Raw genomic sequence first — 63,033 nt, forward strand, 5'->3', positions numbered from 1 at the left:
TGCTGATGGTCCTGTGTGTGCTGATGGTCCTGTGTGTGCTGATGGTCCTGTGTGGGTCCTGATGGTCCTGTGTGGGCTGATGGTCCTGTGTGGGTCCTGATGGTCCTGTGTGGGTCCTGATGGTCCTGTGTGTGCTGATGGTCCTGTGTGTGCTGATGGTCCTGTGTGGGTCCTGATGGTCCTGTGTGTGCTGATGGTCATGTGTGTGCTGATGGTCCTGGGTGGGTTGATGGTCCTGTGTGTGCTGATGGTCCTGTGTGTGCTGATGGTCCTGTGTGTGCTGATGGTCCTGTGTGTGCTGATGCCCTGTGTGTGCTGATGGCCCTGTGTGTGCTGATGGTCCTGTGTGGGTCCTGATGGTCCTGTGTGTGCTGATGGTCATGTGTGTGCTGATGGTCCTGTGTGTGCTGATGGTCCTGGGTGGGTTGATGGTCCTGTGTGTGCTGATGGCCCTGTGTGTGCTGATGGTCCTGTGTGGGTCCTGATGGTCCTGTGTGGGTCCTGATGGTCTTGTGTGTCCTGATGGTCCTGTGTGTGCTGATGGCCCTGTGTGTCCTGATGGACCTGTGTGGGCTGATGGTCCTGTGTGGGCTGATGGTCCTGTGTGTGCTGATGGTCCTGTGTGGGTCCTGATGGTCCTGTGTGTGCTGATGGCCCTGAGTGTGCTGATGGTCCTGTGTGTGCTGATGGTCCTGTGTGTGCTGATGGTCCTGTGTGGGCTGATGGCCCTGTGTGGGTCCTGATGGCCCTTTGGGTCCTGATAGCCCTGTGTGGGTCCTGATGGCCCTGTGTGGAGTGGGGGCAGGGCGGGGCCAGGGTACCCGTCCCTGGCTGGAGCTAGCAAGGGGGTGCAATGGCTGCCATCCTCTCCTAAGGCAACTGGTCTGGTGGGGAGCAGTGGTGTGGTCTGCTGTGCTGTGGTCTGGGCTTCCGTGCCCCAAAGCCCGTGTGGGCCTCGGCCCCCAGATGGGTGCTGTGGGAGGTGGCCCTCTGGGAGCGGGGGCAGTCTGCGTCTTCCCTTCCAGCGCCTCCCACACCGAGCCCAGGATGCGCCGGCTCAGGCTCAGGTGTTTGTTGGAGTAGCCGTCAGGCAGTTGTACAGAAGGACAGACAAGCTTCGGTGGTAGCTTTTATTTGCTTCTGCTCTATGGTCATCAGAACGTTGCGTTACTGGGAAGCAGTCTTGTAGACTTTGCAGCACAGGTATTTTAAAATATCTGATTCTGCGCCAGTCCTCTGAGCACCTCTGCAGAGTGTGGTTCTGGCTTTCCACCAGACACTGAGAGCGGACCTCACAGCCTGGGACTCAGCCTGGGGCCCAGAAGCTCGCCCTCCCTCCACGGGGACCCCCGTGGGGGCGGCCGGCCCGACTCGAGGCTCCGCTTCCCCACGCCTCTCCCTCCACAGTTCACCGCTGCTTTTCACCAGGCAGCCTAGGATCTACCCTTGCCAGCACCGGGGTCCCGAGAGGAGCAGAGGCGCCTACTGGCAGAGCAGGACCTGGGACCCGCAGGCCGGATCCTGTGGAGAGAGGCGCGGTGAGCCCCGCCCTGCCACGGGACGGAGGGGCCGGGGCTGTGCCCTGCCACGGGACGGAGGGGCTGGGGCCCCGCCCTGCCACGGGACGGAGGGGCCAGGGCTGTGCCCTGCCACAGGACGGAGGGGCCGGGGCTGTGCCCTGCCACGGGACGGAGGGGCTGGGGCCCCGCCCTGCCACAGGACGGAGGGGCCGGGGCTGTGCCCTGCCACGGGACAGAGGGGCCGGGGCTGTGCCCTGCCACGGGACGGAGGGGCTGGGGCCCCGCCCTGCCACGGGATGGAGGGGCCGGGGCTGTGCCCTGCCACGGGACGGAGGGGCCGGGGCCATGCCCTGCCACGGGATGGAGGGGCCGGGGCCGTGCACTGCCATGGGACGGAGGGGCTGGGGCCCTGTCCTGCCACGGGACGGAGGGGCCGGGGCTGTGCCCTGCCACGGGACGGAGGGGCCGGGGCTGTGCCCTGCCACGGGATGGAGGGGCCGGGGCTTTGCCCTGCCACGGGACGGAGGGGCCAGGGCCGTGCCCGGGCAGCCGGGACAGAGGGGCCTGGTGAGCTGGAAAGTGCATCGAGTTCTCTGCACGCTCACCCGGCACAGCCCTCACCCCGCAGTGTGGAGCAGAGCAGGGGCTCCCCGCTCTGGGGGTATTTCCCGCTCTGGGGGTGCTCCCCGCTCTGGGGGTGCTCCCCGCTCTGGGGGTGCTCCCCGCTCTGGGGAGGGGCTCCCCGCTCTGGGGGTATTTCCCGCTCTGGGGGTGCCCCCCGCTCTGGGGGTGCTCCCTGCTCTGGGGGTGCTCCCTGCTCTGGGGGTGCTCCCCACTCTGGGGGTGCTCCCTGCTCTGGGGAGGGGCTCCCCGCTCTGGGGGTGCTCCCCGCTCTGGGAGTGCTCCCCGCTCTGGGGGTGCTCCCCGCTCTGGGGAGGGGCTCCCCGCTCTGGGGGTATTTCCCGCTCTGGGGGTGCTCCCTGCTCTGGGGGTGCTCCCTGCTCTGGGGGTGCTCCCTGCTCTGGGGGTGCTCCCCGCTCTGGGGGTGCTCCCTGCTCTGGGGAGGGGCTCCCTGCTCTGGGGAGGGGCTCCCCGCTCTGGGGGTGCTCCCTGCTCTGGGGAGGGTCTCCCCGCTCTGGGGGTGCTCCCCGCTCTGGGAGTGCTCCCCGCTCTGGGGGTGCTCCCCGCTCTGGGAGTGCTCCCCGCTCTGGGAGTGCTCCCCGCTCTGGGGGTGCTCCCCGCTCTGGGGGTGCTCCCTGCTCTGGGGGTGCTCCCCCACTCTGGGGAGGGGCTCCCCGCTCTGGGGGTGCCCCCCGCTCTGGGGGTGCTCCCTGCTCTGGGGGTGCTCCCTGCTCTGGGGGGTTCTCCCCGCTCTGGGGGTGCTCCCCGCTCTGGGGGTGCTCCCTGCTCTGGGGGTGCTCCCTGCTCTGGGAGTGCTCCCCGCTCTGGGGGTGCTCCCTGCTCTGGGGGGTTCTCCCCGCTCTGGGGGTGCTCCCCACTCTGGGGACGGGCTTGGGTCCCTGGCGCCCTCACACGGTGGTGCTGGCAGCACTGAACTCGGGGTGGCCGTCCGGGTGGAAGGGCTGCTCTCAGTTCCCATTTTTGTTCCTAGCAGGCAGCTCCTGGCTGCCCCGCTGGAGGAGCAGGCGTGGCTGTGCGTGCCACGTGGTGTGGGGTCCTTGTACGCGGTCAAGGACGCTCCGGCCACCTCCCCTCCTGGGCTCTCAGAGCACTGGCAGCTCTGGGGAACGACACCCCGTGTCCAGCGCTCCTGCAGGCCGTGCAGCAAGGCCTGTGCTCAGCTGTGCAGCCGGCCCTGCGGCCCTGCAACCCTGCCGTCCTGCGGCCCTGCAACCCTGGGGCCCTGCAACCCTGGGGCCCTCCGGCCCTGCAACCCTGGGGCCTTGCGCCCCTGTGACTGCGGCCCTGCAACCCTGGGGCCCTGCAACCCTGGGGCCCTGCAGCCCTGCAGCCCTGCTGTCCTGCGGCCCTGCAACCCTGGGGCCCTGCAACCCTGGGGCCCTGCAGCCCTGCAGCCCTGCTGTCCTGCGGCCCTGCAACCCTGGGGCCCTGCGGCCCTGCAACCCTGGGGCCCTGCGGCCCTGCAACCCTGGGGCCCTGCGGCCCTGCAACCCTGGGGCCTTGCGCCCCTGCGACTGCGGCCCTGCAACCCTGAGGCCCTGCAGCCCTGCGACTCTGCAGCCCTGCGGCCCTGCGGCCCTGCGACCCTGCGACCCTGCGGCCTGCACCCACACCCAGCGTCACGGCGAGGGTGAGCACGCGGGGCGAAACACCACATCCCTCGGGCCTCCCCACTGACAGCCATCGGCCTATCTTAAAAAACAAACATAAGCCTACATTCTCTTTTGGCTCTTGGTTAATTTCCCGTCCATTTCCAGCAAAGGCTTGGGTAATGCTGAAGTAAATAGCCCTTTGTTTGAAACTGGTTCATCTAATGAAAGCCATTTTCGTTCCTGTCACTCCGTTTGTACTTTTCAAAACCCCGTTGGATGGGTCACGGGTCTCTGAGGACTAGACTCTGCATGGAGGATGGCAGGCAGGAGGGTGCGGGGTCCGGTGCTGGAGGCGGGGCCTGGCGAGCAGCAAGAATGGCAGGTACGTTCGGTGACGCCCGATTCCTGGTGAGAGGCACCGGTCACGCCATCACCCTGGACGGGCGTGGACCCACCTGCTCCGGGCCTTGGGCTGCGGTCCGGGGTGGAGACGTCCCGTGGGCCTGGACGGGCACTCTCGAGTCCCTCTCGGTGACCGGCAGTGTGGCCTTGGTGTCCGAACGTGTCCTGCGGATACACACGTGCATCGTCACTGCCGTCAGAGCCCAGAAGAGCCCCCGGCTGTGTTCCTGCCTCCCTGGCAGCCCGGAGCCAGGAGGTCATCCAGGGCTCGCTCTGGGCTGGGGACGGGAGGCTGGGGCAGGAGAGAACCCTCCACCCCCTCTCCCTCCCCCATGGCCTCCGTGTGGTCGTTCCAGGAAGCCTGTGGGCCCAGCATATGTCCACAGTGGTGTGGCTGGGGTCTCCATCCGTGTCCGTGGTGCCCCGGGATCAACAGCACATGGAAGAGCAACCGCAGCCACCACAGCCCTGGCCCTGCCCCACTTTCAATGATGAGACAAACGCAGAGGATCGCCAAGCCAAGGAGGCTCCGGTTCTTCTAGTACGAGCTGTGATGCAGTTCTGCTGGCTGCCCAGCAGATGGCACTGTGGCCACTCCGTCAGGGCCTCCGGCCGCCCTCCACGGTGCCGGGCCCGGAGACTGCTTTCTGCCACACAGCACCGGGAATGGTGCTCAGTGGACGGCGCAGGAGCGGCCAGGCCGGGCCGGGCACACTCACCGCTGGGGTTGGTCAGGTCGCGCTGTGCGCTGTGGACATGTTACAGTTTGGGGTTTGGACACTGCCTACCGTGTACCAGCCACAGGTCACGCCTCACGTTTCCTAGCCAAGTGGAGCACCTGGGGGCTAGCTTCAGCACGTTTTTTAAAAGGCAGGGGACTGGTTCTTGCGTTTGCTCCTTTAACTTTGTTCTCCCTATGGTAATAAGTTTCTTTCATTACACATGAGAAAGCCAGAGCATCAGATGCAAGGCAGTTCTGAAGACAGGCCCAGCCTCCTGCCAGCACCCATGGGTCCCGCCTGGTCACGGGCAGCAGGCAATCGAGCCACGGTCAGCGGCACGTCAAATCAACCTGGAGCACAGGCACACAGAGCGGCCCGTGGGGAGAGGGCGCGGCCAGGCCTGGAGACACGGGCACACAGAGCCAGCGGGAGAGGACACACACAGCCAGCGGGGGAGGACACAGAGCCAGCGGGGGAGGGCACGGCCAGGCCTGGAGGCGCCGGTTGAGAAACCCACCAACCACACGTCTGTAGATAAGTGTTGAAACCACCTCACTTCTGATGAAGCAATCATTGTGCCAAGGTGCGCTTTCAAAGGCGGCGCAGCGGAAGCTGGGGGCCCACGCTCCACTGCAGTTCCTTGGCTCGAGCTAATTTCTCAAAAGGAGATGGTTTTCTGCCTGCGCAGGACCGACGCCAGCACCTGCTCACCGACGGCCACTCTCTGAAGAGCTGCGCAGCGCCACCCACCCTTCAGCGGGTCCGGCCGGCCTTGTGGTCGGCTGAGCTGGCCTGGCATGACAGGTGCGGGGGGTGTCCTGGCACATGGCTGAGTGGTCCAGAGAACGGGACAGACAGAAGCCCTAGGGACAGGGCTTTGAACTTGGCTCTGACCTCCAGACACAATGGAGATGCACCGCGATCCGCACTGGGGCTCTGACTGCTCGAAAACCCGTTTCCTAACACATGCAGTAAAAGTGCACAGTGTGTAAAGAAGGTTCTAGGTCAAGTGGTGGGCATTTCTTAATGTAACAAGAAGTCGCTGGGAGTGTACAGGCTGCTCGGAGCGGGCAGAGCGGACTCGGTGCAGTCCACGCTGCTGTCCGCCTCACCGCCTCCTGTTGAAGACAGACCACGCGCATCCGAAAAGCAAGACAAGTAAGACGGGCTCTTCACTGGCGCAAGGTGGGGGGCAGCCTCCCCTGCGGGGCACAGAGGGGCACCAGCCTCCCCAGCGGGACCTCCCCTGTGGGGCCTCCCCTGCAGGGCGTGGAGGGAGACCCTGGTCTCCCCAGCGGGGCCTCCCCTGCATGGCCTCCCCTGAGGGGCATGGAGGGGGGCCCCAGCCTCCCCTGCGGGGCACAGAGGGGCACCAGCCTCCCCAGCGGGACCTCCCCTGCGGGCACAGAGGGGCACCAGACTCCACAGCAGGATCTCCCCTGCGGGGCGTGGAGGGGCACCAGCCTCCCAGCGGGGCCTCCCCTGCAGGGCCTCCCCTGCGGGGCAAGGAGAGGGGCACCAGCCTCCCCTGCAGGGCCTCCCCTGCGGGGCAAGGAGAGGGGCACCAGCCTCCCCTGCAGGGCCTCCCCTGCAGGGCCTCCCCTGCGGGGCGTGGAGGGTCACTGGCAGGGACCCACAGACAGGTATTTCCCCTGGGGACCTGTGGACACAGCAGAGCCTCAGACTTGTCCTGTGAGCGTCTAGCACAGTGACATGTCTAACACCAAGGTCTCACACAAATTCTGGATGCAGCGGGAGAGACAGCGTTCACGCGACCATCTTCCCCTCGGAGGAGTCTGGAAGAAGCTTGGCTTCCAACCAGAGAGCATGTCGCTGCCATCGGTCAGGACCCGGGGCCTGCGTCCCCCGCCCCTGGACACGGCTGAGGTTGGGTGACTCGGCCTGCGTCCCCCGCCCTGGACACGGCTGAGGTTGGGTGACCGGGGCCTGCGTCTCCCGCCCTGGACACGGCTGAGGTTGGGTGACCGGGCACTCACTGCAGGACACCAGAGAGCCCAGCATGCCTGGCCCAGGGCGATGCCCCGGCTGGGACACCCACGGCCATCGCGCTGTCCGGCCTGTGAGGAGGCGCCGTGTCTGAGCGCAGGAGCGGGACTTACCCCCTGCGAATCGCCGTCCAGCTGAAGGCTGCCACGCAGCCGGCGAGAGTCACCACCAGCGCCACAGAGACCCAGGTTGCCCGAGGGAGCTGGCCAGAGTCTGCGCGGGAGGAGCGGGTCAGGGTGCCCGGCGCTGCCCTCCGGCCTCTGAAGGCCACCAGCCGCCAGCCATGGGGCAGCGGCGGTCCAGCCATGGGGCAGCGGCGGGCCAGAGGGGCTGGGTATCGTGTCACACATCGGTGTGTGCGGTGCTGTGTGCAGAGTGCTGTCTAGTGTGTGGTGTGCTGTGGGCAACATGCTATGGGCTGTGTGCGGTGTGAGGTGTGCAGTGGGTGCGGTGTGTGTGGTGTGTGCAGTGTGTGAGGTGTGTGCAGTGTGTGAGGTGTGTGCAGTGTGAGGTGTGTGCAGTGTGTGAGGTGTGTGCAGTGTGTGCAGTGTGTGAGGTGTGTGCAGTGTGTGAGATGTGTGCAGTGTGTGAGGTGTGTGCAGTGTGTGTGGTGTGTGCAGTGTGTGTGGTGTGTGCAGTGTGTGTGGTGTGTGCAGTGTGTGAGGTGTGTGCAGTGTGTGAGGTGTGTGCAGTGTGTGGTGTGTGCAGTGTGTGAGGTGTGTGCAGTGTGTGAGGTGTGTGCAGTGTGTGTGGTGTGTGCAGTGTGTGAGGTGTGTGCAGTGTGTGAGGTGTGTGCAGTGGGTGTGGTGTGTGCAGTGTGTGAGGTGTGTGCAGTGTGTGTGGTGTGTGCAGTGTTTGCAGTGGGTGTGGTGTGTGCAGTGTGTGAGGTGTGTGCAGTGTGTGTGGTGTGTGGTGTGTGTGGTGTGTGCAGTGTGAGGTGTGTGCAGTGTCAGGTTTGTGCAGTGTGTGTGGTGTGTGCAGTGTGTGAGGTGTGTGCAGTGTGTGGTGTGTGCAGTGTGTGTTCTGTGCTCTGTGCTTTATGCTGTTTCTATGCTGTGTGTTCTGTGCTGTGTGTTCTGTGCTGTGTGCTGTGCTGTGCTGTCTGTGCTGTGTGTTCTGTGCTGTGCTGTCTGTGCTGCACTCTCTGTGCTGTGTGTTCTGTGCTGTGTGTTCTGTGCTGTGTGTTCTGTGCTGTGTTCTGTGCTGTGTTCTGTGCTGTGTTCTCTGTGCTGTGTTCTCTGTGCTGTGTTCTGTGCTGTGTGTTCTGTGCTGTGTGTTCTGTGCTGTGTGCTCTGTGCTGTGTTCTGTGCTGTGTTCTCTGTGCTGTGTTCTCTGTGCTGTGTTCTGTGCTGTGTTCTGTGCTGTGTGTTCTGTGCTGTGTGTTCTGTGCTGTGTGCTCTGTGCTGTGTGTTCTGTGCTGTGTGTCTGTGCTGTGCTGTCTGTGCTGCACTCTCTGTGCTGTGTTCTGTGCTGTGTGTTCTGTGCTGTGTGTTCTGTGCTGTGCTGTCTGTGCTGTGTGTTCTGTGCTGTGTTCTGTGCTGTGTGTCTGTGCTGTGCTGTCTGTGCTGTGTGTCTGTGCTGCACTCTCTGTGCTGTGTTCTCGATGTCTCCTGAGGTCTCAGTCCCAGCTCCCCTGTGGAGCGGAGCTGAATGGCTCTGATGTTCTCCGCCTTTGCTGTTTAGACTCAGGACTGTCCTCATGGAGGGACAGCGTGGAGGGGGGCAGGCTGGCGGGGCCGGTGGCGGCAGGCGCTGCCTGTGTCTGGGCTCTGCCTGGAGGAGAGGAGGTGCCTGCCTGGACTGTGGCCCGGGACGGCTGGAGGCCGCCCTCAGCCCCGTCCCCCCCCCCCCCCCGCCCCTGGGCAGCTGCGCCGGCCTTCTTGAACGCAGAGCCTTCCCCGCGGACAGTGCCGGTCCGCCAGGGACGCGGACTGTGCTGTTGCTGTGCCGGCCGGCCGCCCTGCGCCCCGCGGCGTTTTCCGGGCGCCGTCCCCCTGTGCGGGGCGGGCGCGGGCCGGCCTGGCGTCGGCCCCTGGCAGAAGGGCGCTGAATACCTACAGCCACGACAGAGAGCGGGCGGCGGGCGCAGAGCACGCACCCACGCAGGTCCTCCCGTCCTCCGCGAGCGCGTAGGGGTCGGAGCACACGCACTGGAAGCTGCCCTCGGAGTTCCTGCACCTCGCAGAGGGGTGGCAGGGCGGGCGTGTCGGGTCTGCACACTCATCCACATCTGCACACACGGTGCGCGGGTGAGCGGCGGCCCTGAGCCGGGCGGCTGGACCCACCCCCACTGGCTGAGCCGGGCGGCTGGACCCACCCCCACTGGCTGAGCCTGGCTGGACCCCCCACCCACCAGCTGAGCCGGGCGGCTGGACCCCCCCCCACCGGCTGAGCCTGGCTGGACCCCCCACCCACCAGCTAAGCCAGGCTGGACCCCCCCCTCCACCGGCTGAGCCGGGCTGGACCCCCCCACCCACCAGCTAAGCTGGGCTGGACCCCCCCTCCACCAGCTGAGCCAGGCTGGACCCCCCCCACCCACCAGCTAAGCTGGGCTGGACCCCCCCCCTCCACCAGCTGAGCCGGGCGGCTGGACCCACCCCCACTGGCTGAGCCTGGCTGGACCCCCCACCCACCAGCTGAGCCGGGCGGCTGGACCCCCCCCACCAGCTAAGCCAGGCTGGACCCCCCCCACCGGCTGAGCCGGGTGGCTGGACCCCCCCCCCACCAGCTAAGCCGGGCTGGACCCCCCCTCCACCAGCTAAGCTGGGCTGGACCCCCCCTCCACCGGCTGAGCCGGGCGGCTGGACCCCCCCTCCACCAGCTAAGCCGGGCTGGACCCCCCCTCCACCAGCTAAGCCGGGCTGGACCCCCCCCTCCACCAGCTGACCCAGGCGGCTGGACCCCCCCCCCCACCGGCTGAGCCCGGCTGGACCCCCCCCCACCGGCTGAGCCGGGCAGCTGGACCCCCCCCCCCCCACCGGCTGAGCCCGGCTGGATCTCCCCCCACCGGCTGAGCCCGGCTGGATCTCCCCCCACCGGCTGAGCCCGGCTGGACCTCCCCCCACCGGCTGAGCCCGGCTGGACCCCCCCTTCCACCAGCTGACCCGGGCGGCTGGACCTACCCCCACCGGCTGAGCCCGGCTGGACCTCCCCCCACCGGCTGAGCCCGGCTGGACCTCCCCCCACCGGCTGAGCCCGGCTGGACCTCCCCCCACCGGCTGAGCCCGGCTGGACCTCCCCCCACCGGCTGAGCCGGGCAGCTGGACCCCCCCCCCCCACCGGCTGAGCCCGGCTGGACCTCCCCTCCACCAGCTGAGCCCGGCTGGACCCCCCCCCCACTGGCTGAGCCGGGCAGCTGGACCCCCCCCCCCACGTCCCCGTGACGCACGGACCTTTACACACTGGCGGTGGGGCGCCCCGGCCTTGCGGGGTGCACGCGGCCTGCTCAGGCCCGTGGAGTGCGTATCCGGGGTGGCAGGAGAACACGAGCAGGCGCCGGCCCGACTCTTCACAGAACACGGCGTCCCCGTGGTCCACGGGGCCCGAGAGGCCGCACCCGTCACCTGAGTAGGGCCAAAGGGAGACCGCCCGCATGCTCAGGAGGGGCCTCGCCAGAGCTGCGGGGCCGAACCGCGCCCCCTCCACACGCCGGGCCCCGCCCAACCCCAGCACCAGCCTCTACGGGAGACCAGGGCTCAGGAACAGAGCTGCTCCTCGTTTCCCCAGAAGTGCTAAAAGGCGGTGTGACTCTGCATGTGTGTGTGTGTGTGTCACGCATGGTGTGCGCCTGCGTGTGTGTCACATGTGTATGTCTCTGCATGTGTCACACATGTATATGTCTCTGCGTGTGTACGTGTGTCACACATGGTGTTTGTGTCACACATGGTGTGTCTGCGCGTGTGTCACACATGGTGTGTGTGTGTCACACATGGTGTGTATCTGAGTATGTGTATCTGCATGTGTGTGTGCATGTGTGCATGTGTGTCACACATGGTGTGTGTCTCTGCGTGTGTCTCTGCATGTGTGTGTCACACATGGCGTGTGTATCTGCATGTGTGTACATGTGTCACAGTGTGTCTCTGCATGTCTGTGTGTGTGCATGTCACACATGGTGTGTCTCTGCGTGTGTGTCACATGGAGTGTGTACCTGCGTGTGTGTGCGTGTGTGTCACACATGGTGTGTGTGTCACACATGGTGTGTGTGTCACACATGGTGTGTATCTGAGTATGTGTATCTGCATGTATGTGTGCATGTGTGCATGTATGTCACACATGGTGTGTGTCTCTGCATGTGTGTGTCACACATGGCATGTGTATCTGCATGTGTGTACGTGTGTCACAGTGTGTCTCTGCATGTCTCTGTGTGTGTGTGCATGTCACACATGGTGTGTCTCTGCGTGTCTGTCACATGGAGTGTGTACCTGCGTGTGTGTGCGTGTGTGTCACGCATGGCGTGTGTCTCTGTGTGCTCTGGCAAATGGCCGCCCGGTCCTGAACGCAGGCCTCTCCTGGCGCGGAGCTGCTGCTGCTCAGGACCACTAAGGTCAGATCGTTTGCTCGGGTCAGCTTTGGTTAGAAGCTGAACGGTGATCCTTGCCTGCTCTGAGCAATGTAGATCTCACCCGCAGCCTCTGGGCTGGAGGAGACCCGGCTTGGAGGCAGCGCCGGCCCGGGCAGCGCGCACAGGCCCGGGAGGCTCGGCGGCAGGGCCGGCCCGGGCAGGGCGCACAGGCCCGGGAGGCTCGGAGGCAGGGCCGGCCCGGGCAGGGCGCACAGGCCCGGGAGGCTCGGAGGCAGGGCGCACAGGCCCGGGAGGCTCGGCGGCAGGGCGCACAGGCCCGGGAGGCTCGGTGGCAGGGCCGGCAGGGGCTGGGTTGCACAGGCCTGGAGGCCAGGCCCGGAGGCTCGGCGGCAGGGCCGGCCCGGGCAGGGCGCACAGGCAGGGAGGCCAGGCCGGGAGGCCGCCCGGATGTGGGCAGCCGGCCCGGCCCTGGAGGCTTCCTGCTGGGACGGAGGCGCCGTGGTGCAGACGAGGCGGGCGGCCTCCTGGAGAAGGCGGCTGGGACCCGCCTCCGACCCGCAGCGGGGCGTCACCTGGCGGCCCGGGCTCCGTCCACGCGTCCAGGTCCAGGCCCGGGATGTCCTCGCAGGCCTCGAAGTCCCGGGGGAACTCCGAGGAGCGGAAGGCGTCCACGGGTGCCCTGGTGAGGCCTGTGTTGTCGCAGACCACCCGGGCCAGAGAGTGCTTCTCCAGCTCGCGCCGCTGTGCGGCGGTGAACACGGGGCCGTGTTCCCACCAGAACCTGCAGGGGAGGGCGTGGGGGTGAGGCACGGGGGGAGGTGCAGGGGGGCGGTGCAGGGGGGAGGTGAGGTGGGGGCTGAGGCGCGGGGGGGGGTGCGGGGCTGAGGCATGGGGGGGAGGTGCAGGGGGCGGTGAGGTGGGGGTGAGGCACGGGGGGGGGAGGTGTGGGGCTGAGGCACGGGGGGGAGGTGCAGGGGGGAGGTGCAGGGGGCGGTGAGGTGGGGGGTGAGGCACGGGGGGGGAGGTGTGGGGCTGAGGCGCCGGGGGGGGGGGAGGTGCAGGGGGCGGTGAGGTGGGGGGTGAGGCGCGGGGGGGTGGTTGAGGCGTGGGGGTGAGGCACGGGGGGGGCGGTGAGGTGGGGGGAGGTGCGGGGGGGTGAGGCGCGGGGGGGGCACGGGGACCCCTTCACCTCTGGGCCTGGCCCAGCCCCTGGAGCCTGCCCCACACTGACCACTGCACACAGAGGGGGAAATCACTGCAGGGCCACAGACAGCGGGTTTCCTTCACCTGCACACTCCCCGCAGTCTGTTTACCGGACGCACACACACGCACACGCACGCACGCACACTCAGGGTCCAAGCTCATGGCTTATGCTCAGGAATGTTTGGTCTGAAGGCAGTGGTGCGCGAGACAGTCTCCCTGCCCACCGAGCGCCGGCCACACAACTGCCAGAAAAGAAGAGAAAGCATCGTTTCCCTGCGTCTCTTTCTGTGGCTTCCAAAGTCCACTCTGTCCTTCCTGCGGCATGGGCGGCACCTGGGGTCAGGGTTAAGAAGCAGGCAGCTGGCACTGCCGACTCTGCCCAGCTGCACGGGCTGGTGTAGAGATACAGGGCAGATGTGTGTGTGTGTGTGTGTGCGTGTGCATGTGCGCCTGTGTGTGTGTGTGCATGTGCGCCTGTGTGTGTGTGTGTGCATGTGCGCCTGTGTGTGTGTGTGTGTGTGCATGTGCGCCTGTGTGTGTGGGGGGGGGGCTTGGCTGGAGCAGGGCGGGCGTCAGGTGGTGCTGAGTTAAGATGGCAGCTCCAATGGTTCAGACTCAAGGGCATTCAGTTCGGGTGCCTGCGTGTGTGTGCATGTAGCAGGTGTGTGTTTTGGGTTGAGCATGTGTATTGGATACAGCGTGGGAGTGTGTTGGTTTGGTGTGTGTGTGTCTGATACAGGCAGGTGTGTTTGATTCGGGAGTGTGTCACACTACAGGTGTTCTGGTTGCTGCAGGTGTGCAGTACGGCATATTGCATGGTGCCAGTGTGTCTTCTTATGGACGTGGTGGAGGTCTGCACCTCGCAGGGGTTTGGGCTCACCTGTCTACTCCTGGCAGACGTCAGCGAGCCGCCATTTCAAGTGGGCATGGAATGCCACTTGTTTCCCTCAGATTCCTGCGTGTTTGTGTGATGGTGGGGAATGTTTGAAGTGTGTCAGCCGGCGTTGTGCCTGCGCTCCTTTAATTCCATCACCACGGGGACGCTGTGCTTGAGAGACCACCGGGGGGACAGCCGGCCGGAGCAGCACGGAGCCGCACAGACCCGGGGGACCGGCGAGCTTCCGGACGCTCGGCAGGCGGCACCCACCTGTCCCCGTCCCTCAGTGCCTTCATCTGCCTCCCGATGAGGCAAGCAAACAGGGGACCGGTCCTGGCTCCGGGCAGGAAGTCCTCCACCAGGCCGCCCAGCCAGACGTCGATGTTGTCCGGATGTTTGTACAAGTCCACGATCCGGTCCACGAGGCTCCTGTTGGCAATGACCCTGTTCAGGTCAGCTGGCGTCTCCAGTCTCGGCAGGCCGCAGAACTCTCGCCATTCATTGTAGCCTGCGGGGGGGGGGGGAGGGGGGAAGGGGTGTTTTACATCCACCTGCCCACAGGTCCTGCTGCCCACCGGAAGCTGGGATTACGGGGTCTGCCATTCCCCGAGGCAGAGGGGCCAGGACAGAGCCCACAGACAAGAGTCACCACAGACAAGAGCCACCACAGACAAGACTGAGCATAGACAAGAGCCACCACAGAAAAAAGCCACCACAGACAAGAGCCACCACAGACAAGAGTCACCACAGACAAGACTGACCACAGACAAGACTGACCACAGACAAGAGTCACCACAGACAAGAGTCACCAGACAAGAGCCACCACAGACAAGAGCCATCACAGACAAGAGCCATCACAGACAAGAGCCACCACAGACAAGAGCCACCACAGACAAGAGTCACCACAGACAAGAATCACCACAGACAAGAGTCACCACAGACAAGACTGACCACAGACAAGAGTCACCACAGACAAGAGTCACCACAGACAAGACTGACCACAGACAAGACTGACCACAGACAAGACTGACCACAGACAAGAGCCACCACAGACAAGAGCCACCACAGACAAGAGTCACCGCTGCTTAGGCGCAGAAGCTGGTGACAGACGATTGGGCAGCGTCACTTGAACCCTGTCTCTCAAAGAGCCGTGGCTGTGGCCCTCCCCTCCCCTCCCCTCTGCCCACCATCTACAGGATGCACATACCGGGCAGACCGTGGTCACGGCCCCTCTGCAGGTTTAGAGACGCCAGGTCCAAGGCGCCAGGGCTGGACAGCACAAAGAGCCTCTCGGTCAGCACCTCGCTCATCAGCTGGTCCTGAACCTGCAGCTTGGCGGGGCTGGCCAGGAGACCCCTCACGATGGGATCCAAGCCCCCTGCAGGACAGCAGGTGGGAGTCAGGAGTCAGGAGACCCTTCACCATGGGATCCAAGCCCCCTGCAGATCAGCAGGTGGGAGTCAGGAGTCAGGAGACCCCTCAGGATGGGATCAGGCCCTGAGGGACAGTGGGCAGAGTCAGGAGACCCCTCAGGATGGGATCAGGGCCTGAGGAACAGTGGGCAGAGTCAGGAGACCCCTCAGGATGGGATCAGGGCCTGAGGGACAGTGGGCGGAGTCAGGAGATCCCTCAGGATGGGATCAGGGCCTGAGGGACAGTGGGCGGAGTCAGGAGTCAGGAGATCCCTCAGGATGGGATCAGGCCCTGAGGGACAGTGGGCAGAGTCAGGAGATCCCTCAGGATGGGATCAGGGCCTGAGGGACAGTGGGCGGGAATCAGGAGTCAGGAGACCCCTCACCATGGGATCAGGGCCTGAGGGAAGGTGGTCGGGAGTCAGGCTGCTCTGAGTTCTGGAGCAGGGCCAGGACTTCTGAATCGCACTCTCATTCTTGACAACCTTGGGTGGATTCCCCCAGTGAGGGGGCCCTGGCTCTTGTGGTGGACTGAGCCTGGGCTGGCCAGGCCGCAGGGGGCCAGGGAGGACTCTCAGAGCCTGAGGGCCCCGAGGGGTCCCCCAGCCTGCAGCTGTCAGCCTTTGTTTTCACAGCAGAAATGTTAAAAGAAAATGTGTGTGTCCTCTGACAACCAAGAACATATTGGGTGTCCTCTGGCAACCACACCACTACGCAGCCGAGACCCGGCTGGAAGCAAGGGTTCCGGAACCTCGCTGCCCCTGCCGGGCCTGAGGCTGCCCCACGGCAATCTGAATCCTTCATCTGTGGGGTGCAGTCTGCTAAAGAGCCCCCAAAGCCAAAAACAGCTCCTCTGACGAGTTCACCGCCCTGGGGTGGGGGGTGAGGGGTGAGGGGGAGCTGGGGCTTTCCCGCCTTTCATGGGGCAGGGAGTCTCAGTCAGCCATAGCTTCCCATCCACTGTGCTGACCCCGCTGCAGACAGGGCTGCTCGGAGATTTGGGCACCTTCTAGAAGGGAAGAACATGGGGAGAAGGGGGGTGAGGGAAATGAGGAGAAGAGAGGGAGAAGGAGGGGAAGAAGAGAGAGAGAGGAAGGGGAGGGGGAGAGGGCACAAAGGAAGCAGAAACAAGACACTCTCCAATCTAACCTGGAAGCAGTTATTTTCATTGGAAGGCTAGCCTCCTGAGGCGTGCAGGGCCAGGCGGGCAGGGGCCAGGCGGGCAGGGGACACGTGGGGTGAGTGATGGCCCCGTGGCATCCTCCCTAGAGCACCTGGGTATGGGCGACTTCCTGGGGGCTTTGGGCACCTGAGGCTTCGTGTGATGAGGCATGGCTGTCTGTCTGTCTCCCTCCTCTCCCTCTCCCCCCTCCTCCTCCCTCGGCCACAGATCCCTCCCACCTCCTGCGGACTTGCCGGGGATAGGTCTGGTGGCCTTTCCTGCACAAGCTATGCAGCCAGCCTGGCAGTGAGGCCAGGCCAGGTGGACGGACCCCCGGGGCGGTAGACGGGCCCTGGGGATGGTGGACGGACCCCAGGGCGGTAGATGGACCCTGGGGCGGTAGATGGACCCTGGGGCGGTGGATGGACCCCAGGGGATGGATGGACCCCGGGGGGGTGGAAGGACCCCGGGGAGGGTGGACGGACCCCGGGGGATGGATGGACCCCGGGGGATGGATGGACCCCAGGAGGTGGACGGTGGACAGATCCTGGGGGGGTGGACAGACCCTGAGGGGTGGACGGTGGATGGACCCCGGGGGGTGGACGGTGGACAGATCCTGGGGGGTGGACAGACCCTGAGGGGTGGACGGTGGATGGACCCCGGGGGGTGGATGGACCCCGGGGGATGGATGCACCCCAGGAGGTGGACGGTGGACAGACCCTGAAGGGTGGACGGTGGATGGACCCCGGGGGGTGGATGGACCCCGGGGGGTGGACGGACCCCGGGGAGGGTGGACAGATCCCGGGGGGTGGATGGACCCCGGGGGGTGGACAGTGGATGGACCCCGGGGAGGATGGACAGACCCCGGGGGGTGGACGGACCCCCACCTTCCCGGATGAGCCGCCAGGGGCTGAAGAAGGCGTCGTGCAGGCCCAGCCCGGGCAGCCCCGCGAGGTCCTGGAAGTCCGGGCCCAGCCTCCGCACCAGCGGCCGCACCGCTGCGTGGCCGAAGCGGAAGGCCGCGGTGGCGAAGACGTTGGACACCGTGGGGTTCACGGTGGGGTCGTAGCCCGCGTAGGGGCCCACGTACCGCTGGAAGCCGGCGGGGCCCAGGATGCGCGGCGCGTAGTCCCGCAGCGTGATGAGCTGTGCGGGGGGCGGGGTCTGAGCCGAGCTAGAGGGGCGGGGCGGAGGGCGGGGCAGGCGGAGGGGGCGGAGTCTGAGCCGAGCTAGAGGGGCGGGGCAGGCGGAGGGGGCGGAGCCTGAGCCGAGCTGGGGGCGGGGCAAGACGGAGGGGGCGGAGTCTGAGCCGAGCTAGAGGGGCGGGGCGGGGCGGAGGGCGGGGCAGGCGGAGGGGGCGGGGTCTGAGCCGAGCTAGAGGGGTGGGGCGGGGCGGAGGGCGGGATCTGAGCCGAGCTGGGGCGGGGCGGGGTGGAGGGCAAGGCTGGGCGGGGCGGAGGGCGGGGCTGGGCGGGGTCTGAGCCGAGCTAGAGGGGCGGGGCGGGGGCGGAGCTGAGGGCGGGCTGAGGGGGCAGGGCGGAGGGCGGAGCGGAGGGCGGGGCGAATGGGAGGGCGGGCTGAGGGGCGGGGCGGAGGGCGGAGCGGAGGGCGGGGCGAATGGGAGGGCGGGCTGAGGGGCGGGGCGGAGGGGTGGCGGGGTGCGGTGCGAGCGGAGGGCCTGTGGGGGCCGCGCCGCCCCTGTCCCCGCTCCGCCCGCGAGCCGCACCTGGTGCAGGGCGCCCACCAGCTTGCGCGCCTCCCGGTAGACGGTGTCCGCGCTCCAGTGCGGGTTGCGCGCGCGCAGCGCGGCGGCCAGGCGGTTGTGCTCGCGCAGCCACAGCGTGTGCAGGGCGGCCAGCGCGGGCACCTCGCTGGCGCGCGCGTCCCCGGCCAGGAAGCAGGGCGCGCGGGGGGCGCGGGGCGCGCGCGCGGCGCCGGGCGGGGGCGCGCAGGCGGGGCGCGCGCGCGCGAGCGGCAGGAGCGCGCGGCCGGCGTCGCGGCGTCGCGCGTGGACCCGCAGCGCCCCCGCCGCGCCCGCCCAGTCCCGCAGCTGCCGCTCGGCGGCCTCGGAGCCGCCGTACACCGTGGACGCGTCGAGGAACGAGGTCAGCGCGTTCATCTGCTGCCGCGCGCCGGCGGCCGACAGGTTGCCCCGCAGCGCGCCGCCGTCCCCGGAGCCGCAGGCCGCGGCCGAGCGGTGGAAGGGCAGGCACGGGGCGCCCGCGGCCGGCCCGGGCCCGGCGGCCAGCTGCGGGGGGAGACGCGGGTCACCGGGCCCGTGCGAGGCCTCGGAGGGCCGGCCGGTCCCCGCGCCCGGCCCCGCGCGGTACCGGGTGTCCGGCCGCCCGGCAGCCGCCTCCCCGCTGGAAGTCCGCGCGGGTCCCCGCGCCGTCGTGGGGGTGGGGAGGCGCGGCGCGGGCGTGGCGTGGCGGGCCGTCGGGGGGCGCGGCCGGGGCGGGGCGCGGGCCGTCGGGGGCGTGGCGGGCCGTCGGGGGGCGCGGGCCGTCGGGGGGCGTGGCCGGGGCGGGGGCGGGCCGTCGGGGGCGGGGCCGGGGCGGGGGCGGGCCGTCGGGGGCGGGGCCGGGGCGGGGCGCGGGCCGTCGGGGGCGGGGCCGGGGCGCGGGCCGTCGGGGGGCGCGGCCGGGGCGGGGCGCGGGCCGTCGGGGGCGGGGCCGGGGCGCGGGCCGTCGGGGGCGGGGCCGGGCGCGGGCCGTCGGGGGGCGTGGCCGGGCGCGGGCCGTCGGGGGCGGGGCCGGGGCGCGGGCCGTCGGGGGGCGGCGGGTACCTGGATGGGGAAGCAGGGGCTCCGGTTCTCACACGTCCGCCCGCAGTCCTCTCCGCCCGCGCTCTGCGGCGTGAGGGCCACGTCGTGGGCGATGTACTGTCCCCACGCGGTCAGGAAGTCGGAGTACTGGTCGTCCTCCCTCACAGCCGAGTTTGAAGCGCGAATGACGAGCCTCGAGACCTCCCGCACCTGGGTAAGGAGAGCTGCGTGTCACCATGCGGGCGGGCCACGACACGAGGCCACCGGGCTGCGACCCGAGGCTGGGCTCCTGTCCGGAGAGGCTGGGCTCCTGTCCGGAGAGGCTGGGGATCCTGTCCGGAGAGGCTGGGCTCCTGTCCGGAGAGGCTGGGGATCCTGTCCGGAGAGGCTGGGATCCTGTCTGGAGAGGCTGGGATCCTGTCTGGAGAGGCTGGGGTCCTGTCCGGAGAGGCTGGGGATCCTGTCCGGAGAGGCTGGGATCCTGTCTGGAGAGGCTGGGGTCCTGTCTGGAGAGGCTGGGGTCCTGTCCGGAGAGGCTGGGGATCCTGTCCGGAGAGGCTGGGGATCCTGTCTGGAGAGGCTGGGGATCCTGTCCGGAGAGGCTGGGGATCCTGTCTGGAGAGGCTGGGGATCCTGTCTGGAGAGGCTGGGGATCCTGTCTGGAGAGGCTGGGGCCCTGTCTGGAGAGGCTGGGGTCCTTTCTGGAGAGGCTGGGGTCCTGTCTGGAGAGGCTGGGGTCCTGTCTGGAGAGGCTGGGGATCCTGTCTGGAGAGGCTGGGGTCCTGTCCGGAGAGGCTGGGGCCCTGTCTGGAGAGGCTGGGGTCCTTTCTGGAGAGGCTGGGGTCCTGTCTGGAGAGGCTGGGGTCCTGTCTGGAGAGGCCACCCGGCTGCGACACGAGGCTGGGGTCCTGAATTCCTGGCAGGGTCCTCGCTCACAGGGCTTGGGGTGCCCAGGAAGCGGTTTTCTGAAGCGGGGGGAGGGGGTGGAAGCCTGGAGCGTCAGCCCAGCTCTGTGCTTTGCAAGTCAGATCCCTCCTCTAAAGTGGACGGGAAGGGATCGGCTGTCAGGTTTTCCAAGGCGTTTTGGGAAGGGCCATGAGCCCTCCACTGGGAGCAGAGCTGCCTGGATTCCTGCCTGGGAGCCTGAGACTGGCGGGTGTCCCCGCCGCTGTGATGACCTGCTGCTTTTATTTCCTCCTGATGAGTGGGGTGTCTGCCACTGCAGTCTCACCTCTGCTGCCCTCTGCACTTCAGGGTCAGAGAGAGAACTTGTTTCACAGATCCAGCTGGAGAGGAAATTCATCCCCAAATGGGTGACACCCCAGCCCCTCCCTGGTGGGACCCCCGTCCCAGCAAGTCACCGCTCAGTCCCCTAGCGGTCACCCAGCCCCCCAGCCGGTCACTCCCAGCCTCTGCCCAGCGGTTTGCTCCCTCTAGCTCCCCCTGCTGAGGTGGTGCTCTGTGGGCCTGGGGTCTTTGGAAGAGAGCACTGTGGGTCCTATCTGCAAAGGGCACACGCCTTTGGGGTTCAGAACGTGGAATCTGGTAGAACAGCTCCCAAAGATGCCTACGTTATAATCCTGGACACTTCAGATGAGATTGTATCAAGGACTTTGAGATGAAAGCAGTTAACCTGGATTTCGGGGTAGTCCAGTCCAGTCACTGCCAGCTCCCTGCCTGGCCTTGAGAACTGACTTTGGAGGAGGTGTGGAGAGATTCCACAGTTGCTAGCTTTGCAGCAAGAGGCTGTGGGCAGCCCCTAGCAGTTGGAAGGGTGGGGCTGGGGCTGAACCTTGGTAGAAGAGGCTTGGACCCAGCACACCCCACTGCCCACACAGTTGGAAAGGCAAGGAGGTGGCTTCTTCCTGAAGGGCTCACAGAAGGCTATGCCCCCTTAGATATCCCAATTTCAGCCACAGAGAACCCCTCAGGTCTTTGGCATGCAGAACTGAGGATCAATTTCTGTTGTCCTAAGCCTCTAAAATTGGAGTAATCTGTTAGGTCAGGACTGGGAAGCCAGCAGCAGACTTGGTTTGTAGAATCACAGGACAGCGCCGCCGAGAATTCCGGAAGCCTCAGCGGTTGAACTGAGATGTGTCAGCACAAGCCAGTCAAGATAGTCTCACCCCACGTCAGAGGCTGGCACTGACGCTAAGGAGGCAGCGGCTGGGGGAGGCTGGGAGTGTATGAGCTTGCTGGGCCTGCCTGCCGCCCGGAGCACCGAGCTCAGCGAGCCCCTGCTCACCGCTCCTCCACCGCTCCTCACCAGATGCCAGGAGCGGGCCGCCCCCTCCCGACAAAGCGGCTCTCCTTCACAGGGGGCTTTGTACGGTGTCGGCCAGCAGCTGACCAGATGCCCCTGGCCAGGCTGGGCCTTGACTTCTGGGTACTGGTGTCTGGGCCAAACCTCATGTCTGCTTTGGGGTGTCAAGCATTCCATTATGGAATATGGTATATGGCTGGGTTAGCCTCTGATGTGGGTCATCAGGTGAGAGAAAGCAGATTAGCAGCGTGGTATGCGTGAGCTCCACAAGCACAGGGCATGGAGGAACGCGCAGCCACTACCTTCACGGGCAGGTGCTTTGGATGCAGCTGGTCCTCCACGGGAGAACAGGAGAATTTATCTGAAAACTCAAGTGCTCGTCGAGAGCAGGGGCGGCAAAGCTGGTTGAAACAATTTAAATCTGCGTTGCTCTGCTTGCTGGAGAACGGTGCTAATTTTTGGCACCTCATTCCTAAACTTCACCCTAGGACCCTGGCCTCACCCTGACCGGCAGCTTGGCCCCCTCGACAGTGTGAAGCCCCAGAGAGATTAAGCAAGGTCTCAGGAGATGCTGAACCCCCTGAGGGCAGGGCCCTCTCTGGGGAATCAGCTCCCACCCTGCTGAGAACCAACCGGGGGCAGGGCCGTCCCATGGTACAGGAAGTCGGGGTTCCAGCCGCGGGGCTGACTGAAGCCGTCTTCATAGGCAGCAGGGAGCCACCGGGCCAGGGCCGTGTTGGAGGCGCCCCATCTGGGGTGGTCCCTGAGGAGACAAGGGGGGCACAGGGGGGGGTCTGAGACGGGAGAAAAGCAGGAAAGACGCTGGGCCCGAACGTGCCACGCTGCACTCAGGGATGGGGGGCCATGGGTCCCCCGCTTAAACATCTCCAAGCGGCACCAACACGCTGCGGCTCCAGCGGCTGCCCTTGGGCACGGTCAGGCCTGGCTGGAGAAAATGGGTCTCCACTGGCCCAGGTTTCCCATAGTTTCCCAGCCCTCTTCCCGTTCTAGGTGTCCTGCCTTCCTGTGGCCTGGTCCCCTGCCCCTTCCCTGTGTCCTCTCTCGAACTTCCGTGGAGATAGGACCCTTGTCCTCAGAAAGCCCTGCGGTCCCCTCCCGGGAGGACAGACACTTCAGGCTCACACAGCAAAGCCAAGACTTGAAACAGCATGTCACCCCAATCCCCCGGGAGCGCCTGCCCTCCAGCTGTGTGTGCGTTTAGGCTAGAAGTGGGACACGTTGGGATTTCCTGAGAGTTCTGAATTTATAGGTGGGAAGGTTATCCAGGGAACACACACAAATGCATTTATCTGAATTACAAACTCAGGCCTTTTCTGAGAGTTGAGTGGTTTGTGAATAAGAGTGGACTCAGCAGTGAAGCTCAGCTTATGGGAAATGTTTTCCATAAGGAGGTTGATCTGCACATTTTCTCTTTCTCTCCCTCCCAGCTTCCCTTCCTTCCTTTCTTTTGAGTCCATCATGGGGCTTATACTCAGGGAGCTGTCCCCAAGCTCTTTTGCTCAAGGGAAGTGCTCCATCACTTGAGCCACAGCCCCACCTCTGGCTTTTCTAGCTGGGTAATTGAAGACCAGAGTCCCATGTCTTGGCTGCTTGAACTGGCTTGGCGCTGCAGTCCTCAGACCTCAGCCTCCTGAGTTGCTAGGGTTACAGGTGTGAGCCACGGTGCCCGGCTTCCTCAGTTTTATTCTATGGGTCAAATACATTTTGGCGGCCGGTGTGATGGGAGGAGGGGAGGAGCGCTGTCCACCGGCCGCTGTCTCACCCAGCAGCGCTCTGAACCTGTTAGTGGCAGCCATGCTGCTCAAGTGATGTTTCTGGTCTGCTGGCACAGCAAGGAGAAACTTCTATTATCAACGCTTTATTGATCTGTAGCCCGCTAGGTGGATCAAGTTATGAAAGTGCGTGTGAGTAACGGATTTAACTGGCGCAGTAAGCAAGCGCGGGGTCGGCGTGCACGTGAGCGCTGTTCCTTGTTGCAGCCAGCTTGTCTTCATTCCATACAGAGTTGTCACGGGAGCCACTGTTCCGCCCTCTCCTTTTGCGCTTGCTAGTTGACTTATGTTTCAAGAGCCCCGAAGGCCATCGGCTTCTCCAGGGGTGCCAGCCCGGTGTGGCTCATCTGCGTGGGCCAGAGGACCAGGCTGAGGGCCGCGAGCCCTCCAGATCACCAGCTTGCACGAGGGGCCGGGCGGGGCGCTTTCCTGCGGCCACACTGCGCCGCCCTGTGTGACATGCAGATTGGTGTCGGCCGTGTGGATGGCCGTGATGCCGTCAGCGGAGATGGCCGGACACTTCTTAGATGGGGCCTTCCGGAAGAAAGCCGGCGCTGTCTGCTGAGGCTCGGTGAGGACGCTGACGGTGGCTGCAGGCACTGGGGACCTGTCAGCCTCTGCTGAGACTCGGTGAGGACGCTGACGGTGGCTGCAGGCACTGGGGACCTGTCAGCCTCTGCGAAGGCGGTGCTGCAGAGCCCGAGGACACTCCAGCCTGGCGGGAGGAAGAGCTGGTGGGTTTGCCAGGCGGTCCAGTCGGCTCCTGGCCGGGTAGCCCCTGATGGAGCTGCGTGGGGGCCGCAGGGAAGGTGAGGGAGGGGCAGCAGCTGTGGCCGAGCCCTGCGCTCCGTCCTCCACGGAGCCAAGGCTCGTGGACGGAGGACGGGGGACGGAGGACGGAGGACGGAGGACGGGCCTGCTCTCTACAGCGTGTGTGTGTCAGCTGCGTTGCCAAGGAGCTAAACGAGTCCGCGCTGTTGTTAGGAGACGCCAAGTGACCCGGAGCCCCAGGGCTCAGCTCCTCATCTGGGGACCGCCCGTGGGGGCCGTGGAGCCGCAGCCTGGCTGTGATCCGAGGGACGACAGGTTTCAGACCGGCCACAGCATCTTCAGAGGGACAGCTCGTGAACACACTCGACGTGAGCCGCCGCTGACATCTGCAGCACGGCTGCTCACAGACATTCTGCGCCATTTCCCCTGACTCCTCCACGCGCATGGGTCAGCGACCTTACCAGGGCCACAGCGGGGCCACAGGTGTCAGTGACGAAGCCCGGCACAGGCCGTTTGCCAGGAGCCTTTCCTATCCCCCTGGCGGCAGGTTCTCCAGGCTGAAAATGTAAGTCCTCCTACCTCTAGACAAACTCCCCACCCCAAACCTAGTTTGGGAAGGGGGCTCAGATTTGGAAAGCCTGTTGCAGCAGGTATGGTTGGTCCTCCCCAGGACCCTCGGCCCTCTCTGTCCTCCTCCCCAGGACCCCTTGTCCTCCCTGTCCTCCCCAGGACCCCGTGTCTTCCCTGTCCTCTCCAGGATCCTGTGTCCTCCCTGTCCTCCCCAGGACCCTGTGTCCTCCCTGTCCTCCCCAGGACCCCATGTCCTTCCTGTCCTCCCCAGGACCCCATGTCCTTCCTGTCCTCCCCAGGACCCCGTGCCCTTCCTGTCCTCCATGCTGGGCCACCGCAGAACACCAGCACCCGTCTCCCTGGAGCACCCTCATTGCCCCTCCCCCCATCCTCCTGAGTCTGGGTCTGACTGTGCTCCCGCATCCTCCTGAGTCTGGGTCTGACTGTGCTCCCGCATCCTCCTGAGTCTGGTCTGACTGTGCTCCCGCATCCTCCTGAGTCTGGGTCTGACTGTGCTCCCGCATCCTCCTGAGTCTGGGTCTGACTGTGCTCCCGCATCCTCCTGAGTCTGGTCTGACTGTGCTCCCGCATCCTCCTGAGTCTGGGTCTGACTGTGCTCCCGCATCCTCCTGAGTCTGGGTCTGACTGGGCTCCCGCATCCTCCTGAGTCTGGGTCTGACTGTGCTCCCGCATCCTCCTGAGTCTGGTCTGACTGTGCTCCCCCATCCTCCTGAGTCTGGGTCTGACTGTGCTACCCCATCCTCCTGAGTCTGGGTCTGACTGTGCTCCCGCATCCTCCTGAGTCTGGGTCTGACTGTGCTCCCGCATCCTCCTGAGTCTGGGTCTGACTGTGCTCCCGCATCCTCCTGAGTCTGGTCTGACTGTGCTCCCGCAATGTCTCCTGAGTCTGGGTCTGACTGTGCTCCCGCATCCTCCTGAGTCTGGGTCTGACTGTGCTCCCGCATCCTCCTGAGTCTGGGTCTGACTGTGCTCCCGCATCCTCCTGAGTCTGGTCTGACTGTGCTCCCACATCCTCCTGAGTCTGGGTCTGACTGTGCTCCCCCATCCTCCTGAGTCTGGTCTGACTGTGCTCCCGCATCCTCCTGAGTCTGGTCTGACTGTGCTCCCCCCATCCTCCTGAGTCTGGGTCTGACTGTGCTCCCGCATCCTCCTGAGTCTGGTCTGACTGTGCTCCCGCATCCTCCTGAGTCTGGTCTGATTGTGCTCCCCCCATCCTCCTGAGTCTGGTTTGACTGTGCTCCCGCATCCTCCTGAGTCTGGGTCTGACTGTGCTCCCGCATCCTCCTGAGTCTGGTCTGACTGTGCTCCCCCATCCTCCTGAGTCTGGGTCTGACTGTGCTCCCGCATCCTCCTGAGTCTGGTCTGACTGTGCTCCCGCATCCTCCTGAGTCTGGTCTGACTGTGCTCCCGCATCCTCCTGAGTCTGGGTCTGACTGTGCTCCCGCAATGTCTCCTGAGTCTGGGTCTGACTGTGCTCCCGCAATGTCTCCTGAGTCTGGGTCTGACTGTGCTCCCGCAATGTCTCCTGAGTCTGGGTCTGACAGTGCTCCCGCATCCTCCTGAGTCTGGGTCTGACTGTGCTCCCGCATCCTCCTGAGTCTGGGTCTGACTGTGTCCCCCCATCCTCCTGAGTCTGGTCTGACTGTGCTCCCCCATCCTCCTGAGTCTGGGTCTGACTGTGCTCCCCCATCCTCCTGAGTCTGGTCTGACTGTGCTCCCCCATCCTCCTGAGTCTGGGTCTGACTGTGCTCCCGCATCCTCCTGAGTCTGGGTCTGACTGTGCTCCCGCATCCTCCTGAGTCTGGTCTGACTGTGCTCCCGCATCCTCCTGAGTCTGGGTCTGACTGTGCTCCCGCATCCTCCTGAGTCTGGGTCTGACTGTGCTCCCGCATCCTCCTGAGTCTGGGTCTGACTGTGCTCCCGCATCCTCCTGAGTCTGGTCTGACTGTGCTCCCGCAATGTCTCCTGAGTCTGGGTCTGACTGTGCTCCCGCAATGTCTCCTGAGTCTGGGTCTGACTGTGCTCCCGCAATGTCTCCTGAGTCTGGGTCTGACTGTGCTCCCGCATCCTCCTGAGTCTGGGTCTGACTGTGCTCCCGCATCCTCCTGAGTCTGGTCTGACTGTGCTCCCCCATCCTCCTGAGTCTTGGTCTGACTGTGCTCCCCCATCCTCCTGAGTCTGGGTCTGACTGTGCTCCCCCATCCTCCTGAGTCTGGTCTGACTGTGCTCCCGCATCCTCCTGAGTCTGGGTCTGACTGTGCTCCCGCATCCTCCTGAGTCTGGGTCTGACTGTGTTCCCCCATCCTCCTGAGTCTGGTCTGACTGTGCTCCCGCATCCTCCTGAGTCTGGTCTGACTGTGCTCCCGCATCCTCCTGAGTCTGGTCTGACTGTGCTCCCGCATCCTCCTGAGTCTGGTCTGACTGTGCTCCCGCATCCTCCTGAGTCTGGGTCTGACTGTGCTCCCGCAATGTCTCCTGAGTCTGGGTCTGACTGTGCTCCCGCAATGTCTCCTGAGTCTGGGTCTGACTGTGCTCCCGCAATGTCTCCTGAGTCTGGGTCTGACTGTGCTCCCCCATCCTCCTGAGTCTGGTCTGACTGTGCTCCCGCATCCTCCTGAGTCTGGGTCTGACTGTGCTCCCCCATCCTCCTGAGTCTGGTCTGACTGTGCTCCCTCATCCTCCTGAGTCTGGTCTGACTGTGTCCCCCATCCTCCTGAGTCTGGTCTGACTGTGCTCCCGCATCCTCCTGAGTCTGGGTCTGACTGTGCTCCCCCATCCTCCTGAGTCTGGGTCTGACTGTGCTCCCGCATCCTCCTGAGTCTGGTCTGACTGTGCTCCCGCATCCTCCTGAGTCTGGTCTGACTGTGCTCCCCCCATCCTCCTGAGTCTGGGTCTGACTGTGCTCCCGCATCCTCCTTAGTCTGGGTCTGACTGTGCTCCCGCATCCTCCTGAGTCTGGGTCTGACTGTGCTCCCCCCATCCTCCTGAGTCTGGTCTGACTGTGCTCCCCCATCCTCCTGAGTCTGGGTCTGACTGTGCTCCCGCATCCTCCTGAGTCTGGTCTGACTGTGCTCCCGCAATGTCTCCTGAGTCTGGGTCTGACTGTGCTCCCGCAATGTCTCCTGAGTCTGGGTCTGACTGTGCTCCCGCAATGTCTCCTGAGTCTTGGTCTGACTGTGCTCCCCCATCCTCCTGAGTCTGGGTCTGACTGTGCTCCCGCATCCTCCTGAGTCTGGTCTGACTGTGCTCCCCCATCCTCCTGAGTCTTGGTCTGACTGTGCTCCCGCATCCTCCTGAGTCTGGTCTGACTGTGCTCCCTCATCCTCCTGAGTCTGGGTCTGACTGTGCTCCCGCATCCTCCTGAGTCTGGGTCTGACTGTGCTCCCGCATCCTCCTGAGTCTGGGTCTGACTGTGCTCCCGCATCCTCCTGAGTCTGGGTCTGACTGGGCTCCCGCATCCTCCTGAGTCTGGGTCTGACTGGGCTCCTGCATCCTCCTGAGTCTGGGTCTGACTGTGTCCCCCCATCCTCCTGAGTCTGGGTCTGACTGTGCTCCCGCATCCTCCTGAGTCTGGTCTGACTGTGCTCCCGCATCCTCCTGAGTCTGGGTCTGACTGGGCTCCCGCATCCTCCTGAGTCTGGTCTGACTGTGTCCCGCATCCTCCTGAGTCTGGTCTGACTGTGCTCCCGCATCCTCCTGAGTCTGGTCTGACTGTGCTCCCCCATCCTCCTGAGTCTGGTCTGACTGTGCTCCCCCATCCTCCTGAGTTTGGGTCTGACTGTGCTCCCGCATCCTCCTGAGTCTGGGTCTGACTGTGCTCCCCCATCCTCCTGAGTCTGGTCTGACTGTGCTCCCGCATCCTCCTGAGTCTGGGTCTGACTGTGCTCCCCCATCCTCCTGAGTCTGGTCTGACTGTGCTCCCGCATCCTCCTGAGTCTGGTCTGACTGTGCTCCTGCATCCTCCTGAGTCTGGTCTGACTGTGTCCCCTCATCCTCCTGAGTCTGGGTCTGACTGTGCTCCCGCATCCTCCTGAGTCTGGGTCTGACTGTGCTCCCGCATCCTCCTGAGTCTGGTCTGACTGTGCTCCCGCATCCTCCTGAGTCTGGGTCTGACTGTGCTCCCGCATCCTCCTGAGTCTGGGTCTGACTGTGCTCCCGCATCCTCCTGAGTCTGGTCTGACTGTGCTCCCGCATCCTCCTGAGTCTGGTCTGACTGTGCTCCCGCATCCTCCTGAGTCTGGTCTGACTGTGCTCCCGCATCCTCCTGAGTCTGGTCTGACTGTGCTCCCACATCCTCCTGAGTCTGGGTCTGACTGTGCTCCCGCATCCTCCTGAGTCTGGTCTGACTGTGCTCCCGCATCCTCCTGAGTCTGGGTCTGACTGTGCTCCCCCATCCTCCTGAGTCTGGTCTGACTGTGCTCCCCCATCCTCCTGAGTCTGGGTCTGACTGTGCTCCCCCATCCTCCTGAGTCTGGTCTGACTGTGCTCCCGCATCCTCCTGAGTCTGGTCTGACTATGCTCCCGCATCCTCCTGAGTCTGGGTCTGACTGTGCTCCCGCATCCTCCTGAGTCTGGTCTGACTGTGCTCCCGCATCCTCCTGAGTCTGGTCTGACTGTGCTCCCGCATCCTCCTGAGTCTGGTCTGACTGTGCTCCCGCATCCTCCTGAGTCTGGGTCTGACTGTGCTCCCGCATCCTCCTGAGTCTGGGTCTGACTGTGCTCCCGCATCCTCCTGAGTCTGGTCTGACTGTGCTCCCGCATCCTCCTGAGTCTGGGTCTGACTGTGCTCCCCCATCCTCCTGAGTCTGGGTCTGACTGTGCTCCCGCATCCTCCTGAGTCTGGTCTGACTGTGCTCCCGCATCCTCCTGAGTCTGGTCTGACTGTGCTCCCGCATCCTCCTGAGTCTGGTCTGACTGTGCTCCCGCATCCTCCTGAGTCTGGTCTGACTGTGCTCCCGCATCCTCCTGAGTCTGGTCTGACTGTGCTCCCGCATCCTCCTGAGTCTGGTCTGACTGTGCTCCCGCATCCTCCTGAGTCTGGTCTGACTGTGCTCCCGCATCCTCCTGAGTCTGGTCTGACTGTGCTCCCGCATCCTCCTGAGTCTGGTCTGACTGTGCTCCCGCATCCTCCTGAGTCTGGTCTGACTGTGCTCCCGCATCCTCCTGAGTCTGGTCTGACTGTGCTCCCGCATCCTCCTGAGTCTGGTCTGACTGTGCTCCCGCAATGTCTCCTGAGTCTGGTCTGACTGTGCTCCCGCAATGCCTCCTCCACAGGACATTTTAGGTGGTACTTGTGACACGTAAGAGTTATATTCAGAGACGTCAATGCTTTAGGAAGGCAAGCTCAGCATGCACCACACTCTTAAGATCTAGGGGCTCTGTGGGAAGCAGTGGCCCCACTGTAGGAAGTTAGAACAGAGTTGCAATTACTGCATACAAACAAGAAGCCAATGGCAGCTGTAAAAAGTTTTCTCTTTCCTCTGTGCATTAAGTAACTTTATGTGAGTTTGCTCAGGCAGCTGAGAAAATCTCAGTCCAGTGGAGAACAGCCCTGGAGTCAGCTGCACGTAACTGACCTGTGCTCTGCAATGCAGCAAAACAGTACTAGCAGAAAAGAACATTTTAAATACATCATTTTGAAACATGGAATTTTGGAAGTTGACATATAATTCCAGTTACCATTCGGCTAAAGGATGTAATCACAGCCAGCTTCCGAATGTACCAGGAGGAGGATTTGCCGTGGGCTGGAACAGGCTGCTAACCGGCCTGTCCGAGAGGAGAGCGAGGGAGGCTGCTGGCCCCTCAGTCTAGAACAGCTCTAGAATAGTCTAGACAAGCTCTTCTAGACGTTTGCAGTTACAGTGAAGCAAACCCAGGTGAACAAGAAAGAGACGGTTTTCCCCATGCTTTCCCTCGGTGTAGAGTCTCACATACTATGCTCTGGGCCAAGGAGTGGTAGCGAATGAGTGTACACGCCAGCCCCGTGGAGGAGGGAATGGAGGGCAGGGACAGTGACAGGATGATGGACAGGCAGCGTGGCCAGAGCTCCCAGGAGGGATGTCTGGGGGCCAGGCCGGAGGCCGTGGCATGGGTGCTGGGAGGAATATTTCTCCTTGCCTCAGGCGGGTGGAAGAGCGCTCATTCCTGGGGTCCAGGGGAAAGGTTGACGGGGAGGTCGGATGGATAATTCAAGGACTGAGTCTGAATACGTGGGTCCACCCATCAGGAGAGCAATGGAGCCATGCGTGCATTCACCAGGGGCTAGGACCAGGGGCGAGTGAAGTTCCTGCCTCTCGGGCTGGTGCAGTGTCCGGCAGGCTGCCGTAACGGGAGGAGGGCACTGGGTCTGCAGGGCGTCTCGGTGTGTGTGTGTGTGAGGAGGAGGGCACTGGGTCTGCAGGGCGTCTCGGTGTGTGTGTGTGAGGAGGAGGGCACTGGGTCTGCAGGGTGTCTCGGTGTGTGTGAGGAGGAGGGCACTGGGTCTGCAGGGCCTCTCGGTGTGTGTGTGTGTGAGGAGGGCACTGGGTCTGCAGGGCGTCTCAGTGTGTGTGAGGAGGAGGAGGGCACTGGGTCTGCAGGGCGTCTCGGTGTGTGTGTGTGAGGAGGAGGGCACTGGGTCTGCAGGGCATCTTGGTGTGTGTGTGAGGAGGAGGAGGGCACTGGGTCTGCAGGGCATCTCGGTGTGTGTGTGAGGAGGAGGGCACTGGGTCTGCAGGGCGTCTCGGTGTGTGTGTGTGAGGAGGAGGGCACTGGGTCTGCAGGGCGTCTCGGTGTGTGTGAGGAGGAGGGCACTGGGTCTGCAGGGCGTCTCGGTGTGTGTGAGGAGGGCACTGGGTCTGCAGGGCGTCTCGGTGTGTGTGAGGAGGAGGGCACTGGGTCTGCAGGGCGTCTCGGTGTGTGTGAGGAGGAGGGCACTGGGTCTGCAGGGCGTCTCGGTGTGTGTGTGAGGAGGAGGAGGGCACTGGGCCTGCAGGGCGTCTCGGTGTGTGTGAGGAGGAGGGCACTGGGTCTGCAGGGCGTCTCGGTGTGTGTGAGGAGGAGGGCACTGGGTCTGCAGGGCGTCTCGGTGTGTGTGTGTGTGAGGAAGAGGAGGGCACTGGGTCTGCAGGGCGTCTCGGTGTGTGTGTGTGTGTGTGAGGAGGAGGGCACTGGGTCTGCAGGGCGTCTCGGTGTGTGTGAGGAGCAGGAGGGCACTGGGTCTGCAGGGCATCTCGGTGTGTGTGAGGAGGAGGGCACTGGGTCTGCAGGGCGTCTCGGTGTGTGTGAGGAGGAGGGCACTGGGTCTGCAGGGCGTCTCGGTGTGTGTGTGAGGAGGATGGCACTGGGTCTCCAGGGCAGGCCATCTCCGTGTGTGTCGCATACCTGTTGTTGCAGGCACCCGTGATAAGCCGGTACTTGTTCGCCAGGCAGGTGTTGGGACACGTTGGTGGCAGCATGTAAGGTAAGCAGCCAGACAGATTGGCAATCACGCTCAGGAGCTCCTCTGATAAAACATCTGAGCAACAAATAACAGACCATAAACTCCCCAGTTGCCGAGACTGATCTACCTAATAATAAAGGCAGGCTCAGGCTCTGGGTGGTTTCCCGGGGATCCCCTCACCCATGGGGAGACCCTGCCTCTCCTGCGTTGATCCCCTGAGCTCCCTGGTTACTAGGGATGTGGAGGTGCTGCTCTGTTTTGGCCTGTGCTCTTTCAGAATGGCACGCTAGCAGGTCTGAGTCTCAGGGAGACAAGCCAGCCAGCCACCAGTGTCCCACGGGGCATTCCTGCCCCCTTCACCCCTGTTCAGTGAGCTGTCCTTCTCCCACAGTGACGTGGTCCTTCCTAAGACACTGCTAGCATGGCAACCAGCACCCCAAACTCTGCTTGGTCGGGGTTGCTAAGAGTATTCACACACAGACAAAAACCCCTTCATATTCCTCTTTTATTCATCCTTTGGTCCTCTTTCCCGCAACTCTAACTTTGATTTACCAGTGTTATCCACATTTGTGTTACTCAAGAAAGCAAAATAAGACTGTTCTGTAGCCACTTAGTAGAAGTAATTGTCACCAGATACCCAAGACAGCTTATATGTCTTTGAGGACAATGCCACAAAATTCTGATTAACTAGATTACAAGGGATATCGAAGTAGTCACTAAAAGACCCAGGAAGAAATAAATTCCATTTTCAAATAGAAGAGAAACAAAACAAGCCTCTTAAAAAAGAATGTTCCCTCAGAGGAACACTAGCTTCAACTACAATTCACATTCTGCTAACAAAGGAACATACATCCCATATATGCCGGAACACAGCAGTGTCCTTCCAAGTAGCTGTGTGACCATAGCTGTTAGTCAATGGAGCAAATGCCCCGAAACGTCCAGAAGGAGGGGCTGACATCCAGCAGTCATGGTTCTCTGTGAGCTGATGGACAGGGACTGTGACTTCCTGTCCACAGAGCGATGGACAGGAAGTCAACGGACCCTTTTATTCACATTCCAAATGCTCTAGATTATTTGGTGATATTTATGATGGAAGTAACCTAAGAACACCCTACAGTGTGAGATCCTGACTCTATATTGTGGCCTGGGCCAAACACACTATCCCTTTGTCCCTAGGAGCCTGCACCCGGGAAAGGGGCTAGTACCACAGAAGCACAGGCAGGGACCCACATCCTGTACCACTGTACTGGGATACAGTGTTCACCCTTGTAGTGAGGTCCCAGGTGTTCACCTGTGTGATGGAGGGGTCCTGTGTGTTCACCAGTGTGGTGGTGTGGTTCAGGTGTTCACCTGTGTGGAGGTGTGATTCAGTGTTCACCTGTGTGGAGGTGTGGTTCAGGTGTTCACCTGTGTGATGGAGGGGTCCTGTGTGTTCACCAGTGTGGTGGTGTGGTTCAGGTGTTCACCTGTGTGGTGGTGTGATTCAGGTGTTCACCTGTGTGGAGGTGTGATTCAGAGTGTTCACCTGTGTGGTGGTGTGATTCAGAGTGTTCACCTGTGTGGTGGTGTGATTCAGGGTGTTCACCTGTGTGGTGGTGTGATTCAGGTATTCTCCTGTGTGGTGGTGTGATCAGGTGTTCACCTGTGTGGAGGTGTGATTCAGAGTGTTCACCTGTGTGGAGGTGTGATTCAGAGTGTTCACCTGTGTGGTGGTGTGATTCAGGTGTTCACCTGTGTGGAGGTGTGATTCAGAGTGTTCACCTGTGTGGAGGTGTGATTCAGAGTGTTCACCTGTGTGGAGGTGTGATTCAGGGTACTCACCTGTGTGGTGGTGTGATTCAGGGTACTCACCTGTGTGGAGGTGTGATTCAGGGTACTCACCTGTGTGGTGGTGTGATTTAGGTGTTCACCTGTATGGTGGTGTGATTCAGATGTTCACCTGTGTGGTGGTGTGATTCAGGTGTTCACCTGTGTGGAGGTGTGATTCAGAGTGTTCACCTGTGTGGAGGTGTGATTCAGGTGTTCACCTGTGTGGTGGTGGGGTCCTGTGTGTTCACCTGTATGGTGGTGTGATTCAGATGTTCACCTGTGTGGTGGTGTGATTCAAGTATTCACCTGTGTGGTGGTGTGATTCAGGGTATTCACCTGTGTGGTGGTGTGATTTAGGTGTTCACCTGTATGGTGGTGTGATTCAGATGTTCACCTGTGTGGTGGTGTGATTCAGGTATTCACCTGTGTGGTGGTGTGATTCAGGGTATTCACCTGTGTGGTGGTGTGATTTAGGTGTTCACCTGTGTGGTGGTGTGATTTAGGTGTTCACCTGTGTGGTGGTGTGATTCAGGGTATTCACCTGTGTGGTGGTGTGATTCAGATGTTCACCTGTGTGGTGGTGTGATTCAGGTATTCACCTGTGTGGTGGTGTGATTCAGATGTTCACCTGTGTGGTGGTGTGATTCAGGGTATTCACCTGTGTGGTGGTGTGATCAGGTGTTCACCTGTGTGGTGGTGTGATTCAGGGTATTCACCTGTGTGGTGGTGTGATTCAGGTGTTCACCTGTGTGGTGGTGTGATTCAGGGTACTCACCTGTATGGTGGTGTGATTCAGGGTGTTCACCTGTGTGGTGGTGTGATTCAGGGTGTTCACCTGTGTGGTGGTGTGATTCAGGGTACTCACCTGTGTGGTGGTGTGATTCAGGTGTTGACCTGTGTGGTGGTGTGATTCAGGTGTTCACCTGTGTGGTGATGTGATTCAGGTGTTCACCTGTGTGGAGGTGTGATTCAGGTGTTCATCTGTGTGGTGGTGTGATTCCAGGTGCTCACCTGTGTGGTGGTATGATTCAGGTGTTGACCTGTGTGGTAGTGGGATTCAGGTGTTCACTTGTGTGGAGGTGTGATTCAGGTGTTCACCTGTGTGGAGGTGTGATTCAGGGTGTTCAGCTGTGTGGTAGTAGGATTCGGGTGTTCACTTGTGTGGAAGTATGATTCAGAGTGTTCACCAGTGTGGAGGTGTGATTCAGGCTGCTCACCTGTGTGGTGGTGTGATTCAGGCTGTTCACCTGTGAGGTGGTGTGATTCAGGTTTTCACCTGGTGGAGGTGTGATTCAGGGTGTTCACCTGTGTGGTGGTGTGATTCAGGGTGTTCACCTGTGTGGTGGTGTGATTCAGGGTACTCACCTGTGTGGTGGTGTGATTCAGGGTGTTCACCTGTGTGGTGGTGTGATTCAGGTTTTCACCTGTATGGAGGTATGATTCAGGGTGCTCACCTGTGTGGTGGTGTGATTCAGGGTGTTCACCTGTGTGGAGGTGTGATTCAGGGTGTTCACCTGTGTGGTGGTGTGATTCAGAGTGTTCACCTGTGTGGTGGTGTGATTCAGGGTACTCACCTGTATGGTGGTGTGATTCAGGGTGTTCACCTGTGTGGTGGTGTGATTCAGGGTACTCACCTGTGTGGTGGTGTGATTCAGGGTACTCACCTGTGTGGTGGTGTGATTCAGGTGTTGACCTGTGTGGTGGTGTGATTCAGGTGTTCACCTGTGTGGTGATGTGATTCAGGTGTTCACCTGTGTGGAGGTGTGATTCAGGTGTTCATCTGTGTGGTGGTGTGATTCCAGGTGCTCACCTGTGTGGTGGTATGATTCAGGTGTTGACCTGTGTGGTAGTGGGATTCAGGTGTTCACTTGTGTGGAGGTGTGATTCAGGTGTTCACCTGTGTGGAGGTGTGATTCAGGGTGTTCAGCTGTGTGGTAGTAGGATTCGGGTGTTCACTTGTGTGGAGGTATGATTCAGAGTGTTCACCAGTGTGGAGGTGTGATTCAGGCTGCTCACCTGTGTGGTGGTGTGATTCAGGCTGTTCACCTGTGAGGTGGTGTGATTCAGGTTTTCACCTGGTGGAGGTGTGATTCAGGGTGTTCACCTGTATGGTGGTGTGATTCAGGTGTTCACCTGTGTGGTGGTATGATTCAGGTGTTCACCTGTGTGGTGGTGGGATTCAGGTGTTCACCTGTGTGGTGGTGTGATTCAGGGTATTCATCTGTGTGGAGGTGTGATTCAGGGTGTTCACCTGTGTGGTGGTGTGATTTAGGTGTTCACCTGTGTGGTAGTAGGATTCGGGTGTTCACTTGTATAGAGGTGTGATTCAGGTAGTCTCCTGTGTGGTGGTGTGATCAGGTTTTCACCTGTGTGGAGGTGTGATTCAGGGTGTTCACCTGTGTGGTGGTGTGATTTAGGTGTTCACCTGTGTGGTGGTGTGATTCAGAGTGTTCACCTGTGTGGTGGTGGGATTCAGGGTGTTCACCTGTGTGGTGGTGGGGTCCTGTGGTGGTGTGATTCAGGTATTCACCTGTGTGGTGGTGTGATTTAGGTGTTTACCTGTGTGGTGGTGTGATTCAGGTGTTCACCTGTGTGGTGGTGTGATTCAGGGTGTTCACCTGTGTGGTGGTGTGATTCAGGTGTTCACCTGTGTGGTGGTGTGATTCAGGTGTTCACCTGTGTGGTGGTGTGATTCAGAGTGTTCACCTGTGTGGTGGTGTGATTCAGGGTGTTCACCTGTGTGGTGGTGTGATTCAGGTGTTCACCTGTGTGGTGGTGTGATTCAGGTGTTCACCTGTGTGGTGGTGTGATTCAGGGTGTTCACCTGTGTGGTGGTGTGATTCAGGGTGTTCACCTGTGTGGTGGTGTGATTTAGGTGTTTACCTGTGTGGTGGTGTGATTCAGGGTGCTCACCTGTGTGGTGCTGGGATTCTGTGTGTTCACCTGTGTGGTGGTGTGATTCAGGGTGTTCACCTGTGTGGTGGTGTGATTCAGGTGTTCACCTGTGTGGTGGTGTGATTCAGGGTGCTCACCTGTGTGGTGGTGTGATTCAGTGTGCTCACCTGTGTGGTGCTGGGATTCTGTGTGTTCGCCTGTGTGGTGCTGGGGTCCGGGGCTTTTACCTGTGGGCCATGAAGGTTGACGTTTCATCACTTGTATGGAATTTTCCATGATCTCAGCTGCGTGGGAAACAGTCCTGCTAGTTGGCTCAGGCATCTTGGAGAAGGCCAGCAGCTGAGATGGGGAAGTGGCTTCCCTTTTCCGGAGGTTTCTACAGCAGAAGGGGAAGATATGTCTTGTTGTTGATGCTCTGGTAGCTGATTACCCATTAACCAAGCATTTATTGGGTGATTGTTCTAGACCACCTCTGCTGCAGGACTCCTGGGGTGAGCAAAGTGGGTGTGAATAGTGCATCACTGCCGGGGGTGAAGGAAGTGGCCCGTGTTCTCCCTTTACGAGGCTTCGGCAGCCGCACTCATCTGATTCTCCTTGGAGTTCTCTTATTCTTAGAAATCCAGTCTGTCTCCACCATAGATGGTGAGAATGGGAGGAGAGCTCAGTATCCTTGCCAGTCTCAGCGGCAGCAGATATGGAGCCGTCAAGTGACCCAGGGGGCAACCTGCTGTGGGTCGGGGGTCAGCCCACTGCAGCCCCAGATGGCTGGGCACACCTGCCAGTCCTGCCTCCCCGCGGCACCCCCTCATCCTGTCATGGGGCACGGGCCCCTCTGTCCCCAGCAGCAGCCATGGGGCCGGGCTGTAATGTACGGACTGTGTGGCAGAGGAGAGGCACACAGAGAGCCGTCGTTGGGCTTCATCTGTTCTGAGGCTAGGGAGGCTCCGCTTCCTCAGGCGGCCAAGGTCCTGGCCAGGTCTGGGGTGATTTGAGTCTGCTCACCCTTCACTGGGGTCTGCATGGCCCAGGGCGCTCACCCCACCCCTTCTCCTGTGTGCTCTCTCCGCCCTCCCCCCTTCTCCTAGAGCCATGTTCTGCCGGCACACCCACGCTCCCCCTTCCTTCTGCACCTCAGATCTGGCTGCCACCGAGATACTGGTGCAGGCACAGCCGTCCAGCAGGCATGTGTCCCTCCCTGGGTTCACACGAAGTCTTTGAGGGATGAGGAGGAGAGGGCAAGCACGGGCAGGGCCGGGAAGCAGCCTGTGTGAGGGTGGGCACCCCGAGGGCCCGTCTCCCACAGGCTCAGGGCCGCAGGGCACAGGTGCTTCAGACTGTTTTCTAAGGGTGATACTTGGCGTTGTGAAGTTTGAGTGACAGCCAGCCTTGTCTGACAGACTGCTCTTCCCCTGGACGTCACTCTTGTCCACTCCAAGGACAGCCGGCCACGTGCTCACGCCGTCCTGACAGAGGGGCTCAGCTGTGGTCCCCTCTGTCCTGTGCTTTGCTCTCTGGGCACCAGGCACCAATGGAGAACACTGGCTACTGACTGTATAGGGCAAAGAGCTCTGTGCCGGCCTAGGGTTCCAGAATTTGCTGTCAAAGCCCAGAAAGCTAAGTTGCCAGCATGTGGGCAGGGTGGAATCTCAGAATCCCCGGAGAGCTTCGGGGCAGGAAGGCCCGGCCCTGCCATGACCTTCGGGGCCAGGGTCCTGCCGTGACCTTCGGGCAGGAAGGCCCGGCCCTCCGTGTGTTGAGGAGTCCCCATGCAACGCCAGTCCCCGCGGGAGTGCAGCGAAGGACTTAGCCCTCACTTGGACATCATGACTATTGAGATAAGCGTCTCTTTCCCCTTTTTTGTGGTAAAGTGACTAGATTTGTTTAGAGGCATAAAACATTTTATGGAGGGGGGACCAAGATGGCGACAGGGCAGTAGGGAAACGCCACAGCTCTCCCCAACCAAAAAGAGAGTTCAAGTTCCAATGCTTAATCTCCCCAAGAGACTGACAACAACAAAAAGACGAACACTCAGAAAAAAACAAGAAGTGGAAAATAACAAAAAAGAAAGAGAGGAAAAGAATTTCAGAACAGAGAAGAGCGAAGACCCCTCCCCCAACCTTTACTGGCCACGCGGCAGTGCGCCAAGCCACAGCCAGCCAGCCCGGCGGGGGCTGCCAGAGTCCCAGAGACACGGGGCTGGCTGCAGATCACCCGTGCAGAAGCCGCCTGAGGTACCGGTTTGCAGACCAGCTGATCACCACGAACAGAGAAACCTACCAGCTGGGAGTCTCCACGAAGATCCCACCTCCACCCCTCACTCTCCACCTGAGCAGAGAGGCTCCATCCCGCCAAAGCCGCCCGGCACTGGCAGCGGGACAAAGGGACCTGTCTGCAGACCACCCGCGCAGAAGCTGCCTGAGGCACCAGACCTGCCCGATTGTGACCACTCGGCGGGGGCTGCCCGGGTCCCAGAGGCACAGGGGGCTGCCTGCAGATCACCCACGCAGAAGCCGCCTGAGCATGGACACTGGGGACCCGACAGCTTCGATAGAGGCAGAGACAGAAAAGAATCACACAGAGCCACCACTGCCCAGCCCAGCCCGCAACCACCCCAACTGAACTCAGATTGCAACAGCAACTGACAACCTACACCACACAGAAACAACCAGCTCCAGGGTGAGTACCCCACAGGGGACAGTGTATCCCTCAAGGGAGACCAGAGCTGGAGGGAATCCCCAGACCCTGACCTAGACTCCCTACCCCAACACCCGGACCACAGGACCCACTAAAACTGGGAACTGTTCGAGAGTTCCACCAGCCCGTGGAGCACACTCCATTGGCCAGCCTAGAGCAAGAGCGCCCCTGGAAGGGAGCTTAAATGCCCAAGCCAGGAACAGCGCCCCTGGGTCAAGACTACCAACAGTAGAAGAAATTTGAACTGTGTACCCCAGGCTGCATAACCTAGGTGGTATACACATCAGCACAGGCCTAACGAGCGTGCTCCAGGCAGGGGCCAGAACCAGGCCTGGGGATCCGGTGCCTGAACAACACAACCAACTACTCCCAACTGAAGTCAAAAGCTGAGCATACACCTCAGCAGAGGGGAGAAAAACAGGGAACAGCACTCCCCGGGAAGCACGCCTGTGACAACAAAAGACCTGGCGGCTCAGGACAAGAGAAGCCAAAACCCCACCCATATACTCTAGGCTGGGAATTGGGCAACACAGGCTGCCAGCACCTGATAGTAAGCAGGAGCTCAGACTGTTAAGGCGGCTCAGCAATAGAGTGATAGTCTTGGATGTATGAGGCCCTGGATCTGATTCCTTAGCATCACAAAAGCAAAAAGGGTCAGAAGTGGTGCTGTGGCTCAAATGGTAGGGTGCCAGCCTTGAGCTGAAGAGCTGAGGGACAGCACCCAAACCTAGAGTTCAAGCCCACAACCAGCCTAAAACAAACAAACAAAAACACATCAGGAGCCCATAGCAGACTCCAGTATCTGGGAGAGTGTATCCAGAGCATCTGATCTTCCCAAGAGCACCCATAGGAGCAAACACAAACAGTCTAGGCTGCTCAACCCTTCCAAAGGCGGGAATTGCCAGCAATCTACAGCAGAGAGCCGAGAATCCTAAGTAGGTCAGAACAGCAGCTGGAAATAGGCTCCCAACAGAACCCAGATCAGGTACAGACTCTCTCTATCAATACAGAATCAGCAACCAAGCAAAGACAGACACACCAAAACAAAATTGCAGATCAGTCTCCTAAACCCCCATGCAAAAATCACAGAGAAAAATTACAAGGTTTACGACCACCCAGGACAGTAAGCTAACCTCAAAAGCCAGCAGCCACGCAGGGGAGAGCCCCAGTGGGAGCAAAGCAGGAATGGAAGACAAAAGCTACATCCAAGGGTTGCTGGAGGCAATGACTCAAGAAATAAAGTGAGAAATTGATCAGAAATTGAAAGAACACAAGGATGAACTATCAAAAGAGATACAGGATATCAAACAAGAGAAGCATGCAAAAATAGAAGCTGCACAAACCTCAGTAAGAAGTGAGATAAATGCCAAATTAGAGGTAATGCATACTGAGATCAGTACTATGAGAACCAACATTGAATCCATAAAGGGATCCATTTCCTCCATGCAAATCACAATAGAAGCCACGGTCAACAGAGTGAATGAAATGGAAGGTAGAGTGTCAGATACAGAAGACAGAATACACCAACTGGACCAAAAAGTGACAGATATGGAAAAAACACTCAAATTAAACCAAAGGGAAATTCAAGAGCAAGCAGATAATGCCAAGAAATTTAACCGTTGTATAATTGGAGTGGACGAAGGTGAGGAATTCCAGAGCAAGGGAATGCAACACCTATTCAACAAGATAATCAGTGAAAATTTCCCCCACCTCAAAAAGGAGCATCTTACCTACATAACAGAAGCGTATAGAACAGCCAACAAGCAAGATCCCAGAAGAAACACTTCTAGACACATTATAGTAAAAATGATAGATCTGAATAATAAGGAGACAATCCTGCATGCAGCAAAAATGAAGAAGGAGCTATACTACAATGGGAAAAAAATTAGAATCACTGCAGATCTCTCCACACAAACAATGAATGCAAGAAAAGCCTGGGAAAGCACCATACGAGCCCTGAAAGCCAATAACTGCCAACCAGACTGATATACCCGGCAAAGCTAGCATTCAATTCGATGGAGAACTGAAAACTTTTAATAGCAAAGAAAAACTAAATGAATACATAAACATTAAGCCAGCATTACAAAGAATTCTAAGAGGGGGGACACAACCTGAAGAAAACAACCAGGAACTGGGACCTGCCCCAGACAGGCATTACTCAAAGTCTAACTGAGCAAGCACAGGAGGAAAGGAAAGAAGAAAAATTTAGGAAAACGGAATGGCAGGAACAACAATGCATCTCTCTATACTTTCTCTTAATATAAATGGGCTGAATTCGCCAATTAAAAGAAAAGGAACTGAGGACTGGATCAGAAAACAAGACCCATCCATCTGTTGCCTTCAGGAGACCCACCTCTCAGCCAAACATACAAACAAACTCAGAGTGAAGGGTTGGAAAAGGATCTACCAATCAAATGCCCCCAGTAAGAAAGCAGGTGTAGCTATCCTGATATCTGACAAAATAAACTTTTCATTAAAATCAGTACAGAAAGACAAGGACGGACACTACATATTAATACAGGGAACAATCCAAGAGGAGGATATTACCATCATCAACTTATATGCCCCAAATATTGGTGCACCCAGATATGTTAAACAAATGCTCTCAAACTTACAGAATAAAATAGATCCCAATACGATAATACTAGGAGAATTTAACACACCACTCTCACCAAAGGACAGGTCTACCAACCAGAGGATTGGCAAAGAAGCTACCGAATTAAGTGAGGCCATACTTCAAGCTGAATTAACTGACATCTACCGAGTATTTCACCCTAAAACAACACAGTACACATTCTTCTCAGCAGCTCATGGAACTTTCTCCAAAATAGACCATATCATAGTTCATGCAAGGAACTTAAGCAAATACAAAGGGATCGACATAATCCCCTGTATCCTATCTGACCACAGTGGAATCAAGCTAGTTCTCAATAACAAAGCATACCACAGAAATTTCTCTAATACATGGAAATTGAACAGCACACTCCTTAGCAATGCCTGGGTAACGGAAGAGATCAGAGAAGAAATAAAGCATTTCCTACAACTCAATGAAAATGAAAACACCTCACAAAGAAACTTGTGGGACACAGCAAAAGCAGTCCTGAGGGGCAAATTTATTGCCCTCAGTGCCCACATCAAGAGAATGGAGACAGACCAAGTAAATAATCTCATGTTGCAATTAAAACAGCTAGAAAAACAAGAAAAAATGGAACCTAAAGTTACTAGATGAAGCCAGATAACCAAATTAAGAGCAGAGATTAACCAATTAGAAAATCAGAAAACTATAACTAAAATAAACCAAACAAAAAGCTGGTTCTTTGAAAAAATAAACAAAATTGATGGCCTGTTGACAAGATTAATTAAAAAAAAAAGAGAGGAAACCCATATTAACAGGATTAGGGATGCCACGGGAAAAATCACAACACGTGCCCAAGATATCCAAACAATTCTAACAGACTACTTTCAAAAGTTATACTCTCTAAAGGAAGAAAATCTGGCAGAAATGGATACATTTTTAGAGAAATACAAGTTGCCCAAACTGAGCAAAGAAGAAGTAAACCAATTAAATAAACCAATATCCTATAACGAGATACAGGAAGTTATCAAAAGTCTTCCAACAAAATAAAGCCCAGGACCAGATGGATTCACAGCAGAATTCTATAAGACCTTTAAAGAAGAACTAATACCCATACTCCTCAAGCTCTTCAGAGAAACAGAGAAGGAGGGAGCTATCCTAAACTCATTCTACGAAGCCAATATCACACTCATCCCCAAACCAGGCAAGGACCCAACCAAAGAGGAGAATAGCAGGCCAATCTCCTTGATGAACACAGATGCAAAGATCCTTAACAAGATTCTAGCTAACAGAATCCAGAAATACATGAAAAAAATTATACACTATGACCAGGTAGGCTTCATCCCAGAGACGCAGGGATGGTTTAACATACGTAAGTCAATAAATGTAATCCAACCCATCAACAGAGCCAAGGTCAAGAATCACATGATTATCGCCACAGATGCAGATAAAATTCAACATTCATTCATGCTAAAAGCTCTGGAGAAAATAGGAATAGAAGGAACATTTCTAAAAACAATAAAAGCCATTTATGACAGACCAATAGCCAATATTATACTTAATGGGGAAAAGCTACAACCAATTCTCCTAAAATCAGGAACAAGGCAAGAATGCCCACTGTCTCCATTCCTCTTCAGTATAGTCCTGGAACCCTTAGCCAGGGCAATAAGGCAAGAAAAAGACATTAAAGGGATCCGCATAGGGAAAGAAGTAAACTATCCCTTTTTGCAGATGACATGATACTATACCTTCACAATCCCAAAAACTCCATCCCCAAACTCTTAGAAATCATGAATCACTTCAGCAAAATAGCAGGATACAAAATAAACCCACAAAAATCAGTTGCCTTCCTGTACACTGACAATGTACAAGAAGAGAGGGAAATAAAGGGAGCAACCCCATTCACAATAACCTCCCTAAAATAAAATATTTAGGAATTAACCTAACCAAAGATGTAAAAGAACTATTTAATGAAAACTATAAAAAGTTAAAGAAAGAAATTGCAGAAGACACTAGGAAATGGAAAGACCTCCCATGCTCCTGGATAGGCCGGCTTAATATAGTAAAGATGGTAATACTTCCAAAACTAATATACAAATTGAATGCAATTCCTATTAAAATCCCAATGACGTACATCACTGAAATACAGAAAACAGTCCAAAAATTCATATGGAACAACAAAAGACCTAGAATAGCCAAAACAATTCTAGGGGATAAAGACAATATGGGAGGGCTATCCATGCCGAACTTCAAACTCTCCTACAGAGCTATAATAACAAAGACAGCATGGTACTGGCACAAAAACAGACCCGAAGACCAATGGAACAGAATGGAAGATCCAGAAATAAATCCACAGGCCTACAGTCAGCTGATATTCAACAAAGGAGCCAAAGACATACAATGGAAGAAACACACCCTCTTCAACCGCTGGTGCTGGGAAAACTGGGCGGCCACATGCAGAAAACTAAAAGTGGACCCCAGCCTATCACCATGCACCAACAGCAACTCAAAATGGATTAAAGACCTTAACATTAAACCTGAATCTCTGAAACTACTGCAGGACAGAGTAGGATAGACACTTGAACTAATAAGCACAGGGAGGAACTTCCTGAACAGAGTCCCAGGGTCACAACAAGTTGGAGAGAGACTCGACAAATGGGACTACCTTAAAATAAAAAGCTTCTGCACAGATAAAGCTATCGCAACCAAGCTAGAAAGACAACCAACTAATTGGGAAAAAATATTTACCAGCAATATATCAGACAAGGGGTTAACATCCTGTATATACAGGGAACTCAAGAAACTAATCCCTCCCAAACTTAACAAACCAATTACTAAATGGGCAAGGGAACTAAAGAGGGACTTCTCAAATGAAGAAATAAAAATGGCAAAGAAACACATGAGGAAATGTTCATCATCTCTGGTGTTGAAGGAAATGCAAATAAAGACAACCCTGAGATACCACCTTACCCCAGTCAGAATGTCCCACATCCACAAATCAGCTAATGACAAATGCTGGAGGGGATGTGGAGAAAGAGGAACCCTATTACACTGCTGGTGGGAATGTACACTTATACAACCACTTTGGAAAGCAGTCTGGAGGGTCCTTAGAAAGCTAAAGATTGACCTCCCTTACGACCCAGTCATACCACTTCTAGGCATCTACCCTGAATAACAGGAACCAATATACAAGGACACGTGCACCTCCATGTTTATTGCAGCACTGTTCACAATAGCTAGGATATGGAAACAACCCAGATGCCCCACCACAGATGAATGGATCCAAAAATTGTGGTATCTATACACAAAGGAATATTATGCAGCCATTAGAAATGACAAAATAATGGCATTTGCAGGGAAATGGATGGAGTTAGAAGGAATCATGTTGAGCAAGGTAAGCCAAGAGCGAAGAGACAAACGGTACATGGTCTCCCTGATAAGTGGATGCTAAATCCAAAATGTTAGGTGATACGACAAAACTAACAGGACTTAAGAAACAAAGAACTCCCACTCATCTGGTCGAACCAGTACTAAATATCCCCATGCTGCTGATCACATGTATGGTGTATAACATGTGAACACCGTTATATGTTATAGACTGTGATAGACAATTTGCTCCAGGAAAGTTAGAATGAACTTGTGACTTTAAATGAGCATCATTATTCCACAATACTGTGAAATTCCGGAAATTATGTAATCACTTAATCACAATCAAAAAAGAACACCTCGGGGAAGGTAGGGAGGGAAGGGATGACAGGGGGAAAACAATGGAGGGGGTAACAATGTTCAAGAGGAAGTGTACTCATTACCTCACTCATGTAACTGTAACCCTCTGTATAGTATCTTTACAATAAAAAAAAAATTTTTATGGTTAGGAAACACGTTACCCACCAACACGCGTAGCCCTTTCTGACCGCCCCGAGGATCCTTCCCAAACTAGCACAACACCCATGTCATTACTGGCACAAGGAGAGAGAACTTCCAAGGTAGTGGACACAAATTCATCTCTGCGTTCCCAACATTTACTCTAGGCCTTCCACACAGTGGGAACAGAATTAAGGAAATAAATATAGTCATAGAGGATATTGCTCAAGAGCTACCAAGAAGCAAACTTTCCAGATTAATATACGTATGCATCCCCTCCTCCTCACTCCTGAGTGCCGTCTCTAGGACTGAGACATTATTTCAGAAGGCCTAGACACTGAACGTGGATTGCGTTCACATCTATGGTCTTTCTCTCTTCTCAGGTAATTCCCACCCATTTCAGATACAAAAATACACATCAATTCATGGGGGATATTTTTTTCTGTTTCCTTTTGATTTGTTTTTAGAATACAGCACAGTTCTGTAGCTAACATTGACAGTAGAGTGTTTGCTGTCTGGAATAATAGAAATTTGGAAGGAGTCAGCAACTGTCATATGACAGTTTGCACCTTGAAAAATGACATCTTTTTGCTTAACTTTCAACATAATGATAAGCTTGTGAAAATGACCCCTGCTTAGTGATTTTGGTTTCTGTACTTTATTTTCTGAATATGTAATATGAAGCCATGATACTTGCTATTGACATTGGTGCCTGTCATACATTGAAAATTAAGGTTCCTGTTAATTATTATTTAAATTAGTGTTTAAAATGAAGAACTCCCAGTTCACATTTTCTGATCCCCAGTTCTCAGGAATTTTCTGATCTCAGTTCTCAGTTGACTGTCCACCTCTACAGATCCTTAGTTCTCAGGAATTCCCGTCCACCTCTACAGATCAAAAGTTCTCAGGGCTGACCGTCCACCTCTACAGATCCCCAGTTCTCAGGACTGACTGTCCATCTCTACTGATTCCCAGTTCTCAGGATTGAAATCCACTTCTACAGATGCCCAGTTCTCAGGACTGACCATCTACCCCCAAAGATGCCCAGTTCTCAGGACTGACCTTCCACCTCTGCAGATCCCCCAGGTCTCAAGACTGACCATGCACCCCTACAGATCCTCAGTTCTCAGGACTGACTGTCCACCTCCACAGATCCTTAGATCTCAGGACTGACCATCCACCTCTACAGATCCTTAGTTCTCAGGATTGACCGTCTACCTATACAGATCCCTAGTTCTCACGACTGACCATCCACCTGAACAGATCCCTAGTTCTCAGGACTGACTGTCCACCTATACAGATATCTAGTTCTCAGGACTCACCATCCACCTCTACAGATGCCCAGTTCTCAGGACTGACTGTCCACCTCTACATATTCCCCAGTTCTAAGGACTGACCATCCACCTCTATAGATCCTCAGTTCTCAGGACTCACTGTCCACCTTCACAGATCCTTAGTTCTCAAGACTGACATCCACCTATACAGATCCTCAGTTCTCAGGACTCACCATTCCCCTCTACAGAGTCTTAGTTTTCATGACTGACCACCTCTATGAATCCCCAGTTCTCAGGACTGATCATCCACTTCTACAGATCACCAGTTCTCAGGACTGACCATCTACCTCTACAGATCTTCAGTTCTCAGGATTTACTGTCCACCTCCACAGATCCCAAGGTCTCAGGACTGAACATCCACCTCTACAGATCCCCAGTTCTCAGGACTGACTGTCCACCTGTACAGATCCCCAGTTCTCAGGACTCACCATCCACCTCTACAGATCCTCAGTTCTCAGGACTGAATGTCCACCTCCACATATCCCCCATTTCTCAGGACTGACCATCCACCTCTACAGATCCTCAGTTCTCAGGAGACACTTTTCACCTCCACAGATCCTTAGTTCTCAGGACTGACCATCCACAGCTACAGATTGTTTGTTCTCAGGACTGACTGTCCACCTGTATAGATCACTAGCTCTCAGGACTGACCATCCACCTCTACAGATCCCCAGTTCTCAGGACTGACCGTCCACCTCTGCAGATTCCAGTTCTCGGGATTGACAGTTCCACCCCAACAGCTCCTGAGTTCTCAGGAGTGACTGTCCAATTCTACAGATCCTAAGTTCTCAGGACTGACCATCCACTTATATAGATCCCCAGTTCTCAGGACTGATCATCTACCTCTACAGATGCCCAGTTCTCAGGACTGACCATCCACCTCTACAGATCCTCAGTTCTCAGGACTGACTGTCCACCTCCACAGATCCTTAGTTCTCAGGACTGACCATCCACCTCCACAGATCCCAAGTTTCTCAGGACTGACCGTCCACCTCTACAGATCCTAAGTTCTCATGATTCACTGTCCACCTCCACAGATCCCCAGTTCTCAGGACTGACCTTCTACCTCTACAGATGCCCAGTTCTTAGTACTGACCATCCACCTCTACAGATCCCCAGTTCTCAGGACTGACTGTCCACCTCTACAGATCCCCAGTTCTCAGGATTGAATGTCCACCTTTAGAGATGCCATTTCTCAGGACTGCCCATCCACTTATACAGATCCCAGTTCTCAGAATTGACCATTCACCTCTACAGATCCTCAGTTCACATGATTGACCATCCACCTCTACAGATCCTCAATTCACATGACTGACCGTCCACCTCTACAGATCCTCAGTTCTCAGGGCTGACCGTCCACCTTGACAGCCCCCAACTGTCCACCTCTATAGATCCTCAGTTCTCAGGACTGACTGTCCACTGCTACAGCTCTTACATTCTCAGGACTGACAATCCACATTTACAACTCCTCCAGTTTTCAAACCTCACCATCCAACTCTACAAATCCTCATTTCTCAGGACTGCCCGTCTACCTCTACAGATCCCCAGTTCTCAGGACTGACCGTCCACCTCTACAGATTCCCAGTTCTCAGGACTGACAGTTCCACCTCTACAGATCCCCAGTTCTTAGGATTGATCATCTACCTCTACAGATCCCCAGTTCTCAGGACTGACCGTCCACCTCTACAGATCCCCAGTTCTCAGGACTGACTGTCCACTTCCACAGATGCCCAGTTCTCAGGACTGACTGTCCACCCCTACAGATTCCCAGTCCTCAGGACTGACTCTCCAACCCTACAGCTCCTAAGTTCTTAGGACTGACTGTCCACCTCTACAGATCCCCAGTTCTCAGGACTGAATGTCCAATTCTACAGATCCCCAGTTCTCAGGAGTGACTGTCCACCTCTGCTGCTCCTCAGTTCTCAGTAGTGACCAATCAACTTTACAGACCCTCAGTTCTCAGGACTGACCATCCACCTCTACAGATCCCCAATTCTTAAGACTGACCATCCACCGCTATAGATCCTCAGTTGTCATGATTGTCCACTTCCAAAGAGCCATAGTTCTCAGTACTGACCAACTTTACAGGATACCTGTTCTCAGGACAGACCATCCACCTCTACAGATCCCCAGTTCTCAGGACTGACCATCCACCTCTACAAATCCCACCAGGGCTGATCATCCACATCTACAGATCCTCAGTTCTCAGGATTTACTGTCAAGCTCCACAGATCCCTAGTTCTCAGGACTGAATGTCCACCTGTACAAATTCCCAGTTCTCAGAAGTGACTGTCCACTTCTACAGCTCCTCAGTTCGCAGGAATAACCATCCATCTTTACAGATCCTCAGTTCTCAGGACTGACCGTCCACCTCTACAGATCCCCAGTTCTCACAACTGACCATCCACCCCTACAGCTCCTCAGTTCTCAGGAGTGACTGTCCTGAGAACTCCCAAGTTCTCATTTCTCAGGACTCACCATCCACCTCTAGAGATCACAATTCTCAAGACTGACCAACCACCTCTCTATATAATCCATTCTCAGGAATGACCATCCACCTCTACAGATCCCCAGTTCTCAGGATTGATCATCCACCTCTACAGATTCCCCAGACCTTCCACCCCTACAGCTCCTCAGTTCCTAGGAATGACTGACCACCTCTACAGTTCCCCAGTTCTCAGGACTGGGCAGCCACACTTAAAGCTCCTATATTCTTAGGACTGAAAATCCACGTCTACAGCTCCCCCAGTTCTCAGACCTGACCATCATACTCTACCAATACTCAGTTCTCAGGACTGCCTACCTCTACAGATCCCAAGTTTTCAGTATGAAATGCCCACCTCTCCACTTCCTTAGTTCTCAGGACTGACAATTGAACTCTACAGATCCCAATTCTCAGGACTGACCATCCACCTGTACAGATCCCCAGTTCTCAGGACTGACCGTCCACATTTACAGATCTTTGTTTCTCAAGATTTACTGTCCACCTCCACAGATCCCCAGTTCTCAGGACGAACCGTTCACCTCTACAGGTTCTGAGTTCTCAGGACTGACTGTCCACCTCTACAGATCCTCAGTTGTCAGGACTTCCCGTCCACCTGTAGAGATACCTAGTTCTCAGGACTGACCGTCCACCTCCACAGATTCTCAGTTTTCGTGACTGACTGTCCACCTCAGATCCTTTGTTCTCAGGACTGACCGTCCACCTTTACAAATCCTTAGTTCTCAGGACAGACAGTTCACCACTACAGATCCCCAGTTCTCAGGACTGACCACACACCTCTACAGATTCCTAGTTCTCATGACTGACCATCCACCCCTACACTCCTCAGTTCTCAGAACTGACCATCCACCTATACAGATCCTTATTTCTCAGGACTGACCAGCGACCACTATACATTCTCAGTTCTCATGACTGACAGTCCATCTCTACAGATCCTCAGTTCTCGACCTGACCATCCACCTCTAGAGATTCTCAGTTATCAGACCTGACCATCCAACTCTACAGATTCCGAGTTCTCAGGACTGACCGTCCACCTTTACAAATCATTAGTTCTCAGGACAGACTCCCCACCTCCACAGATCCCCAATTTGCAGGATTAACCTTCCACTTCTACAGGTCTCCCGTTTCTCAGAACTTACCCTCCAACTCTACAGATCCCCAATTCTCAGGAGTGACCATCCTCTACACATCCTCAGTTCTTAGGACTGACCATCCACCTCTACAGATTCCCAGTTCTCATGACAGACAGTCCACCCCAACAGCTCCTGAGTTCTCAGGACTGACTGATCACCTCTACAGATCCTCAGTTCTCAGGACAGCCCATCCACTCCTCCAGATACCTAGTTCTCAGGAATGACCACCCACATCTATAGATCCCCAGTTCTCAGGACAGACCTTCCACCTCTACAGACCCTCAGTTCTCAGGATTTACTCTCTCCCTCCGCAGATCTCCAGTTCTCAGGACCATCCACCTCTACCGGTTCCCAATTCTCAGGACTGATCTTCCACCTCTATATTCTCAGTTCTCAGAACTGCCTGTCCACATGTACCGATCCCCGGTACTCAGGACTGACCTTGCAACTCTACAGCTCCCCCGGTTCTCAGGACTGCCTTTTGACCTCTACAAACCCCAGTTCTCAGGACTGACCGTCCACTCCTACAGCTCCTTAGTTCTCAGGAGTAACTGTCCAACTCTATAGCTCCCCAGTTCTCAGAACTGACCATCCACCTCTACACATTCTCAGTTCTCAGGACTGACCATCCACCTCGACACATTCTCAGTTCTCAGGACTGACCATCCACCTCTACACATTCTCAGTTCTCAGGACTGACCATCCACCTCTACACATTCTCAGTTCTCAGGACTGACCATCCACCTCTAGAGATACCAATTCTCAGGACTGACCATCCACTTCTACATAACATCAGTTCTCAGGATTGATGGCCAACCCTAGAGATCCTCAGTTCTCAGGACTGACCGTCCACCTCCTCAGCTCCTCAGTTCCCTGGACTGACTGACTACTTCTACAGATACTCATTTCTCAGACTTGACAGTCCACCTCTAGAGGTCCTCAGTTCTCAGACCTGACCATCCACCTCTACAGGTCCCCAGTTCTCCGGACTAACTGTCCACTTCTACAGGTCCCTCGTTCTCAGGACTGACCATCCACCTTTACAGATCCTACGTTCTCATGACAGACCATCCACCTCTACAGATCCCCAGTTGTCAGGTCTGATTTCTCTACCACTACAGATGAAAGCCTACAGTCTTGGGTCATCAGTGTCCTGTTCTGTTCCAGTCTGTCCAGTCTGTCCACTCTCCAGTCGGGGCTCACTTCTTGGGTGTGGGCATACATTGCTTTATTTTCACAAAGCTGCTCCTGCTTTATTTTCCCAAGGCCATTCTTGAACTGTTCCTTTGTGGACAATAGGGCCCTCCTGGTCCTGGACTAGGTGACCCACTCCTATGGTAGTGTATAGTAGTGTCACAATGACTTGGAGACTCGCATCAGGACCCCTTTCCTCTACTGCACCCAAACCGTGGTTCTGGTCAGGACCCAGCCTCTAGCCTGAGTGCCTTGGATCACCCCTTGGATCACCCCTTGGATCACCCCTGGATCACACCTGGATCACAGCTTGGATCACGGTCACCAGCTCCCTCTCTTGATGGGGACAGAATTTAACATCGTCTCTGAGTTTCCTGCACTCATATTGGGGCCAAGGGACGCATGTAACTTCAGGGCCTACTGCGCACAGTGGGGTAACTGGACCATTTTGGGGGTGTTTGTGAAAACTGAAATAGGTGTTGTGTGTGCAGAGCCTCGTGGGGTATTTCCACTCCTGTGTGACCTCTTCTCCAGTCACGTAACGGCCTCTGTGCACCCCTCCACTATGGTCACTTGACAGTCTGTGCACCCTTCCATTGCGGTCACGTGACAGCCTCTGTGCACCCCTCCACTGGGGTCACGTGACAGCCTCTGTGCACCCCTCCACTATGGTCATGTGACAGCCCTGTGCCCCCCCTCCGCTATGGTCATGTGACAGCCTCTGTGCTCCCCTCCACTATGGTCATGTGACAGCCCTGTGCACCCCTCCACTATGGTCACGTGACAGCCTCTGTGCACCTCTCCACTATGATCATGTGACAGCCCTGTGCACCCCTCCACTATGGTCACGTGACAGCCTCTGTGCACCCCTCCACTGGGGTCACGTGACAGCCTCTGTGCACCCCTCCAATGGGGTCACGTGACAGCCTCTGTGCACCCCTCCACTGCGGTCACGTGACAGCCCTGTGCACCCCTCCACTGTGGTCATGTGACAGCCCTGTGCACCCCTCCACTGTGGTCACGTGACAGCCCTGTGCACCCCTCCACTGCGGTCACGTGACAGCCTCTGTGCACCCCTCCACTGTGGTCACATGACAGCCCTGTGCACCCCTCCACTGCAGTCACGTGACAGCCTCTGTGCACCCCTCCACTGGGGTCACGTGACAGCCTCTGTGCACCCTTCCATTGCGGTCACGTGACAGCCTCTGTGCACCCCTCCACTGTGGTCATGTGACAGCCTCTGTGCACCCCTCCACTATGGTCATGTGACAGCCTCTGTGCTCCCCTCCACTGTGGTCATGTGACAGCCCTGTGCTCCCCTCCACTGCAGTCACGTGACAGCCTCTGTGCACCTCTCCACTGCAGTCACATGACAGCCTCTGTGCACCCCTCCACTTGGGTCATGTGACAGCCCTGTGCCCCCTTCCACTGTGGTCATGTGACAGCCTCTGTGCTCCCCTCCACTGTGGTCATGTGACAGCCCTGTGCACCCCTCCACTTGGGTCACGTGACAGCCCTGTGCACCCCTCCACTGTGGTCACGTGACAGCCTCTGTGCACCCCTCCACTGTGGTCATGTGACAGCCCTGTGCCCCCTTCCACTGTGGTCATGTGACAGCCCTGTGCACCCCTCCACTGCGGTCATGTGACAGCCCTGTGCACCCCTCCACTTGGGTCACGTGACAGCCCTGTGCACCCCTCCACTGGGGTCACGTGACAGCCCTGTGCCCTCCCTCCCTCCCGCCACATTACCTTGTCATTGTGCTGTAGAGGTCATGTTCCACCATGCGTCTGCTTGCTTCCACAACGCTGCCGACATGGAACTTCCCAGTCTTTCCTGTGGAATACCACACTGCAGAATTCAAACAGACAGCAGGCCCCCTGTCCCCCCTAGCTCTCTCCTGAGTCCAGCTGCATGGCCGTGCTCACACAGCCTCTGGGCCACAGCCCGACGGTGGTTGTGCTCAGTGGGCCGTGTCCCCTCCCGGCCGGTGAGGACCCCACACGGAGCCACTCGCTGCCACAGGAGGCTGGGGCTGAGCTGGCCGCACTGCTCAGCTGTGCAAACCATGTCCGACGGCTGCTCTTTGTGAACATTTGGTTACCTGTGACCATGATGGACTTCCTAACAATTCGCCTATTTATTAAGTGCATTTAGCAAAAGACATTCAGACCTACCAAAAGTTTCCAGTGAAATCACCCTCGTCACATTTTACTTTTTCAGCACTGGAAAAGCAATAGCCGACCAAGATTCCTTCACTGAATGAGAGCCTGTGCCCCAAGGGGCCAGCAGGGCAGGGGTGGGTGCTCTGTCACTGAGCACGGCCTGCCTCCTGGAGCCCTCACGCATCTTCTGACTTGCTGAAGACGCCGTCCTGATGGCCACTCACCCCCATGCGTCCCTCCCTCTGTCCCCACGAGCATCTGAACACACCCAGCAGACACAATGCAAGCAAACACAATGCTTCAGGAAAAGAAGCAAGCCATCCGGCTCCAAAAGGGTTGATTAAAGCAAAGCGAGGAGAAATGAAATCAAACAGAAAAGGGAGAAAGCCAACATCTGCCTGCTCCAAAATCACAAAGCCCGTCAGGCCTGAGGGTCCTCCTGCCCATGCTAAGTCCTTGGCTTTTGCTCAAAGCTGTGCCTGGACATTGTTTTCACAGCCCTTGCTTGCCAAAATCCAATGAGTGGGAAAGAGCTTGCAACCCTCCTTTTAAAACAAATTCACTGCAGGGAAGTGATGGCTCCTAGGTCTTGGACTTGCACAGCACTGGAAGGCGGGGAGGTCCGCCCAGCTGCGCCTGGACAAGCTCCTCCCAGAGCCTCCGCATCACCTGTCGCCCTCCCGTCCCTCTCCGTCTCTAGGTGTGTCTCTCCACTCCTTCTGTTTACCAAAAGGTGATTATTTTAGCTACTATATTTCAGTAGAATTTTAAACATAATTTCACATTGCAACTCATAATCCCAGAAAATATACCATTGCTAAATGAAAACTGTAGCAAATGAACAAACATACTCCGAAACTTTTCAAATTCTGATATCATAGGAAGATTCATTCTTTTCAAAAGGGCTTATATTTTAATCTTTCTAAACTCAAGAATTACAATTTTAGCCTTGGAAGTGTGAACAGGACACATTTCTACTGACTGTTAGTAGTTACCATTCTGTTTTCTACTTAACAAGGGTGAAAAATGTCTTCATAAAGACAAAGGATTGTGTTACTCACCCCCAGGAGGTTCTTTGCCTCTCAAGATGAAAGACAAGAGAAGTCCAGTGCCAGCCACGGCCAGGGTGCCCACCAGGGCTGCAAGCACCTTCATCTAGAGCTGAAAGGGAGGAGCGTGGGGACACAGAAGGCCGCTCACGGCAGCCTCTCCCGGAGCGGCGGCCTGAGCGCAGGGCTGTGCACCTCCGCTAACTCCTATCCTCACCAGAAAGATGTACAATCAGCAGCAGAGCTGATCGGGCCAGAGTGCCTTGATTTACCTGAAGGCAGATAGATGTAGCTTAGGTGGCAGCTTGAGTCCTCCCATCGCTCAATAGTGACCTGTCTTAACCCATGGTTATGTTACGTGTGTAAAGTTATTGAGAATGATTACTAGAAATAAAAGAAATCTGTTTCCCCTAATACATCTATTTGGAACAAATCACTAATACTAAGATTTGAGCATTTATGAGAATAGTAATAAAATCCTCAATGCCTACTGGATGTCTTAGGGTATTCTTGTTATGAAGTAACTTAGAATTAAGAATTGTTACAACAGAACAAAAGATCCCAAGTCAGTAGCTTCCACTTTCTAGATCTTGTTTTTTAGTCTTAGACTTTTTTTTCGGTCGTGAAGGCCTGAACTCTGGGCCTGCGCGCTGTCCCTCAGCTCTTCAGCTCAAGGCTAGCACTCTACCACTTGAGCCTCAGTCCCACTTCCGGCTTTTTCTGCTTATGTGGTGCTGAGGAATCGAACCCAGGGCCTCATGCATGCAAGACCACTAAACCACCTTCTCAGCCCTAGTCTTAGACTTCCTGTACCTGTTTATGAGCCTGTGATCTTATTAACCAGAATATCCCCGGGGGGAGACAGCCTGGTGAACCATGGCTCCCACTGCTCAGATCTGCACAGCCCAGTTGAGACCAGCTCACCCGAGACCAGCCCACCCCACCCAGCACACTTGAGACCCAGCACACCTGAGATCAAAAGGCTGGAGACCCATTATCTATGAAACCCAGCACAGCTGAGACCAACTTGGCCAAGACCAGCACAGCCAAGACTAGCACGGCTGAGACCCGGCACACGCAAGATCCAGTACACACTCGACCCAGCACGGCTGAGACCCGGCACACGCAAGATCCAGTACACACTCGACCCAGCACGGCTGAGACCCGGCACACACTCGACCCAGCACAGCCAAGACCGGCCCAAACAAGTCCAGTGCAGCACCTGAGCTGATCATCTGTCTGGGCCACACTCACCCATCAGTTCTGATAGGAAAAGCCCCCCCCCACGCCCCTTCCCCAAATTACTTCTAATGATTGTTTCCTCCTACAAAATGGGAAACCCAAAAGTTTTACCACTGAGCTTCCCTCAGGCGAGGAGGACGGAGTGCCTTGCTGGGGGAACTGTGTCTGGAAACTTCTGGAGTGGATTGCTCTCCGAGGACGGAGCACCGCTGTATAAATGGACGCTACGCTCTGGTGCCTGGAGCTGTGGAAGGCGTGGCTCCCGCTGACGAGCGAGGGGCACTCAGCGGCTCTGCGCTTGTGCCCACTGCCCTGCGCCTGGCTGCTCACAATCCAGGCATCACACCAGCAACCGCCACGCCCGTCCAGCTTCTGTGCATTGGCGAGGGGGCCTGCCAGGAAACCCCACGCACCCCGGAACAAGGAACTACTGCGATGGGCCCACTCCCCACTCCCCACTTTCCATTTCCTCTGACTTTTCCGTTACATTCTGCATGAAAAGTGAGACACAACTCCTCCTCCATCGGCTGTGTTGGCAGCTGTTCCAGTGCGAGGTGTCTGCTGGACAGCTTGGTCCGCCCCTGCACTGGGACTCCAGGTCCCTAGGCCTGAAGGGAGAGCTACACGCACTGTGCTGTTGTGAGGCCCTCGTGCAGCTGCTCTGGGGAGGACGTCCCCGCGGGGGGGCTCTGGGGAGGACGTCCCCGTGGGGGGCTCTGGGGAGGACGTCCCTGCGGGGGGGCTCTGGGGAGGACGTCCCCGTGGGGGGCTCTGGGGATGGACGTCCCCGTGGGGGGCTCTGGGGAGGACGTCCCCGTGGGGGGGCTCTGGGGACGATGTCCCCGTGGGGGGCTCTGGGGAGGACGTCCCCGTGGGGGGGCTCTGGGGAGGACGTCCCTGTGTGTGTGGGGGGCTCTGGGGAGGACGTCCCCGTGGGGGGGCTCTGGGGAGGACATCCCCGTGGGGGGCTCTGGGGAGGACGTCCCCGCGGGGGGGCTCTGGGGAGGACGTCCCCGTGGGGGGGGCTCTGGGGAGGACGTCCCCGTGGGGGGGCTCTGGGTGATGAATGTCCCCGCGGGGGGCTCTGGGGAGGACGTCCCCGTGGGGGGCTCTGGGGAGGACGTCCCCGTGGGGGGCTCTGGGGAGGACGTCCCCGTGGGGGGCTCTGGGGAGGACGTCCCCGTGGGGGGCTCTGGGGAGGACGTCCCCGTGGGGGGCTCTGGGGAGGACGTCCCTGTGTGTGTGTGGGGCTCTGGGGAGGACGTCCCCGTGGGGGGCTCTGGGGAGGACGTCCCCGTGGGGGGCTCTGGGGAGGACGTCCCCGTGGGGGGCTCTGGGGAGGACGTCCCCGTGGGGGGGCTCTGGGGAGGATGTCCCTGTGTGTGTGGGGGGCTCTGGGGAGGACGTCCCCGTGGGGGGCTCTGGGTGATGAACGTCCCCGTGGGGGGGCTCTGGGGAGGATGTCCCCGTGGGGGGGCTCTGGGGAGGATGTCCCCGTGGGGAAGGGGGCTCTGGGGAGGACGTCCCCGTGGGGGGGCTCTGGGGAGGACGTCCCTGTGTGTGTGTGGGGCTCTGGGTGATGAACGTCCCCGTGGGGGGCTCTGGGGAGGACGTCCCCGTGGGGGGCTCTGGGGAGGACGTCCCCGTGGGGGGGCTCTGGGGAGGACGTCCCCGTGGGGGGCTCTGGGGAGGACGTCCCCGTGGGGGGGCTCTGGGGAGGACGTCCCCGTGGGGGGCTCTGGGGAGGACGTCCCCGTGGGGGGCTCTGGGGAGGACGTCCCCGTGGGGGGCTCTGGGGAGGACGTCCCCGTGGGGGGCTCTGGGGAGGACGTCCCCGTGGGGGGCTCTGGGTGATGAACGGCCCTGCAGGGCCTGTGCTCTGAGGCAGCCTGCAGAGCCTCCTTCCCGGGCTCCTGAAGCTCCAAGGACGCGGGATGCAAGGCCCTGCTAGGCACAGTGAGGGCAGGTCCAGCAGCGGACAGGGCCGGCCTCTTTGTTCTGCCTCTTCGTGTTTACACCTATCAAATATGGCAGAACCTTCTCTAGGGAAGTGGAGGCCAGGAAAAGGGTCTGCCTGTGTGCAGGGGAGCACCGAGCAGGGGGAGCACCGTGCAGGGGGAGCACCGTGCAGGGGAGCATCGAGCAGGGGGAGCACCGTGCAGGGGAGCACCGTGCAGGGGAGCACCGTGCAGGGGGAGCACCGTGCAGGGGGAGCACCGTGCAGGGGGAGCACCGTGCAGGGGGGATCACCGTGCAGGGGGAGCACCATGGATGGGGGAGCACCATGTAGGGGGAGCACCGTGCAGGGGGGATCACCGTGCAGGGGGGAGCACCATGGATGGGGGAGCACCATGTAGGGGGAGCACCATGTAGGGGGAGCACCGTGCAGGGGAGTACCGTGCAGGGGGAGCACCATGGATGGGGGAGCAACATGTAGGGGGAGCACCGTGCAGGGGGGATCACCGTGCAGGGGGGAGCACTATGGATGGGGGAGCACCGTGTAGGGGGAGCACCGTGCAGGGGAGCACCGTGCAGGGGGAGCACCGTGCAGGGGGAGCACCATGTAGGGGGAGCACCGTGCAGGGGAGCACCGTGCAGGGGGAGCACCGAGCAGGGTAGAGGTGGGCATGCATACTCTCCCTGTGAAGCAGAGTTCCCGCGTCACCAGGCGCGCGCTGTGTTGGGACGTGTGCGGGGCCCTGCTGCTTTCCAGCCTGGAATGTGGCTGCACACTGCTCTGTGAGGTGCAGGAGCACAGGGCCGGAGCACGGGGGCCTCCCGCGTGGGCCTGGCTGTGGGGCTCGGGGCCGGCGCCCCCTCCCCCCGGGCTCAGCGGAGCTCCCCCCGCCCCCACCGCACACCCAGAGCAGCCCCTCGATGAGCTAAAGATACTCCGTGAGCCTCAGCGCCACCCGGACTTGCTGAGCTCACCCCCAGCGTCGGCCAGGGACTCAGCGCCGGCCGGCCGCTCCGTGGCCGGCTCTTCTGCCTGCTCAGCATCTCCGCCACATTGTTTCAGGAGTGGAGATGTGAATCTAATACCGACGCTGTGGAAAAGTTAAAAAAGCCTCAAAAGAGTTTATGTATCACTCATGGGTGGGATGTGTGTGCGCGCGTGTGCGTGTGTGTGTGCATGTGTATGTGCGTGTGTGTGTATGCATGAGTGCATGTGTGCATGCGTGTGTGCATGTGTATGCATGTGTGAGTGCGTGCATGTGCTGGAATTTGGACTGCAGGCATGCGCCTGTCCTTGAACGTTGTTGCTCAAGGCTAGCACTCCACCATTTGAGCCAGAGCGCCATTTCCACCTTTTTCTGGTGGTTATTTCAGGGTAAAAGTCTCACGGACTTTCCTGTCCAGCTGGCTTTGAACCACAGTCCTCAGCTCTCAGCCTCCTGAGCAGGTGTGAAGACAGGGTGAGTCAGAGAGGTTCACACTGGCTCAGTTCCTCCTGCTGAGGAGACCGCGAGTCTCCCTGCGGTCAATCACCAGCCTCTGAGCAGCGTCCCGTACCACGCTGGGGCATTTCTGAGCCGGGAGCTGACCGCTGCGCCTTGAGCAGCGTCCCGTACCACGCTGGGGCATTTCTGAGCCGGGAGCTGACCGCTGCGCCTTGAGCAGCGTCCCGTACCACGCCGGGGCATTTCTGAGCCGGGAGCTGACCGCTGCGCCTTGGGCAGCGTCCTGTACCACGCCGGGGCATTTCTGAGCCGGGAGCTGACCGCTGCGCCTTGAGCAGCGTCCCGTACCACGCCGGGGCATTTCTGAGCCGGGAGCTGACCACTGCGCCTTGAGCAGCGTCCTGTACCACGCTGGGGCATTTCTGAGCTGGGAGCTGACCGCTGCGCCTTGGGCAGCGTCCTGTACCACGCCGGGGCATTTCTGAGCTGGGAGCTGACCGCTGCGCCTTGGGCAGCGTCCTGTACCACGCCGGGGCATTTCTGAGCCGGGAGCTGACCGCTGCGCCTTGGGCAGCGTCCCGTACCACGCCGGGGCATTTCTGAGCCGGGAGCTGACCGCTGCGCCTTGGGCAGCGTCCCGTACCACGCCGGGGCATTTCTGAGCCGGGAGCTGACCGCTGCGCCTTGGGCAGCGTCCTGTACCACGCCGGGGCATTTCTGAGCCGGGAGCTGACCGCTGCGCCTTGGGCAGCGTCCCGTACCACGCCGGGGCATTTCTGAGCCGGGAGCTGACCACTGCGCCTTGAGCAGCGTCCCGTACCACGCTGGGGCATTTCTGAGCCGGGAGCTGACCACTGCGCCTTGAGCAGCGTCCTGTACCACGCTGGGGCATTTCTGAGCCGGGAGCTGACCGCTGCGCCTTGGGCAGTGCTGCTGATGGCAGTGGGCTGCGCACCGCCCTCCAGCTCCCAGAAACACCCAGAATGTTCGCCTCGTTTCTTCGTGAAGCACCTGGCACGGTGCCATCTGTAGCGCTGTGCGCCCGTCCCCAGCCGCAGAGCAGCCCGGCGTGGGCGCGGAGCCACGCGCCGCTCACCGAGGGCTCTGCAGGCATGGGAGGCCCTGGGAGGCATCCTCGGGTGGAAACGAAGCAGCGAGTGGGATTCACTGCCGGGCAAGAGCTGCCCCGGCCTGGCAGCGGGGCTAGCCACCGTCACGCCTGCGGGGTGCCCGGCCGTGAGTAGTTTGAACGGTCGCTAGGTCACATGCTCAGCGCCTCAGCACCGGCGCGACCCGAGCCTGGCGTCAGGATCCCAGAGAGCTCGAGGCGGCGCGGGGGGCCTTGTGACCGACGTCAGAACTCAAGGACTGTGTGCCTCCTCCGCCGCTCAGTGGGCTGTGAGGAACACTTCGCTCCTCTCCAGAGCGTTCTAGTAGCTTCCAGGTCAGGCGTGACACTCCATCGGGACGTCCCCAGGCCGGCACCCGGCACCCATTAGGAGAGCGACCATCCCTGACGCTGCTCTGTGCCTCTGGGAAGCTCGCGTTGACGTCCCAACACAATCTGTCCAAAGGGCTTCAGAAGGCTGCCCTTCACTGTGACTGGAGTGAGCCGCGGGCCGAGCTCTCTGACATCGTCTCTCTCAGTTTACAGCCATTGATCAGTGCTGGGACATGGAGCGCGGATTGAATTGACTTACTTTGTCTGAGCTCCTTTGCAATGAAATTGTGTTGAGATCATTTAAAAATTTTTGGAGAGCCAGGCACCAGTGTCTCACGCCTGTAATCCTACCTACTCAGGAGGCTGAGATCTGAGGATCACGGTTCAAACCTAATCCGGGCAGGAAACCCATGAGACTCTTATCTCCAATTAACCACCAGAAAACCAGAAGTAGCGCTGTGGCTCAAGTAGTAGAGTGCTCACTTTGAGCTGAGGAGCTGAGGGACAGCGCCCAGGCCAGGAGTTCAAACCCTACAACTGATAAACAGAAATTTTTTTGGAGAAATTAAAACTCTACTCACCATTGATAGGAATGAAACTGGTGGGAGGGGTGGACAGTGTGTACAGAGTCCTGAGCCCACTTGTGGGAGGTGTGGATGGTTTGTGTGTGCAAAGTCCTGAGCACACTCGTGGGAGGTGTGGATGGTGTGTGTGCAGAGGTCTGAGCACACTCGTGGGAGGTGTGGACGGTGTGTGTGCAGAGGTCTGAGCACACTCGTGGGAGGTGTGGACGGTATGTGTAGAGTCCTGAGCACACTTGTGGGAGGTGTGGACGGTGTGTGTGCAGAGGTCTGAGCACACTTGTGGGAGGTGTGGACGGTGTGTGTGCAGAGGTCTGAGCACACTCGTGGGAGGTGTGGACAGTGTGTGCAGAGTCCTGAGCACACTCATGGGAGGTGTGGATGGTGTGTGTGCAGAGTCCTGAGCACACTCATGGGAGTTGTGGATGGTGTGTGTGCAGAGTCCTGAGCACACTCATGGGAGGTGTGGATGGTGTGTGTGCAGAGTCCTGAGCACACTCGTGGGAGGTGTGGATGGTGTATGCACAGGTCTGAGCACACTCGTGGGAGGAGTGGACGGTGTGTGCAGAGGTCTGAGCACACTCGTGGGAGGTGTGGATGGTGTGTGTAGAGTCCTGAGCACACTCGTGGGAGGTGTGGACGGTGTGTGTGCAGAGTCCTGAGCACACTCGTGGGAGGTGTGGACGGTGTGTGTGCAGAGTCCTGATCACACTCGTGGGAGGTGTGGATGGTGTGTGTACAGTCCTGAGCACACTCGTGGGAGGTGTGGATGGTGTGTGTGCAGAGTCCTGAGCACACTCGTGGGAGGTGTGGACAGTGTGTGTACAGAGTCCTGAGCACACTCATGGGAGGTGTGGACGGTGTGTGTGCAGAGTCCTGATCACACTCGTGGAAGGTGTGGGCGGTGTGTGTGCAGAGTCCTGAGCACACTCGTGGGAGGTGTGGACAGTGTGTGTGCAGAGGTCTGAGCACACTTGTGGGAGGTGTGGACGGTGTGTGTGTAGAGTCCTGAGCACACTCGTGGGAGGTGTGGATGGTGTGTGTGCAGAGGTCTGAGCACACTCGTGGGAGGTGTGGACAGTGTGTATGCAGAGTCCTGAGCACACTCGTGGGAGGTGTGCACGGTGTGGGCCCAGAGGTGGGCTGTGGCTGGGCTGAGGGAGGGGTGAGGGTTGTTTGTGGACGGCGGGTCAGCTTGGGCTGGGGAGGCTGGCTGTGCTTCTGTGATGGCGGTGGCTGCGTGGGGGTCTGTGCTGTGACCCGGAGCCGGTAGACTGCACCCACAGTAGCCAGGACAGCAGGCTGGATGTCGTGCATTGTTTGCCACAGTTGATGGTTTTTTTTTTTTTTTTTTTTTTGGTCCAGTTGTGGGGCCTGAACTCTGGACCTGGGCGCTGTCCCTCAGCTCTTCAGCTCAAGGCTAGCGCTCTACCACTTGAGCCACAGCGCCACTTCTGTCTTTTTTCTTTTTGCTTATGTGGTGCTGAGGA

The 63,033-nt window shown here is 58.4% G+C and overlaps 1 protein-coding gene across 1 annotated transcript; it reads right to left on the bottom strand.

Annotated features, from left to right (window-relative positions):
* Positions 1–3,896: 3,896 nt before the first annotated feature.
* On the bottom strand, positions 3,897–54,901 carry Tpo (thyroid peroxidase). The gene is made up of 16 exons (XM_070014667.1): positions 54,891–54,901; positions 53,416–53,500; positions 36,595–36,743; positions 31,606–31,738; positions 21,722–21,851; positions 18,847–19,035; positions 17,788–18,309; positions 16,949–17,207; positions 14,695–14,865; positions 13,758–13,995; positions 11,980–12,188; positions 10,278–10,448; positions 8,984–9,115; positions 6,999–7,098; positions 4,210–4,321; positions 3,897–4,113 (listed from the first exon to the last, which is right to left on the bottom strand). The coding sequence occupies exons 2-16, from the start codon at positions 53,448–53,450 to the stop codon at positions 4,036–4,038; spliced, it is 2,628 nt and encodes an 875-aa protein (XP_069870768.1). The 5' UTR covers positions 53,451–53,500; positions 54,891–54,901; the 3' UTR covers positions 3,897–4,035.
* Positions 54,902–63,033: the final 8,132 nt, after the last annotated feature.

This window comes from Dipodomys merriami, unplaced genomic scaffold (assembly GCF_024711535.1).
Source record: "Dipodomys merriami isolate MVZ:Mamm:240054 unplaced genomic scaffold, mDipMer1.0.p SCAF_99, whole genome shotgun sequence".
Classification (NCBI taxonomy): domain Eukaryota; kingdom Metazoa; phylum Chordata; class Mammalia; order Rodentia; family Heteromyidae; genus Dipodomys; species Dipodomys merriami.

What these genes read in the sequence shown, in the direction of transcription:
- Tpo (XM_070014667.1), bottom strand. Translation starts at nt 53,450, where the DNA reads ATGGTGGAACATGACCTCTACAGCACAATGACAAG. An exon ending in GCACTGAGGGACGGGGACAG is followed by an intron (nt 12,189 to 13,757) that starts GTGGGTGCCGCC and finishes CCTCCCCTGCAG; the next exon opens with GTTCTGGTGGGAACACGGCC. An exon ending in CCCACCGCCAGTGTGTAAAG is followed by an intron (nt 9,116 to 10,277) that starts GTCCGTGCGTCA and finishes CCGTGTGTGCAG; the next exon opens with ATGTGGATGAGTGTGCAGAC.